Consider the following 72,089-nt stretch of genomic DNA (forward strand, 5'->3'; position numbering starts at 1 on the left):
TTTAGTTAATAATAATGTATTAGTATTCATTTGTCAATTGTAACAAATGAAGAAATATACAGGACTAATGCAATATGTTAATAATAGAGGAAACTAGAGGGTGGAGGAGGTGTTGGTGAGAGGGTAAACAGAAATTCTGGGCCGGGCGCGGTGGCTCAAGCCTGTAATCCCAGCACTTTGGGAGGCCGAGACGGGCGGATCACGAGGTCAGGAGATCGAGACCATCCTGGCTAACACGGTGAAACCCCGTCTCTACTAAAAATACAAAAAAATAAGCCGGGCGAGGTGGCGGGCTCCTGTAGTCCCAGCTACTCGGGAGGCTGAGGCAGGAGAATGGCGCAAACCCGGGAGGCGGAGCTTGCAGTGAGCTGAGATCCGGCCACAGCACTCCAACCTGGGCGACAGAGTGAGACTCTGTCTCAAAAAAAAAAAAAAAAAAAAAAAAACCAGAAATTCTGTACCTTCTTATTTTTCTGTAAATCTAACAGTGAGCTAAAATAATTGTTTATTCATTAAAAGAAGGCTGATGTTTTAAATATACTAGAAATGTTAAACATTCTTTGCATTGGTTTTATCTTTTTTTTTTTTTTTTTTTGAGACAGAGTCTCACTCTGTCGCCCAGGCTGGAGTGCAGTGGTGCGATCTCGGCTCACTGCAAGCTCTGCCTCCCGGGTTCACGCCATTCTCCTGCCTCAGCCTCCCGAGTAGCTGGGACTACAAGCGTTCGCCACCAGGCCCAGCTAATTTTTGTATTTTTAGTAGAGATGGGGTTTCACCATGTTGGCCAGGATGGTCTCAATCTCCTGACCTTGTGATCCACCTGTCTCGGCCTCCCAAAGTGCTGGGATTACAGGCGTGAGCCACCGCGCCCAACCTTTTTTTTTTTTTTTTTTTTTTAAAGGTTAGAAACTCAGTGTCATTTCAGCTTTTTGGCTTTTAACTTTTATGATAGAAGGTAATGGATTAAATTACCAGAAGCCACAGAGTATATACCAGTAACTACAAAAAAGACAGGGGTAATGTAAACGTAAACCCAAACAATGGTTTTTTATCCAGGTATTCCCATCCTAATCTAAATGGAGTTCCAGAATAAGAGCACTCTTTGGTTGTTCAGATTTCAAGATGATTCATTGCACAAAAAAAGAAAACTATTGTGATAGTTGTTTTCACCGAACATGTCCATCATGGTGTATCTGAAAGCTCTTTTCCAGGGTGACTCCACCCAAAGCTCCTGCTAAGGGAGCAGCCTAGGCTGTCTTACTCTGCAACACCCACTCATCCTTGCCTTGCCACAACTAATTGGACCAGCGTCTGGAACCAGAAGATTCCTATAGAAAAAAAAAAACCAAAGGTAGAATCAGTGTCATGAGGAGGGAGTTAGAGCTGGGGCTATAAGAGGTCATGTCAAACTAAGTTATAAGACAGCAGAAACTATAAATAAGCAGGGCCCAGGATGAATTTGGAGAAGTTAGCAGGAAGCCAGATTACACAGGAAATCATTGAAAGATTTCAAATGTTTAAAATTAGTATTTAGGGCAGGGTGTGGTGGCTCACGCCTATAATCCCAGCACTTCAGGAGGACGAGGCAGATGGATCACTTGAGGCAAGGAGTTCAAGACCAGCCATGGCGAAACCTTGTCTCTACTAAAACTACAAAAATTAGCTGGGTACGGTAGTGTGTGCCTGTAATCCCAGCTACAGGGGAGGTTGAGGCATGAGAATCACTTGAGCTAGGGAGGCGGAGGTTGTAGTGAGCCGAGAGAGCCTAGATTGTGCCACTGCACTCCAGCCTGGGCAAAAAGAGTGAAACTGTGTCTCAAAAAATAAATAAATAAATAAACAAACAAACATAAGATGAAATAAAATTAGTGTTTAGAACTTTAGAAACTGAATAGTTATTGGAGGTTGAGGATAGAAGTGGAACCAGATGAGGGGTGGCAGTTACTTGGACTAAAGGTGTGGTGAAGGAAATAGAAGTGGCCATATTCACAGTGTATTTTCACATATAGTTTGCCAAGGACTTAATGATGGACTGAAAGTAGGGAGTAAGGGAGCAATTGGGTGGTTCTTTGTATCACTGATGGAGAGGAAGGGAGAGTAAGAGATTTCAAGTGTGTCAGTGAGGAAACCTTTAGGGAAGCAAAACCACTGTGAGTATTATGAAATAAAGGTTTTATTACGGGAATACTAATTTATATGAGATAAGAGAAGCTGAGAAAGTAATGATCCAAAAGGGAGACTTGGAGAATGAGCAATGTCACTAACCAGCCCTTCACAAGGCTGGGAGAATGAGGAGAGCTTACAGGACAATCTGGAAGCCAGCCATGTCTCGTTCCTGGAGTGAGACCATGAAAAGGAACTATCTAGAAGGCTGTTCTTGGCCAGGCATTGTGGCTCACACCTGTAATCACAGGACTTTGGAAGTTGAGGCCGGCAGATTGCTTGAGCCCAGGAGTTCAAGACCAGCCTAGGCAACATGGTGAAACCCCCATCTCTAACAGGGCAAAGTGGTGCACACCTGTGGTCTCAGCTACTTGGGAGGCTGAGGTAGGACTGCTTGAGTCCAGGAGATCAAGTCTGCAGTGAGCTGAGATTGTACCACTGCACTCCAGGACAAGATTTTTGTCTCAATAAGATGGCTATTTTGTGGCTGGTGGCAGGCCTGTGGTCACTGTTGGTTACCACGGTTCGCAATTGGATAAAACAACAGGCTACAGACCAGGGTAGAGCAAGATGAAGATGAAACCTACCAGCACTTCTGCATGTGCTTTTCACTACATTTAACAAAGTTAATTGCATTTTGTTGTTTCTTCAGTTTCTTCTAAACTAGAATGAAAATGTCCAAAACCATAGCAACTAGCTACATGTGGCTACTTACATTAATTATAATAAAGTCGGCCAGGTATGGTGGCTCACACCTGTAATCCCAGCTCTTTGGGAGGCCGAGGTTGGCGGATCACAAGGTCAGGAGATTGAGACCATCCTAGCTAACACGGTAAAACCCTGTCTCTACTGAAAATACAAAAATGAGTCGGTCGTGGTGGTGGGTGCCTGTAGTCTCAGCTATTCGGGAGGCTGAGGCAGGAGAATGGCATGAACCCAGGAGGCAGAGCTTGCAGGGAGCCAAGATTGCACCACTGTACTCCAGCCTGGGCAACAGAGCGAGACTCCATCTCAAAAAACAAACAAAAAAATAGAATAAAGTCTAAAATTCAGTTCTTCAGCCACACTAGCCACATGTCAAGTGCCCAGTAGCTACATGTGACTTGAGATGAACACATTAATATAGAACTTTTCCAACCTTCGCAGAAAGTTCTACTGAACATGTTTCCTTAAAATAAATAATACTCCCTCCCTTTATTTGGCTAGATTGAGGTTTTTAATCTAGCACAAAAGGACCCAATTAGAATAGAGTCACTTGAGACTTAACCATTTATATAAATTAATTGCATTATTGTGTCTATTTTTTCAACTCAGCTGACAAAATGTGACTAGTTCTTCTCTCCTTGTATTTGCATAGAGATTAGTGAAGAGATGAAAAGCCAGCAAGAAGCATATGAGGAAATAAAAGTCCTAGATAACTCAATCACAGAATTCTCCAAGAAGACAGGGATAATCATATAGTTTATCAGACTACTAACTTGTATATCTGTAGTCCTACTTTTATTTTAAATATTTTTGTTATAAAAGATAATACATGCTTCAGTAAAAAATTCAACCATTATATAAACATATGAAATAGAAATAAAAATGTCCTGTAATCTCATTGCCAAAGAGAGCTACTATATAAAAATATAATCTGTATTTCTTTCAGTTTTTTTCTCTCTAGATACTAATATTATTTTCACATGTTTAACAAGAACGGTTTCATATCATACATGTTATCTTATGACCATAACTAGCTTTTTCACCTAATATGTATATTTGGGCATGTTCCCTTGTCAGTATACTTCATACTTCATATACTTCAATTTTCAATAGTTGCATAGATTTTACTTTATAGAAGTTTCATAATTTCTATAGCCATCCTATTACTGGTGAGCATTTGGATGGGTTTTTGTTTGTTTTTGCTTTTTTGTTTTATCCATTACAAACAATTCCATAATAAAAGTCTTTGAGTATTTCTGTTATATAAGCATATTTTCATCCACCTCCTTTTTCATGATCTTGACAATTATTTAAATTTATTGTTAAGTTGGCAATTTTATATAGAGGAATTTGCATATAAATAAATGAAGAATATAACTTTTACAATATTAAATCAGTTGCTAAACAGACTCAGTCATGTGTATATTTACTTTGTGTAAATGTTGGTTAGGGAAAAGAGTACAAATATAAACCCCAAAGTCTAAAAATGCTCAAAACCCATTCTATAACTGGAAAAGAGGTGTAAGTGTTAGAGTATAGAAAGGGTAGTTACCGGGCAGAAGGAAAATATAGCCTTAGGGATGGGAAGAAATAAAACTGCATGAAAAGGAATTAAAATTGCCATAGGAGGTTTTAATACTGCACTTTCCTAGGCTAAGGCTGACAATAAATAAAGAAGGACAATAATATTAAGTAATTTTATTAGTAAGTTTAAAGTAGTATTTTATATATATGTTGAACTTGGTATTTACAGAGAATACAACTTTTCAAGCATTTACAGAATGCTGACAAAAATCATGCTCTATGTCACAAAAAAACCTGCAACAAATTTTTTTTTTTGAGATGGAGTTTTGCTGTTGTTGCCCAGGCTGTAGCGCAATGGCGTCATATCGGCTCACTGCCACCTCCGCCTCCCAGGTTCAAGCGATTTTCCTGCCTCAGCCTCTGGAGCAGCTGGGATTACAGGCACCCACCACCATGCCCGGCTAATTCTTTGTATTTTTAGTAGAGACGGGGTTTCACCATGTTAATCAGGCTGGTCTTGAACTCCTTACCTCAGGTTATCCACCCGCCTCAGCCTCTCAAAGTACTGGGATTACAGGCGTGAACCACCGCGCCCAGCCAACAAATTTTAAAAAGCAAAATTGAATAGCCTAAATCTTCTGAATTCAATTTCCTACCCCTACAAATTAACCACAAAAGGTTAGTCAAAAATTATGCCCCAGTTAGAATATTTAATTGGATTTTATTTATTTATTTATTTATTTGAGACAGAGTCTTGCTCTGTTGTCAGGCTGGAGTGCAGTGACTGGATCTCGGCTCACTTCAACCTCTGCCTCCCAGGTTCAAGCGATTCTTTTCAAGTAGCTGGGACTACAGGCACATGCCATCATGCCCAGGAATTTTTTTTTTTTTTTTTTTTTGAGACAGAGTCTTGCTCTGTCACCCAAGCTGGAGTATAGTGGCCCGATTTCGGCTCACTGCAAGCTCCGCCTCCCAGGTTCACGCCATTCTCCTGCCTCAGCCTCCCGAGCAGCTGGGACTACAGGCGCCCGCCACCACGCCCGGCTACCCAACTAATTTTTGTGTTTTTTAGTAGAGACGGGGTTTCGCCATGTTGGCCAGGATGGTCTAGATCTCTTGACCTCATGACCTGCCCACCTCGACCTCTCAGAGAGTGCTGGGATTACAGGCATGAGCCACCGCGCCCGGCCCAATTTGATTTTAAAACAAAAATTAAAATAAATTATTCTAAGTATATTTTGGATTAAACAAAAAATTAAAGATCAAAATAGAATTACAATAAACATTTGGGCTGAATAAGAAAAAGCTGAGCATTAAAATCAATATTCAACAAGACCAAGGCCAAATATGAGTATCATAATGATAAAATAAACTTCTAGAACACAAAAATAAAACCTGATATTTTATTTTTTTAACTTTAATTATTGCCAGGAACTGTGGCTAGCACCTGTAATCTCAGCCACTCGGAAGGCTGAGACAGGAGGCTCTCTGGAGCCCAGAAATTCCAGGCTGCAGTGAGCTATGATCTCGAACTGCACTCTAGCCTGGGCAAAAGAGTGAGTTCCATCTCTAAAAACAATTTAATTATTATTGCAATTCTATCATCAAATTATAAACGCCTAAGAATATCATATAGGAACATAAATTTCTCAGCACTGTTACCTGCTAGATTCCTCCTGCGGGAATCTGCTGCATGTTTGCCATACTAAATAGATGTTTGCTTTCAATTAAGGCAGGCTGTTTTCTAACTATTCTACCGTTTTTTCCTTTTTTTCATACTCTTTATAATATCTGCATTAAAGATCATTTACCATGGATGTTTACATATTGTTTTAGAATTTTTCCACCTAGTAAAGTTTGGTAGTGGCAAATTTGACATTCTGCTTTAACATCATTCTTAGAGGATATAAAGAATTTCCAGGCCAGGCACAGTGGCTCACGTCTGTAATCCCAGCACTTTGGGAGGCCAAGGTGGGCAAATTGCTTGAGGTCAGAAGTTGGAGACCAGCCTGAGCAACATGGCAAAATCCCATCTCTAAAAAAAACCAAAAAAACAAAAAACAAACATGCACACACACACAAATTACCTGGACATGGTGGCACATGCCTATAGTCCCAGCTACTCACGAGGCTGAGGTGGGAGGATCACTTGAGCCTAGGAGGTCAAAGCTGCAGTGAATCATGTCCATGTCACTGCACTCAGCCTGGGCAGCAGAGCAAGATCCTATCTCAAAAAAAAAAAAAAAAAAAAAAAGCTAATGTAGTATATTAATATTATATTTGTAATGATTTCCATTTTTCCTTTATTTGGATATTAAAAACATATCCAAATAACAGGGCTTATTTGTGTTAATATTGGACTTACTCTGATTAAAGATGGTGGTAATCTACCCAACCACATAGTCATTGGCTCCACACAAATTTACAGATGCCAGGAATTCTTTTGAAGTCAGCATTTGATAATTTAGTCTTCCACAGACTAAAAATGAAGTGTAATATTGTAACCACAGATTTTAGCTTAATTCCAAAGTCAAAGCCAAATTTCAGTGTAATATTTATAGGCTGCAGTCAAAGCTGCACTTAGGGACAAATTTATAATCTTATGTGTTTCCACTTTGGAAAAATATAGAATGAAAGTAAATGAGCTAAGCATCACACTTCAATCAGAAATAAAGAACTATAAAATAACATGAAATAAATTCTAAAACGGAAAAATGGAGGAAAAAATGTAAAAAAAAATTGGAAAAAAGTAAAGTCTGGGTGTTGTGGCTTACGCCTGTAATCCCAGCACTTTGGGAGGCCAAGGCATGGATCACCTGAGGTAGGGAGTTTGAGACCAGCCTGACTGATATGGAGAAATCCTGTCTCTACTAAAAATACAAAATTAGCCGGGTGTGTTGGCGCATGCCTGTAATCCCAGCTACCCGGGAGGCTGAGGCAGGAGAATTGCTTGAACCTGGGAGGCGGAGGTTGCGGGGAGCCAAGATCGCGCCGTTGCACTCCAGCCTGGGGAACGACAGCGAAACTCTGTCTCAAAAAAAAAGGAAAAAAAGAAAAAATACATTGTCAAAATTAACCCAAGTAGAAAATAGACAGAGACCAAAAACTATGGAAGAAATGAAAAAGATGTTAACTAATTAACTTCCTAAAAGGTTTTTGGCCTAAATGGTTTGAAGAATAGATCCTTTGTTTCTTTCTTTTTTTTTTTCTTTTGTTGAGACGGAGTCTCACTCTGTACACAGAGTGCAGTGGGGCGATCTCGGCTAACTGCAACCTCTGCTTCCTGGGTTCAAGCAATTATCCTGCCTCAGCCGCCTGAGTAGCTGGGATTACAGGCGCCCGCCACCATGCCCGGCTAATTTTTGTACTTTTAGTAGAGGCGGGGTTTCACCATGTTGGTCAGGCTGGTCTCGAACTCCCTGACCTCAGGTGGTCCGCCCACCTCAGTCTCCCAAAGTGCTGGGATTACAGGTGTAAGCCACTGCGCCTGGCAAAGAATGGATTCTTTCATAATTACAATGTTATATAAACTGTTACATAGAATAGAAAAGACGGAAACTTTCAGTTTATTTTATAAAATTAGCATAAACTCTGATATCAAAACCCAAGAGAGCACTCATACACACACACCCAAATTTAGACTAATTGACATTATAAAAGAAATGTAGGGTCAGGCATGGTGGCTTATTCCTGTAATCCCAGCATATTGGGAGGCTGAGGCAGGATGATCACATGAGCCCATAAGTTCAAGACCAGCCTGGGCAACATGGTGAAACCCCATCTCTACAAAAAAAATATATAAAAAATTAGCCAGGCATGGTGGCATGCATCTGTAGTCCCAGCTCCTTGGGAGGCTGAGGTGGGAGGATTGCCTGGGCTTGGGGAGTGGAAGCTGCAATAAGCTTCGTTCAAACTACTGAATTGTTCGAACTACTGTTCCTGCCTGGGGAACAGAAAGAAACGCCATCAAACGAAAAAAACAAAAACAAAAAAACTCCAGGTGCTGCGGTTCATGCCTGTAATCCCGCACTTTGGGAGGCTGAGACAGGTGGATGGCCTGAGGTCAGGAGTTCGAGACCAGCCTGGCCAACATGGTGAAACCCTGTCTCTACTAACAATACAAAAATTAGCCAGGCGTAGTGGCGGGCACCTGTAATCCCAGCTACTTGGGAGGATGAGGCAGGAGAATTGCTTGAACCTAGGAGGCAGAGGTTGCAGTGAGCCGAGATCACATCACTGCACTCCAGCCTGGGCAACAGAGTGAGACTCTGTCACAAAAGAAAAGAAAGAAAGAAGAAAGGAATAATTAAAAAATCTGAAATAAGTACTTGCAAGTTAAATTCTGCAACTGATTTCAAAAAAGTTCTAAAAGAGCCAGTTATGGTGTCTGGTACCTGCTACTTGGGTGACTGAGGCAGGAAGATGGTTTGAGCCCAGGAGTTTGAGGCTGCAGTTTGAGGCTGAGCTATGATCTCACCACTGCACTCCAGCCTTGACAACAGAGTGAGATCGTATCTTAAAAAAAAAAAAAAAAAGCTTGGGCATTGTTCACACCTGTAATCCCAGCACTTTGGGAAGCCAAGGTGGGCGGATCACCTGAGGTCAGGAATTCGAGGCCAACCTGGTCAACATGGTGAAACCTCTAGTCTAATACAAAATCTCTATTCTCTACTAAAAATACAAAAAAAAAAAAAAAAAAAGCTGGATATGATAGTGGGCTCCTGTAATCCCAGCTACTAGGGAGGCCGAGGCAGGAGAATCACTTGAACTTGGCAGGTGGAGGTTGCAGTTAGCCGAGATCGTGCCATTGCACTCCAGTCTGGGCGACAGAGTAAGACCGCATCTCAAAAAAAAAAAAAAAAAAAAAAAAAGAATTTATTGTGTAACACTTGATCGAATACATCATTTTAAAAGGTCAAAGAGATGAAACTACATATTTATTTAGATAGTTGCTGAAAAGGCATTTGATATAAATAAATATCCACTTTTGAGTTTTATCTTAGTTTGGGCTCCTATAGCAAATTACCATGGGCTAGGTGGTTCAACAACCATTTATTGTCACAGTTCTAGATCAAGGTACCAGCAGATCCATTGAGGGTCTTTTCCCTGGTCTGTAGATGGCTATCTTTTCACTGTATCCTCACATGACGGAAAGCAGAGAGAGATTGAGATCCTGTGTCTTCTCCTCTTTTGATAAGTGCATTAATCTCATCACGAGGGTCCTACCATCGTGAACTAATCTAATCCTAATTACCTCACAAAGGCCCCACCACCAAATACCATCATATTGGGGTTTAGGATTTCAACATATGAATTGTGGGGAAACATAGACATTCAGTTCATACAAGTATTAATAATGATAAACTAGGAATTGAGTGAAACATAAACATCAAGAATACTTTTATGAAATCCAGGTAATATCACACTTAACATTGAAATACTAGGTTTCCATTAATGTAAGGACTACAAAAGATAATCTGCCCTTATTACCATTATTTAACAAGTTCTGGAAATTCTAGCAATTAAAATAAGATGTAAAACAAATAAGGATAACTATGAAAAAGAGAAGATAAATGTATCATTATTTACAGATGATAAGGTTGTATATATTTATAACTAATAAAAAAGTTAAATAAAATAGGCAGATAAGAAAGCAGTCACTGAGCTGGGCACTGTGGTGCATGCCTATAGTCCCAGCTACGTGGGAGGATCTCTTGAGCCAGGAGTTTGAGGCTGCAGTGTTCTATGATGACACCTGTGAATAGCCACTGCACTCCCACCTGGGCAACACAGCAAGACTCTGTCAAAAAAAAGAAAGAAGGAAGGAAGGAAGGAAGGAAGGAAGGGGAAGGAAGGAACGAAGGAAGGAGAAGGGAGGAAGAAAGAAAGAAAGAAGGAAAGAAAGAGAGAAAGAAAGAAAGAAAGAAAGAAAGAAAGAAAGAAAGAAAGAAAATGCAATCAATGACACTATTAACTTTTCTATATACCAGCAATATCTTGTAATCAAATATGATGGAAAAGAGTTCTGTTTCACAATTGCGATGATTTTACATATAAGTGTGTTTGTATTTACACACATATACCTACACAAACATATATAAAACATGTGCACCTTTGGATATGACGATCACATATCAGGAAAATTATAAAACTTATATTGAGAAATACATGTAAGACATATAAATGGAGAGATACAGCATAGTCGTGGATGAGTTTGCTTAAATGCTGTAAAACTGTCACTAGTTCTAAACAGGTTTAAGACAATCAAAACCTTTGGAAATTAATTTGGCAATATATGTCAAGCTTTAAAACTATTATATTCTTGGACACAGTGATAATTTTGCTTCTAGGGCTCTATCCTAAGAAAATAATCAGAGTACTTGAAAATATTTAAGTTCAAGGTCATACATACATAACAGTGTAACATACTTTAAATAGAAAATAGAAAAAATATATTTTCAATTTGATATAATTTAACATTTGTTGAGCAATTGCTATATGCCAGATTCTATGCTAACTAATAGAGACACAGATGAACTCACAAGACTAAAACTTCCCTCACAAGACCAAAACTCAGCTAAGCAGTTATACAACATGGTGATTAGTTCAATGAGAGGAGAAAGGATGCTTGTAGCCCTTAGGAAGAGTGACTTACTGAGACTTAGGGTTGGAGAAGGCTGTACTGGGACCTCAAGTCTGAATAGGCATTATCTAGGTGAAGAGGTAGGGAAAGAGGAATCCAGGCTGAAGGAACAACATGTGTCAAAGTAGAGGGGTAAGATAAACATGGGGGGCTTCTAGAAATGGAAAAAAGTTCATTGTAGTCAGAATGCGGAGTGGGCAAAAGGCAGGGCTGGGGAAGGAGAACTTCTTGCAAGTGTGATATTGGAGAGGTAATATACCATCATATTGGGACAGCCTTGCAAACCATCTGGAGCTGAGGCTTTCACGCTTTTTTGACCATGACTAAAAGAAAAAGATATATTTCATAATATCAGCAGCTTACACATTTCATGTATATGTATATAAGAACTATATTTCATGAGAATACTTTTACTATGTCCAAAGCTCTTTTATATTTTCTATTTCATGTTCACTTTTACTTTTAAAAAATTCTGTCTTCTACTAGACTACAGTGAGCCTTAGTGTGAATTAGAAATAAGTGTTCTCTCTAGGCAGATATAGTTAGAGACTGTGAAGATCAGGCCTTGAAGAGTGGAAGGGGCAGTGGAAAGTGCCTTTATCCAAAAAAGATGCCTCTTCCCCAAGTTGGATGAAACTCCACATATTTGCCCCCAACATTTGGAGAGTATGGGGCGAGAGTGCAAACAGAAGCCTACATACCCTCAAGTCTATTTAAAAACTGTAGACCAATCTAACCAACCAATAAATAAAATGTGTTCTGGCCGGGCATGGTGGCTCACGCCTGTAATCCTAGCACTTTGGGAGGCCGAGTCGGGCGGATCACCTGAGGTCAGGAGTTCAAGACTAGCCTGGCCAACATGGTGAAACCCCATCTCTACAAAAATACAAAACATTTGCCGAGCATTATGGCAGGTGCCTGTGATCCCTGCTACTTGGGAGGCTGAGATGGGAGAATTGCTTGAACCTGGGAGGGGGAGGTTGCAGTGAGCCAAGATGGCACCATTGCACTCCAGCCTGGATGACAGAGAGATTCCATCTCAAAAAAAAGAGAAAGTGTTCTACCCTTCTACCTTGACTTATATAACTTCATAGTGACCTCAAAGATTCAGGTACCAATTTAGAATTCTTGGACTCAGAATTCAATGTAGGTGGCCGGGCGCAGTGGCTCATGCCTATAATCCCAGCACTTTGGGAGGCCGAGGCGGGCGGATCACGAGGTCAGGAGTTCAAGACCAGCCTGGCCCATATGGTGAAACCCTGTCTCTACTGAAAATATAAAAATTAGCCGGGCGTGGTGGCACTCACCTGTAGTCCCAGCTACTCTGGAGTCTGAGGCAGGAGAATCACTTGAACCCGGGAGGGGAGACGGAGGTAGCAGTGAGTCGAGATTGTGCCACTGCACTCCAGCCATCCAGCCAGGGCGACAGAGCGAGACTCCATCAAAGAAAAAAAAAAAAAAGAATTCAATGTAGGCACATAACTTCAAGCCTGCTCCCCTTCTTTTCCCACCCTGAACTCCACCCTATCCAAAAAGGGCTTTTTGTCCATATACATCTGAACACTCTGTCCTAGTAATCCAAGTTCTATTCACCATTCCCTCTCCTCCCAGCAAACAGTTAGAAGTGAACTTTCAACTGTTTGAGTAGGAAAATACGTAGTCCTGGGTAACTGAACTAGAATTTTGTGTGTGTGTGTGTGTGTGTGTGTGTGTGTATTTAAGAGAGAGAGTATTGCTATGTTGCTCAGGCTGGACATGAAATCCTAGGTTCAAGCAATCCTTCTGCCTCAGCCTCCTGAGTAGCTGGGGCTACAGGCATGTGCCACCATGCCTAGCTGAAAATGGGTTTTCATGTCAAAGTGGCATGGCATGAGAAATCCAAGAGCAAGGTCCTCTAAAGCTTGGTTACTCAAAATGTGGTCCTTGGACACAGCATGGACACCCCTGGGGAGTGCGCAAAAATGAGGAACCTCAGATCTCATCTCAGACCAATTAAAGAAGAATCTGCAGATCCTAAATTGATTTGCATGCACTTTGGAGATTAGACACACTACTATCAAGTGGGGGCCCCAAAATAGTGGCTTCTTTTCCTTGGTGTAAGGTCATTACTGCACCCCCATGTCAGGATGCAAAGCAGGACAGGCAGAGTGCAGGCTGGATTCCCGATCCCTTTTTCCTTTTGAGTATCATTGTGTAAAATGCAACTGTAAGGGAAGGCTCTGGCAAGTCTCAGAAACATTTGTTTTTTGTTTTTTTGAGACAGAGTCTTGCTCTGTCACCCAGGCTGGAGTGCAGTTGTGCCATCTCGGCTCACTGTAGCTTCCACCTCCTGAGTTCAAGAGATTCTCGCCGGGCGCGGTGGCTCAAGCCTGTAATCCCAGCACTTTGGGAGGCCGAGACGGGCGGATCACGAGTTCAGGAGATCGAGACCATCCTGGCTAACACGGTGAAACCCCGTCTCTACTAAAATACAAAAAAAATTAGCCGGGCGAGGTGGCGGGCGCCTGTACTCCCAGCTACTCGGGAGGCTGAGGCAGGAGAATGGCGTGAACCCGGGAGGCAGGGCTTGCAGTGAGCTGAGATCCGGCCACTGCACTCCAGCCTGGGCAACAGAGCCAGACTCCATCTCAAAAAAAAAAAAAAAAAAAAAAAAAAAAGAGATTCTCCTGACTCAGCCTCCCGAGTAGCTGGGATTACAGGTGTGCACCACCACACCTGGCTAATTTTTTGTAGTAGAGATGGGGTTTCGCCATGTTGACCAGGCTGGTCTTGAATTCTTGACTTCAGGTGATCCTCCCACCTCAGCCTCCCAAAGTGCTGGGATTATAGGCATGAGCCACCACTCCTGGCCCTGAAGATTCTTAGAATGTCATTGCCTTCTTTGTTTCTTCAAAGCAAGATCTGATTCCCCAGTGGAAAGCATGGCTTTTCTGTGCTCACTGAGACTCAGCACATTTCTTTTGTACTCACTTCGAGACTTACTGAACTCCCACATATCATGGGTCCACTGGAATCCTGTGCTCATGAGGCATCATGGCTACTGTATGGAAATGGAACAGCAAAAAATGGTAGGCACACATATTGCATATATCTCCCCTGCTCACACATGTGCTCTATTGTCCCATTGGGCTTCACTTACAAAATACAAGTTTAAAGATAAAATTATTAAGAATTTCAAGTTGGCAATAGTAGAGCTTAAAACCAAGCATGGAGCCCTTTGAGTGTGAAGCCCTGGGTGACTGCACAGGTCATCTGCCCATGAATCCCACTTTGAGAGCCACAGCAGAGGCAAAAAGACCAATATAGAGGGCACTATAATAATCAAGGCAAAAAAAAGTGGTGGCTAAGACTGTTAACTGTTGATGTTGGCAAGGACAAATTCAGTGGAGTGAAGGAAGCAAAGATGAGAATGCAGTGGGCTACATTGTGAGTAGATCAGAATACAAGGCAGGTGTAGACAACTCTTTCAAGAAATGTGACTGTAAAAGAAGACTGTGGAATAACTTGGTAGCTAGAAGGAAACTTGAAGGCAAGGAATATTATAATTTTTATATAAAGAGATTTGGGACATTTAAAAGTGAGAGGAGCCAGAAGAGAGGGAGAAGTAGAAAAGAGAGGATAAAAAAGAGATAATCTATATGTCTAGGCTTTTAGAAGGGCAGTTAAGCTCTACAGCAAGGGCAGGGATCTTTGTTTTGCTTACTGTTTTGTGCTGATAATAGCACATTAGTTTCCTAGGGCTTTTATAACAAAGTACCACAAACTGGGTGGCTCAAAACAACCAAAATTTGTTATCTCACAGTCCTGGAGGCTAGAAGTCTGAAATCAAAGTTGGCAGAGTCATGCTCCCTCTGAAACCTTTCTTGCCTCTTCTCAGCTTCTGGTGGTATACAGGCAATCTATGACATTCCTTGGCTTGTAGTGCATAACTCCAACCTCTACCTTTATCGTCACATGATGTTCTCTCTGTGTCTGTCTTTTTTATGGCCCTCTGTTATAAAGACTGCAGTCATATTGGATTAGGACCCACCCTACTCCAGCGTCACCTCATTTTAACTCACTACATCTGCAATGATCCTATTTCCATTCTGTGGTACTAGGGATTAAGACTTCAACATATCTTTTTTGGGAAAACATAATTCAACCTATAACAAACTAGTAAATTCTGTATTTGTTGAATGAATGAATGAATGAATGAATGAATGAATGAATGTGATTCAGAGCACTGGAGGAGAAATTTGCCTTGCCCCAGAGGACACCATTCTATTGTAGTGAGAGGGAATGAAAAACAGTGGATACATGTGAAAACTGGTGTAAGGAAATTGTGTTGTCTGACAACATCAAAATTCTCCATGAAGAGGGAGGTAAAATCATATTTTTAGGTAAGGAAAGAATTGAGATAGGGGAGGAAGGAGTGAAGAGATGTGGAGGAGAAAGGAAGTCTGAGGAACAAAAACTGACAAAGTGGCTGGGCGCGGTGGCTCATGCTTGTAATCCTAGCACTTTGGGAGGCTGATGCAGATGTGTCATGAGGTCAGGAGATTGAGACCAGCCTGGCCAACATGGTGAAACCCTGTCTCTACTAAAAATACAAAAATTAGCTGGGTGTGTTGGCACGTGCCTGTAGTCCCAGCTACTCAGGAGGCTGAGGTGGGAGAATCACTGATCCTGGGAGGCGGAGGTTGCAGGGTTGCAGTGAGCCGAGACCATGCCATTGCACTCCAGCCTGGGTGACAGAATGAGACACCGTCTCAAAAAAAAAAGAAAGAAAACTGATAAGGGAAACAAGAATTGCCTGTAGTATTGAGAACCTGGTTGAGTTGGAGACCATAAATTTATGGTGGCATAAGTCTGCGCTGCCGTATGATTTAGGCAGCAAGGCTCAGTAATACTGGCATGTTATTGGGAAAGGCAATTGGTTGAATCAATCCATAGCTAGGTTTTTCCAGGTAGTGTTACAGACCAATGGATTCTTCTTGCCCACTGCACAGAAAAGCCAATACAATGAGATAGCAGTGTTGCAGCAGAGAGTTTAATTATAGCAAGGCAACTGGATGGAAGGATGGGAGATATTTCTTGAATCTTCCTCCCAGAGAACTCAGAGGCTAGGGTTTTGAAGGATAATTTGGTGGGCTGGGTCTAGAGAATGAATGCTGTTGATTGATTAGGGATGAAATCATAGGGACTTTGAAACTGTCTTTGTGCTCTGAATCAGTTTCTGCATGGGGTGGGGGGGTGTCAGGGAATCACAGGACCCATAGAGTCAGTTCTTTGGCATGGGCCACAGGTACAGCTAGCATCTGCCAGGATGCTGAAGTCTGAAAAATATCTCAAAGACCAGTTTTAGATTTTACAATAGTAATGTTATTTATAGGAGCAATTAGGGTTACAAATCTTGTGACCTCCAGCTATGTAACTCCTGAACAGTAAACAATTACAGAAAAGTAAGCTAGGGTACAATGGCTTGTTATCGTTTAACTGTGTCTACGTCTTCACAGAATTCAGGCCACTCCCATAATTCTAACATTGTGGACTTCCATTAGCTTTAGGGAGGCAGTTTTGGTTCCTGAACAATAAGGGGTTAGTTTTAAGAAGGAACTGCTATCATCCTTGCTTTCAACTATCAACTAAATTCTTCCCATAGTTAGTTTGAACTGTGCCCGAGAATGCGCAAGAGTAGTTAGGCCTTGTGAGGTTAGAAGCAAGATAGAGTCAGTTATGTTAGATTTCTCTCATTGTTATAATTTTTGCAAAAGTGATTTCAGTAGTTGCCCAGGAAAGAAGACAGGGTAAGGAAGTTGGGAATATTGCATGAGAGGGCCACCAATAAACCTTGAAATTAGGCTGGATAGGAAGGGAAGTTAAAAACAAGTAGAATTTGATATGAAATGCAGAGGTCCTTAACTTTTCTTGCCATAGACGACTTTGCCAGTCTGATGAAGCCTATTGACCCCTTCTCAAAAAATATTTTAAAATGCATAAAAGATGCTCTTCAATTTACAATGAAGTTATGTTCCAATAAACCCCACTGAAAATACTGTAAGTTGAAAATGCATTTAATATAACTAACCTACTGAATATCATAGTTTTCCTAGTCTACCTTAAATGTGCTCAGAACACTTACTTTATCTTATAATTAGGCAGAATCATCTAACGCAAAGTTAAAATGTTGAATATCTCATATGCTTTATTAAATATTGCAGTAAAGTGAAAAACACAATGATTTTATGAGTATTTGACCTACAGTTTCTACTGAAAATGTATTGCTTTCACACCATTGTAAAGATGAAAAATCATAAGTTGAACCATTGTAAGTTGGGGACTGTCTGTACAAGATTACAAATGAAACCCTTTACATTAATATACAACTATCAAAATATTTAAACAAACCAAAAGTGTCCCATAGTAATATATGTGCTTCTTTGCATTAAATAACAAAATCTGTGACAGGCTTAAAGAGAAACATAATTGCTACATAGAAGTAATGTAGAGGTTTACATATTTGTGTCTGATCTGAACTGTAAGATATATAAAAATAGCTGTGGGTCTTAGTTCCTGTGGGAAGGTAAGAGCCTAACTCCGGTGGGCAAGTGGGCAGCTTGCTCCAATGTGCAATAATTGCCTTTCTAATTTCATGGACATTAGATGCCACATGGATGAAAGAGGCAAACACCATATCCACATCCAATCCTACCCCACACTTCAGATCCTGGATGTCCTTTTCTGACATGGCAAGCACGTCCACAGCCACCAGGAAGGTCTACACCCTTTTTGCTGCCCAAGGAGCCACCATTTTCCACTGCTATCACCAGGAGGTCAGTACCTTTCTGCTCTGCCTGCAGAGAAATAAGTTATTACATCTGTAGATCTTGCTGCCCACTTCCACTACCTTACAAATATTCTTGTAGTCCAGCCACAGGAAGTTCTAATCATAGCTTTCCATGTAGGCATTATCCAGTGTGATCTGAAGGTGGCTCCCTTCTTCAGCTCCACCTCCATGGGGACACTGCTCTGTGTGAGCCCAGTTCGTATCTCAGGCCCATTAGTGTCCAGAGCCACAGCAACTAGCCGCTAGAGATTGGGGTTCGAAGCAAAGCTTTCCAGAGTTGTGCACACGTTCTTGATGGTCTCTGCGTGGTACTCAAAAGTTCAGACAAGCCATATTAATTCCAGACTTAATCATCAGCATTTCCACCAATCAGGAAGCTGGGCTGATAGTACAGATGATGCCAGCATTCTGGGCTGTGGGGGTGGCCAGTCAGTGTTCAGGCAGCACACATGCTACAGCAGTGTGTCAACTACGACCGTGGGCAGCTGCTGAGTCTGAAATGAAGGCCCTCCTGGCTTCACTCCGGGGCTTCCACTTGGCTTCTGAGGTCTTCCAGCATTTTCTCGCTCAGACTACTTGTAAATGCAGAGAGGTCAGGAGCCTAGGGATATTCACTCCTGTCCATTATATATGTTTTATTCCAGAATGTCTATTTGATTGTTTTCATATCATACGAATTATTTTTGATGGTCTTTTATTTCTGTATCATATACCAATGTCTCCCTTTATTTCTTTACACATTTTAACATACTCATTTCATAATTTTTATTTAAAATTTCTGTATCTGAAGTCCTTGTGAGTCTAGTCTTGAGGTTTGAAGATTTTGCTAATTCTTATTCATGCTGGCTCAGTTCCTTGTGTGTTTTGGATTTTTTTTTTTTCACTTTTAAATGTTTTTAAGTTGACATATTATAATTGTACATATTCGTGGGGGTACATAGTGATGTTTCAATATATATAATGTATAGTCATCAGATCAGGGCAATTAGCACATCCATCATTTCAAACATTTATCATTTCTTTGTGTTAGGAACATTCAATATCCTCCTTTAAGTTATCTGAAAGTATATATTATTGTTTAACTATAGTCATCCCACAGTGGTATAGAACACTAGAACTTATTCCTTCTACCTAGCTATAATTTTGTATCTTTTTTTTTTTTTGAGACAGAGTTCTACTTTTGTTGCCCAGGCTGGAGTGCAGTGGTGCAATCTTGGCTCACCACAACCTCCGCCTCCCAGGTTTAAGCGATTCTCCTGCCTCAGCCTCCCGAGTAGCTGGAATTACAGGCATGCACCACCATGCCCAGCTAGTTTTTTGTATTTTTAGTAGAGACAGAGTTTCTCCATGTTGGTCAGGCTGATCTCAAACTCCTGACCTTAGGTGATCCACCCACCTTGACCTCCCAAAGTGCTGGGATTATAGGCATGAGCCACCACACCCAGCCTTAATTTTATATCCTTTAACAAATCTCTCCCTATCTTCCCATTTCCCATAGCCCTGCCAACCTCTAGTATCCTTTGTTCTACATTTTACTTCTATGAGATCAACTTTTTTGTTTTTTGAGATGAAGTCTCACTCTTGTCCCTCAGGCTGGAGTGCAATGGCGCGATCTCGGCTCACTGCAACCTCTGCCTCCTGGGTTCAAGCAATTCTCCTGCCTCAGCCTCCCGAGTAACTGGGATTACAGGCACCCGCCACCGCACCTGGCTAATTTTTGTATTTTTAGTAGAGATGGGGTTTCACCATGTTGGCCAGGCTGGTCTCGAACTCCTGACCTCAGGTGATCCACCTGCCTCTGCCTCCCAAATTGCTGGGATTACAGGCGTGAGCCACTGTGCCCGGCAAGATCAACTTTTGTTAGTTTCCATATGAGTGAGAATGTGTTGTGTTTAACTTTCTGTTCCTGGCTTATTTCACTTAACATAGTGTCTTCCGGTTCCATTCATGTTACTGCAGATGACATGATGTAATCTTTTTTATGACTGAATAGTAGCTCATTGTGTATATATACACCACGTTTTCCTTTTTTTTTTTTTCTTTTGAGACGGGGTCTTGCTCTGTTGCTCAGGTTGGAGTGCAGTGGTGCTATCATGGCTCACTGCATGGCTCATTGCAGCCTCAATCTCCTGGGCTCAAGTGATACTCCCACCTCAGCCTCCCAAGGAACTAGGACTACAGGTGCACACTACTGTACTTAGCTAATTTTTAAAATTTTTTGTAAAGATGGATTCTTGCTACGTTGCCCAGGCTGGTTTTGAACTCCTTGGCTCAAGCAATTCTCCTACTTCAGCTTCCCAAAGTGCTGGGATTGCAAGTGTGAGTCCAGCCCAAATTTTCTTTAACCATTTATCTGTTGTTGGACACCTAGGTTTACTTCATATCTTAGCTATTGTGAATAGTGCTGCGATAAACATGGGGATGCAGATGACTCTTTGGAAAAAAACAGCTGTGCTTTCTATTGGTGACAAACCCATAGATATTGCTAGTACTACTGTGGTGTACAGTCTACATTTGTTATTGAAGGAAATTCTAAATTTCAGTTAGTGTTTAGTAAAAGTATACATATTTTCCCCTGTCCAAGTTCACAGACTTCTTGAATTTTATCCATGGCTCTCTATGGGACAGTGGAATCCCAGGTAAAAAGGGAGGAAGTGGAGGGAGAAAGTGGAGGAAGTCAAAGAAATGATAAACCAAATTGTTTGGACATTGACTTGTGAATATTTAGAAATAGATGTTACAGAATAGAGCCACGAACCTGGTCTCAAACTCTTCAAAATTAATAAGGGGCAGTAACCACCAAGTAGGAAAATGATAGCCTTGAAGTAAGACAAAAAGTGACAAGCCAGGTGACATGAACATGAAAAGATCAAGGGGTTTTACATAAAGATGGAGGAGTAATTGTTAAGAAGTGGCAGTAGGGAGGCTGGGCATGGTGGCTCACGCCTGTAATCCCAGCACTTTGGGAGGCTGAGGCGGGCAGATCACTTGAGGCCAGGAGTTCAACACTAGCCTGGCCAACAGGGCGAAACCTTGTCTCTACTAAAAATACATAAATTAAGCCGGGCATGGTGGCTCACACCTGTAATTGCAGCACTTTGGGAGGCAGAGGCAGGTGGATCACTTGAGGTCAGGAGTTCAAGACCAGCCTGGTTAACATGGTGAAACCCCATTTCTACTAAACATATAAAAATTAGCTGGGTGTGGTGGCACACACCTGTAATCCCAGCTACTTGGGAGGCTGAGGCAGAGAATCACTTGAACCTGGGAGTTGGAGGCTGCAGTGAGCCGAGATCGTGCCACTGCACTCCAGCCTGGGCAACAGGGCAAGACTCCATCTTAAAAAATAAAATAAAATAAAAAAATAAAAATACATACATTGGCTGGGTGTGGTGACATGCGTCTGTAATCCCAGCTACCAGGGAGGCTGAGGCATAAGAATCTCCTGAACCTGGGAGGGAGGTTGCAGTGAGCCAAGATTGTGCCATTGCACTCCACCTGGGTGACAGAGTAAGACTGTGTCTCAAAAAAAAAGAAGTGGCAGTACAGGGCAAGGAAGATACTAACCTTAACTTCATACCTGAGGAAGGAAGCAAGCTGCAGCAAGAGAAAGCAGTACCCTAAGGAGGGAAGAATCAGATTTTAATTAGGGCAAGGAGGTGGAAGAAATGCATGCCCACAAAAAAAGGTCGAGGATATGGGGGTAGTTTCTTATCCCTGTAGACTGTGCAGTGGAAAGATTGAGAGAGAGAGGGCCATGTTGGGGGGTAGTGTAGACTAGAATGACTGCAAATGGATATGAGAGGATAGATTACCAGAGAGGTTTAATTTTTTAATGGTAATATAAACCCACTAGCTAGAGATTATTCTACTGTCCAGAGATAACCAGTGTACCATTAAACATTTGGACTATTTATTACTATAAACTTTGTCATCCTGACAAAATTCAAGGCAACCTGAATTTCTAAAATTGATTAAATAACCATTTAATATCTACAAAAATAAAATGCAGCCGGGCACGGTGGCTCACACCTGTAATTGCAGCACTTTGGGAGGCCGAGGCAGGTGAATCACTTGAGGTCAGGAGTTTGAGACCAGTCTGGCCAACATGATGAAACCCCATCTCTACTAAAAATACAAAAATTAGCCGGGTGTGGTGGCATGCACTCCAGCCTGGGCAACCAAGTGAGACTTTGTCTCAAAAAAAAAAAAAAAATTAAAAAATAATCCAGGCGCGGTGGCTCATGCCTGTAATCCCAGCACTTTGGGAGGCCGAGGTGGGCAGATCTGAAGGTCAAAAGATCAAGACTATCCTGGCCATAGTGAAACCCTGTCTCTACTAAAAATACAAAAATTAGCTGGGCATGGTGGCACATGCCTGTAGTCCCAGCTACTCAGGAGGCTGAGACAGGAGAACTGCTTGAACCCAGGAGGCACAGGTTGCAGTGAGCTGAGATCACGCCACTGCACTCCAGTCTGGTGACAGAGTGAGACTCCGTCTCAAAAAAAAAAAAAAAAAAAAAAAAAAAGGATAAAAAAAGAATAAAAGAAAATGCTCTCAATATTGCCAATGAAAAGAATGAGTAGGAGAATTTTTAATATTGTTGACAATTGTCATGATAGAAATTAAATGAGCTGGCCTGATCCTGGCTCACTGCAATCTCCATCTCCTGGGTTCAAGCACCTCCCGAGTAGCTGGGATTATAGGCATGCACTATCACACCCAGCTAATTTTTTTTGTATTTTCAGTAGAGACAGGGTTTCACCATATTGGCCAGACTGTTCTTCAACTCCTGACCTCAAGTGATTCACCCGCCTTGGTCTCCCAAACTGCTAGGATTACAGGTGCGAACCACCGTGCCCAGCCCCAGTTAGTCACTTATACTCAGGTAGAAGAGTGTTTAAGGCCGGGCACGTTGGCTCAGCCTGTAATGCCAGCACTTTGGGAGGCCGAGGCAGGCAGATCACCTGAGGTCAGGAGTTCAAGATGGCCTGACGGTCATGGAGAAACCTCGTCTCTAGAAAAATACAAAATTAGCCAGGCGTGGTGGTGCATGCCTGTAATCCCAGCTACTCGGGAGGCTGAGGCAGGAGAATCGCTTGAACCTGGGAGGTGGAGGTTGCAGCGTCGAGATCATGTCATCGTACTCCAGCCTGGGCAATAAGAGTGAAACTCCATCTCGGAAAAAAAAAAAAAAAAAAAAAAAGGAGTGCATAAGATGTCGTGTTAGCCATGGTGGTTGACACCCCAACATTCATTTTGTCCCCAAATGATTGGTTCACATCAATCATAGTAATGCCATTCTCCTTCATAGTAAGTAGTTTAGTAATGGATATATGATCTAATCTTGGTAAATGAGCTGTGAAGTGTGGTCTGTCAGAAATTTCTGGAACAGATTTCCTCATTCTCAAGAAGAATAAAATAAGAGATAATCCCTCCTTTCCTCTGGCTAACGTTGTGTCTGGATACGATGTCTGGAACTACTGCCACCAGTTTGTGACCATGAGGGAAGCCATCCTGAGGGCAAAACTTACAGACCTAGGATGATGGAGCGGAAAATGGAACAAATCTGGGTTCTTAATATAATAACTGAGCCCTTACATCAATTTACTTTCATTACCTCTGAGCTTCCTTTTACAAGAGCTAAGAAATTTGGCCAGGTGTGGTGGGTCACGCCGAGGCGGGCGGATCACCTGAGGTCGGGAGTTCAAGACCAGCCTGGCCAACATAGCGAAATCCCGTCTCTACTAAAAGTACAAAAATTAGCTGGGTGTGGTGGAGGGCACCTGTAATCCCAGCTACTCGGAAGGCTGAGGCAGGAGACTCACTTGAACCGGGAGGCAGAGGTTGCAGTGAGCCAAGATCATGTCACTGCACTCCAGCCTGGGCGACAAGAGAGAGACTCCGTCTCATAAAAGAAAAAAACGTGGGCTGGGCGCGGTGGCTCACGCCTGTAATCCCAGCACTTTGGAAGGCCGAGGTGGGCGGATCACGAGGTCAAGAAATCGAGACCATTCTGGCCAACATGGTGAAACCCCGTCTCTACTAAAAATACAAAAATTAGCTGGGCTTAGTGGTGCGCGCCTGTAATCCCAGCTACTCGGAAGGCTGAGGCACGAGAATCGCTTGAACCCGGGAGGTGGAAGTTGAATCCGGAAGGCGGAGGTTGCGGAGTAGAAATGGAGCCGCTGCACTCCAGCCTGGCAACAGAGCAAGACTCCGTCTCAAAAAAAAAAGAAAAAGAAAGAAAGAAAAAAAAAAAAGTCCGGGCGCGGTGGCTCACGCCTGTAATCCCAGCACTTTGGAAGGCCGAGGCAGGCAGATCACGAGGTTAAGAGATTGAGACCATTCTGGCCAACATGGTGAAACCCCGTCTCTACTAAAAAGTACAAAAATTAGCTGGGCCTGGTGGTGCTCGCCTGTAGTCCCAGCTACTTGGGGGGCTGAGGCACGAGAATCGCTTGAACCTGGGAGGCGGAGAGTGCAGTGAGCCAAGGTCATGCCCCTGCGCTCCAGCCTGGTGACAGAGCGAGACGCTGTCTCCAGACAAAAAAAAAAAAAAAAAAAAAAATTTGTATAGTTTAAGCCATTTTGGGTTTGATGTTATATTCGAGTAAAAGCATCTTAAGATAGAGATGGCGTTTTATTAAGAGATATGTATGGAAGATATGTTGAAATATAAAAAGTATATTTTGGAAAGTTTTATTACGTTGAAGCCAGGCATAGTGACATATTACTGTACTCCCAGCTACTTGGGAACCTGAAGCAGGATTGCTTGAGCCCAGAGTTAGAAGCTACAGTGAGCTGTGATCAAGCCACTGCACTCCAACCTGGGCAACAGCAAGAAACCTTGTCTCTTAAAAAAAAAAATATATATATATATATCTATAATGTATATAATATATATATTATAGGTGTGTGTTATATATATGTAACACCCACATATATGTATATATTTTTATATATATATATATATATATCACACACACATATATCTCAAAACATCCTTTGCTGGCATTAAACTCTCCAGCTGTGAGTTCTTCACCTTGCCAAGTGAAGTGGGAGCACACCAGCACTTTGGGAGGCTGAGGTGAGAGGATCACTTGAGTCCAGGAATTTGAGACCAGCCTGGGTAAAAGAGAGAGGCCTTGTCTCCATGAAAAAAGAAAAAAAAAAAATGCCAGTTGTGTGTGGTGGCATGTGCCTGCTAGTTGCAGCTACTTGGGAGGCTCCTGGGCTCAAGTCATCTGTGTGTCTTGGCCTCCCAAAGTGCTGGAATTATAGGTGTGAGCCATCACTCCATGCCGTGCTGGGGTTTTTTGTTTCGTTTTTTTTTTTTTTTGAGACAAGAGTCTTCACTCTGTGGCCCAGCCTGCAGTGCAGTGGCACGATCTTTGCTCACTGCAACCTCCACCTCCCGGGTTCAAGCGATTTTCCTGCTTCAGTCTCCTGAGTAGCTGGGATTATAGAAGCGTGCCACCACGCCTGGCTAATTTTTGTATTTTTAGTAGAGACGGGGTTTCACCATGTTGGTCAGGCTGGTCTCAAACTCCTGACTTCACAGATCACATATTTTTTTAACTGAAGGAATCTGATGGACTTAACTTATTCGAACGTAGTGGCTTACAATATTGTGTTTACTGATATACATTGAAACACCCAATTTTATTAACAGTTATAGCTAATGCATGATGACAAGCACTATATTAAACATTTTATATGCATTATTTCTTTTTCTTTTTTTTTTTTTAGATGGAGTCTCCATCTGTCACCCAGACTGAAGTGCAATGGCATGATCTAGGCTCACTGCAACCTCCACCTCCCGGGTTCAAGTGATTCTCCTGCCTCCTCAGCCTCCCGAGTAGCTGGGATTACAGGCACCTGTCACCACACCCAGCTATTTTTTGTATTTTTAGATTTTTAGTAGAGATGGGGTTTCACCATGTTGGCCAGGCTGGACTTGAACTCCTGACATCTGGTGATCTGCCCACCTCAGCCTCCCAGAGTGCTGGAATTACAGGCGTGAGCCACCTCACCTGGTCTGCATTATTTCATTTAATGCATGTAAAGTGTCTCTAAAGCATATGCTCTGACTGGAATACTCTGAATTTAATCACTAGGAGAACACATGAGAGCACTGTAGAATCATGAAGACATTATATATCTATATGGACAGGTGGGCTATGTTTGTGGCAGCAGGAAATTCTGTTACAGCACTAGCTAGAACACAATAAAATCAAATTGTGAAGAAACACAGTATCTTGTTAGAAATTAAGTCAACTTAAAAAATTCACAGATTAAAAAAATTTTATTCTATAAATTTCAAACAAGTACAAAAATAGAGAAAGAGTATAATAAACTCCCAAGTGCCCATCATCCAACATTAACAATTATCAACTTCAGGCTAATCTTGTTTCATCTATACCCTTCAACCACTTCCTTTGTTTTCTGCATTATTTTGAAACAAATCTCAGACATCAAATCATTTCATCCATAAATAACTCAGTATGTCTAAAAGATACAGCCTCTTTAACAACAAAAGAGCCACAATGCCATTATCACACCTAACAAAGTCCCAATTATTTTTTGATACATGAAATAGCCTGTATTTAAGCATGTATCTCATAAATGTTATCTTTTTTTTTTTTTACAATATTGAATGAGAATCCAACTGGGATGCAAACATTGAGAATGTTGATATATCTTTTCAGTTTCCTGATTTATAGGTTACCCATTCATCTCTTGTTGGTTTCTTTCCTTGCAATTTATTTGTTATAGAAATCATTTGTAGAGTTTTCCATAGTCTGGATTTTGCTGATTGTATCTCTGTAATGTAGTTTAACATTTTCCTCTGTCATCTGTAAATTGGTAATTATATCCAGAGGCTTTATCAAATTCATATTCATTTTTATTGTTTTCAGACAAGAGTCTGAAATAGGCAGTGTCAAATTCTTTCTTCAGGGACATATAATATTTCATCACCTCTTTTTTGGATGTTAGCAGTTGTTGATATTTATTGCCTATATATATTAATTCATTAGAATGTTGCAAAATGATGATCGAATTACGCCAATCTTTTTTCATTGTTAACTGGAATATATCAATAAAGACAAACTTTTTATCACTTTTTTTTTGATTATGTCAGTATAGTTGGTATTGGAAAGTCCCTTTATTTGCAGTTCTGAAACTGATGATTAGCGTCCTTTAACACTATTAAATTCAGTTTTTTTTTTTTTTTTTGAGACGGAGTCTCGCTCTGCCGCCCAGGCTGGAGTGCAGTGGCCGGATCTCAGCTCACTGCAAGCTCCGCCTCCCGGGTTCACGCCATTCTCCTGCCTCAGCCTCCCGAGTAGTTGGGACTACAGGCGCCCGCCACCGCGCGCGGCTAGTTTTTTGTATTTTTTTTAGTAGAGACGGGGTTTCACCGTGTTAGCCAGGATGGTCTCGATCTCCTGACCTCGTGATCCGCCCGTCTCGGCCTCCCAAAGTGCTGGGATTACAGGCTTGAGCCACCGCGCCCGGCCTAAATTCAGTTTTTAAAAGCATCATTCTGAATTCATAGATTTGAAGACATTTTATGTCTTTTTCTCTATTACAGCTCAATAATAGTCAAATTTTCCATCTTTGGAAAGTGAGAGACTCTCCAAGTTGACTCCTGAGTTCCTTTTTTCTTTTGAGATGGATCTCCCTCTGTCACCCAGGCTGGAGTGCAGTGGTGAGATCTCGGATTACTGCAACCTCTGCTTCCCAGGTTCAAGCGATCCTTCTGCCTCAGCCTCCTGAGTAGCTGGGATTACAGGCACCGCCACCATGCCCAGCTAATTTTTGTATTTTTAGTAGAGATGGGGTTTTACCATGTTGGCCAGGCTGGTCTCGAACTCCTGACCTCAAGTCCTCACTGTGATTACAGACATGAGCCACCGTGCTTGGCCTCCTGAGTTCTTTTAACACAACTCTAACAGTCTTGCTACCTGCTATAGCAAGGTACAACAAGCTCATCTTGTACATTTCCTGTCTCAGATCTATTTCCTTTTAGTGGTAAGTGGTATTTAGAGGCCACAATCTGGGCCCTAGGGGTAGGGTTCGTAGATTTTGATGTGTATGAATCATACTTGGAGTTTCTGTGTTTTCTTTTACAGTGGTTCCCATCTGACTAAGAGTGAAATCCTTTCAATGACACATTAAGCCCTACATAAGCTGCATGCCTTGCTTCCTTTCTCACTATGCATGCTCCTTCTTATGGGCCACTGCTATGGAAATGCACTTTTCCCAGATATATGCACAGATCAATCTCTCACCCTCTGTTAGGTTAGAGATTGAGCTACGCACACATGTAAATCTCTGCTTAATTAATCTCACCTTTTCATTGAAGCCTATTCTGTCAACCCCATTTACTTCAATTGCCTCTTAGATGAGAGAATCCCCATTTGAAACTGCAATACTAATTATCTCCCCAAACCCACTCCCAATATCTCATATTCTATTTTTTGTGTCACTTCTCATTTTTTAACATAGTTTATAATTTATTTATTATATAATGTCCTTCTCGTCTTCCTACAATATAAGTTCCACAAGAGCAGAGGTTTTTGTTTGGTTCACTACTGTATCTTTCGTGCCTAGGATAGTACCTATACATGGTAGGCATTCAGGATATTTGTTCAATGAACAAATGAATGCAAACCTTAGTATATTTCTGAATCATCACACACTTAGTCTATCAGTATGGTTCAATCTTCTGAGGAACAGATTGAATTGAAAGCAAACAACATCCTTCAAGAAAGTGAGCTATATCAATATGTGGGGACAAGTCCATGAATTTCAAAACTATCCTAATATTTCTGGGCATGTGGCCAAACTGAACAATGTTTGTCTCCCTCTCTCCCTCCCTCCCTTCCTTCCTTTGTTTTTCTCTCCCTTCCTCCCTTTCTCTCCTTCTCTTTCTTTCTCTTGAGACGGGGTCTTGCTGTGCCTAGGCTGGTCTTAAACTCCTGGGCTCAAGCGATTCTCCTGCCTCAGCCTTCCGAGTAGCGGGGATTACACGCGTGCCACCATGCCTGGCTGCTTTTTTCTCTTTTTTTAAGGGCTAGTCAATGTACATTCACTTTTGAAAAAGAAATGTAGCATAAACTCAGAATCTCCATCAGCAATGAAATTCAAGTCAGAATTAAGATATATCTCAAAGAGTATACCTTACTATTGCTCCAGAGTAGTTTAGTGTGTTTAATGCTAATGTTCTCATTGAAGCAATTAAACTAATGAACTATTAGCAACAATTCCCAAACTGTACTTTTGTTAGTTTTTATTTTATTTATTTTGTTTTTTGAGACAGAGTCTTGCTCTGTCACCCAGGCTGGAGTGCAGTGGCGTGATCTTGGCTCACTGCAACATCCGCCTCCTGGGTTAAAGCGATTCTCCTGCCTCAGCCTCCCAAGTAGCTGGGATTACAGGCTCATGCCACCATGCCAGGCTAATTTTCGTATTTTTAGTAGAGATGGGGTTTCACCATGTTGGCCAAGCTGATCTCGAACTCCTGACCTCAAGTGATCTGCCCGCCTTGGCCTCCCAAAGTGCTGGGATTACAGGCGTGAGTCACCATGCCTGGCCTTAATCAACTACTTTTATACAAAAGTACAGGTTGCGGCTGGGTGCAGTGGCTCACACCTGTAATCCCAGGACTTTGGGAGCCTGAGGCGGTCAGATCACGAGGTCATGGTGAAACCCTGTCTCTACTAAAACTACAAAAATTGGTTGGCCATAGTGGTGTGCGCCTGTAGTCCCAGCTACTTGGGAGGCTGAGGCAGGAGAATCGCTTGAACCTAGGAAGCAGAGGTTGCAGTGAGTTGAGATGGCACCACTGCACTCCAGCCTGGCAACAGAGCACGTCTGTTTCCAAAAAAAAAAAAAAAAAAGTAGTTGATTAAAATTATTTAGTATAGGTGTGGCTACTCACATCAATAATCACAGCTACTCAGGAGGCTGAGGCAGGAGGACCACTTGAGGTCAGGAATTCAAGAACAGCTTGGGCTACAGAGTGAGCTCTCATTGCTTTAAAAAAAAAAAAAAAAAAAAAAAAAAAAGGCAGCTTGGTGAGGAGACTCACACTTGTAATCTCAGCACTTTTGGAGGCCAAGCTGGAAGGATCACTTGAGGTCAGGAGTTTAAGAGCAGCCTGGGCAACACAGTGACACCCCATCCCTACAGAAAGTAATACAAATCAGCTGAGCTTGGTGGCACATGCTGAAGGATCTCCTGGTTATTTGGGAGGCTGAGTGGGAGGATCCCTTGAGCCCAAGAGTTCAAGGTGGCAGTGAGCTATGATTAGGCACTGCATTCCAGCCTGGGTGATAGAGTGAGACCCTGTCTCTAAAATAATTAATGACGATAACAATGATAATGTTATTTGGCCTGTATTTTTGTTACTGCTCATATCCATCTTTTTTAATGCACTAAATGTGTTTTTATTGATGGTATGGCCTCCAGTTATAAAAAATATGGATATAAGCCTAATAAAGACACAGTGCAAATAACTTCAAATAACTTTTTCTTTTTTGAGAAAGGGTCTCACTGTTGCCCAGCTGGAGTGCAGTGGCACAATCATAGCTCACTGTAGTCTTGACCTCCTGGGCTCAAGCAATCCTCCCATCTCAGCTGCCACATAGCCAGATCCTCCAAGTAACCCAGTTACTTTTTAACACGTTGTAGAGATGGTCTTGCTATGTTGTCCACTGGTCTCAAATTCCTGGCCTCAAGCGATCTTCCCACTTTGGCCTCCCAAAGTACTGGGATTACAGGCATGAGCCACTGCACCTGACCTAATAAACTATTTTTGTACAAAGGACAATTTGGGGTTTGTTGCTAATAGTTGGTCACTTAAACTGCATCAATAAGAACACAGGCATTAAACACACTAAAATTCTCTAGGGCAATAGCAAGGTGTGTTCTTTGGGGTATATCTCAATTCTGACTTTTGAATTTCATCATTTATAGTGATTCTGGGCTTACATTATACTTCGTTTTGGGGTATTCAAAATATGAATTTTGGGGGTATACAGTCAGGACACAACAGCTTCTGACTTTTCTCATTTCTGTCTCTTTTGGATAATTTAAATCATGCCACCAGTTCCACCCTAAAAAACATGTTGAACTCCATTCCATTCGGTATTTTATGGATGCCAACACATTGTCCTAGGCACCAAGTTTAAACAGAGATTAAAGGGAAGTCTCTGCTTTAGAAGAACTGACACTCCAGGTCCAGAAGGGAGAAACCAATAATCACATGTTACATGGCTCATTCCATAGTATAATTGGAGAGGGGCTTATTCTACCTTGTTTTCAGCAGCACGTTTCTATGGCACATCTGATCCTCTGTCATTACCTGTGACAATTTTCCAGCCCTCTCCTTTTTTTTTTTTTCCCCTTCCCTGATCAGCTTGGGATTACAAGGTCAATACAGTAATTTTAGCACTTTTACCTGCATCCTCAATACTCTTGGCCCATTATTGCTCTGCTCCTCCTGGTCAGTTTATCTCTGATTTTGGATTAATCCAGTCTTATCTTTTTGCTCCCAAGGAGATAAGCACCACACAATACTGAATATGCTGATTATCTTTGTTAAAATTAGTGGTTTTCAGCCTCTGTTGATACTTTATCAATGCTAGGCAAGTTTATAACTTGTCCATGGTCATCCATTTTCTCCAAATCTGCAGGGTCCGATGAAAAAGCCTTATCATACCTCCTAAATTCCTCATCTTATTCTCTCCTGAAGATCACTTTGTTACTTTGCAAAGTCATGATCAGACACTAACTTCTTCAGTTTTCATGTTGACTAATGGTCTGTATTGAATCCAAGGCAATTTCCAGCAACTTTTGCTTGGTTCTCATCCTTCTTTTTCTTGGCTCATTTCATTCCAGGCATCCTTGGTTTTCTACTTAGTTTCTGTTCCTAACAAATATGGCACTTGAACTTGGCAGCAGATTCCTGTGTCCTGATTTTTGTCCCTTGGCACAAATTATTCTCTAGGATTTGAATAAACCTGGAATGTCCTAATCCTGAAAGGCCACAGGGTTAAACTCTTGGACACCTTTTTTTCTCTATTGGTGATCTCATCTAATATTATGGCTTTAAATATGCCTTCCATATGTCGATGACTCCCAATTTTATTTTAGTCAGATCTCTCCTCTGAACTGTGGACCTCTATAACTACTCAAAAATCCCAATTTGAATATCATGTGCTATCTTAAACTTAACATGTTCAAAATCAAGCTAACAAGAGAACATTTTTGGAAGTGATGGATATAGTCATTATCTTGTTAATGGTTTCATGAGTGTATTCCTATGAAAAAAACTCATCAAATTGCATACTTTTTAAATGTACACATTTTTGTACATCAGTTATATCCACTACAGGAGGTAAGGACAAAACAATTTCCTGATCTCAGTGAAGTGATGCACATTTGTAAATTATCCCCTTCAAATGACAGATCTTTTGCATATTCTGAAGTGCCTTTTCCATTGCTCTTTTGAAGAGAACTATAATAAATGAAGTAACAAGAAAAGATAAAGTTCTCAAATAGGTTGGACTGGACTGTACTTGATTTGGGATTCTGATTAAACCCTCGTAACTCTGATAAACTCAGCTACATGGCATGCTGAGACCTCAGCAGTGGGGAGACCAGGACTTATCAGAGTAAGACAAGGAGTCTAGTTCTCATACTGAAAAGGTATCCTCTTCTGCCCCAAGATGGTCTCTAATGATGTTATTCTACAGGGTGGAGTAAGATCAGAGGGAGTGGTAATATTCAGTTAAGTCATGCATATTAATATATACTTATAACTAAGTACTATGTTATAAGTATTGTTTGGATCCAGAACCAAGTTTTTGGAAAGGTAGGGAGGGTCCTACTCCCAGAAAAGGACTAGCAAAAGATAAGCAGTTTATTCTAGTAGGCTGAAATTCAAAGAAAGGCTCTAATCCCAACTGGGGAACTGTTACAAAAACCATGAAAACAGCTAAAAGCTCTTTCATACACACTGGGCAGTGAGGATTGATGTGTTAGTTCACAGGACACTTGACTGGGGAGCCAAGCACAGTGGATATTGGGTTTCCGGCAATAGAACTAATTTTAGAAAGCACCAAATGGTAGGTTTGAGCTTGCTATATTTTAAGATTACCTGGAAGCCTGGTGTAAGGCAAAGGAAAATTCCTGTTGGCTGAAGTCACTAAAGTCAGACACATGTAAATTGCCTTTGAACTTCTGAAGCCAATCTGAATCAAGGATATCCCAGTTTAATTATTATAGTCAAGCTCCTTAGGTCCTTAAGGATTTTTTTTTTTTAGCCTGGCCTGTTTCTCACGATAGAGCATAGAGGTGCAATCATGGCTGATTGTAGCTTCAGTTTCCTAGGTTCAAGTGATTCTATCTCAGCCTCCTGAGTAGCTGGAACAAGTGCACATCACCACACCCAGTTAGTTCTCTTATTTGTAGAGATGGCATCTTGCTGTTTCCAGGCTGGTCTCAAGCAACCCTTCCTAAGTGCTGGGATTACAGGCATGAGCCACTGCACCTGGTCCCAAGCAGCAGATATGCTCTGGAGGGTGAACTTATGCAACTGATCTTAACCAATATTGCCTGTTTTTAGGAGGCTATTACAGACTAACAGCCTCCTGTGTGATTAGAAATTGCCATCAAGGAGTCGGTAACCAAAACTGAGCTTTCAAGTTCAATTCCATTCAAGTTAAACCTTTTTGGATCTGACTCTAATTACAGGATATTCTTACATTTCGAACTCCCTTGCTCAAGAATCTTAAGGGTATTTATAACATGTTTTCTGTCCCACACACATCCACCCTATTGGTACCCAAATCCTCAATATTTGTCTCTCAGACTCTGAACCATACTGTCTTTGCTCAGTATTTCTTGGGCCTATTTTCCCAACATCTGTGCTGGTTTAAACTCAAATCCACTTGTTCTATTTTCAAGAATTCTTCATAGCTTGACTTTTCCTTGGCATCCTGTGCCACTATTGACAAAATGGTGTTTTATTTCAGGAGTCTTGGCAGAGCCTAGCACAGGCCAGTGTATATAAATGTGGAGCACTAATTTTGATATCAACTAAGAAAATGTGACATATTAAAAGATCTATTGGGAGGCAAGGGAGTTAGAAGGAGCTACAGAAAAAGAGGTCAGAGGGCTCGAAAGCAAATAGTCTATTTCACAACTTTGTCTTGGTTGCCAGCTTTGACAAAAGGGAAATGGCACTCTTCCCTGAAAACTGTGGAATATGAATAGTCTTTTACCACATATTCTATAACAGTAAGTGCCTGGCCCTATTCTAGGCACTTTTGAAGTAATGAAACACAGATCTTAAAATTTTATGCAGAAGTTCTAGAAGGGGGAGAAAAACAATGATTAATAGTTTTATGTCTAGCAGGCAAGGGTTATCAGAGATCAAGGGTATAAATGCAAACACTGCTTTCACTGCCATCTTACACACACTACCTTCATAGTGAAGGTGTATTTTCTATCTCCAAATGTAATGTTACATGCCTAAGGCTTCTCTCTCATTTTATTTGGTAGTATCAGATAGTATTATGTAACCCATCTTGCCAAACGACCTCTTCCTTCCTAGATTTTAGCAACCCTGAATGTCTTTACCAGATTCTTGTTCAGTGAGCTTCCCTCATGACCATAGTTAATAAACTGCTATTATTGTTCTATTGTACTCTTCTTATTTTCTGTGTCTCATTCCCCTACTTCTCAACTTAAGCATCCGGGCTTTCAAAATTACAGTCACATTGAAACTAAATATTTCATGATTTGCTTAGTAACAATCATTTTTAATTCCTGTCTCTCCACTCTTACACTGATCCAAAAACCCTTACATTGTACCTTGCACAAACCCGAAACGTTCAAAGTAATTTGATTACAAGGCTGGTTAGTGGATTTTCCATTTAATGCCCGCCATGTTATTTCAGGACCTATTTAAAATAATTAAAAACAACATAATCCAAAATTACATGTTTTATTTTCGTGTTTGTAAAACGAAGAGCTTTTTTTCTGGATGGTTTTCTTATCAGCTTTTCATACAACAGTCAAGTAAACCTCGTGGCACTAGCCCTAGAAAAGGAAAAACATGAGATTCTTACAAGACTACCAACATTACAACAGCTTATGTAAAAGCATTAAAAAAAAGTATTGTCCTTATAATGGTCCATCTCAGAAGCCAGATCCGTAAAAGTTTTTTTTTTCAACAGAAGTTCAGGTTCGGGATAAGATCATCACAGATAAGACCAAGGACACAATATTCACTAATCGCTAAGCAAACAGAAAAACTCCACTTACAGAAATCGTTGCAACTTTGGAACTTCCAAGACAATCTGGCCTCTTATCAATGGGCAGACAGCGACCCTCACTGTTGGCAGAAAAAAAAAAAAAAACAACCCGGGATTTTATAACAGAACTGTTATAAACTTTTACGGATCTTTTATAACAGAACTGTTATAAAATCCCGTCAACAAAATTTACTCCACTTCTGAATTATTGGTCTTAATCTCAGAAGCCGAATCCGTATTTATTTTTCTTCAGGTTATCAGCTTCGGGATAGGTTTCATCATTGATTAGACCAATCAGACCTTGTATATGTACACATTAACACATTAAACTGCACTTCTGTGACACTGACCATAAGCCAAGGTAAAGGTAAAAGGCAAGTATTATAGTACAAATACTACAGAACTTTTAAGCCATACAACCTACTTCAAAATGAAGCTGCTAGTCAGTGACATCCGACATTCATTATCTTCACTGGCTGATCGTCCACACCCAGAATGCTGTTCAATGACAAAAAAATTTGATTTAGTCTAGGTGTGGATTAAATACTATGCTCTATCATAAAGTACTAAAACAACACATACCCATGAAGAGTGTCAGGTTTAACCAAGCGGTTTTCCATTAAATATTCTCCCGCATATTCTGGAATTCTTTCATGTATCTAACAAAAAAAAGTAAGTATCAAACGATGCAACAGTTCCTATTCCTGTAAATCAACAGGTTTACTCCTTTAGTTTGGTAACTAAGCTTAAGAGCTCTTACCTTTGCATCTTCAGAGCTGCTCTGCTGGGCCATGACAGCGCCATTGTTCCTGCGGGAAACCGATATTTAAGTATTCTCGCAGAAACGTCACACTCCAAGGTGTTTTTCCACACAAAACCTTTCCCCTTCATTAATCCGAATTGCACACAACGCCGCCTTCGAACAGCTCAGTCTCAATGCAGGGTTGAGGCTGCCCGTTTTAAAACAACGCCGACGGAAGGTCTTCGCCATTTTAGTAAAAGCCCCTTGCTCTTAAAACTAACCCTCTGCCCCAATTAAGTGTGGTTTTTCCGCCGCCGTTCAGGCACATGCCAGAGGCCAGCAAGCGCGGCACCCGTGGCCGATCAGCGTTCTCCTCACGCCAAAACTCGGAGCCTGTGGCCGTCACGACTCAATCTCAGTACATGTGGCGGTCGGGCTGCACATTTCCCACGTGCAAGCTTTCAACTCTCAGCACTCTAAGCTCTACACTAAGATGGTTTCACACTATCAAAACTCTTAACTCGGCCTGCACCTCCACCTTTTGCTCCAGTACTCGCCCGCAACACCGACGCTTACCTACCACACGACCAAACGACCACGAAGGCCTACGTAAAAGACTGAGACGGGGAGCCAGTAGCTCCTTATATAGCCTCCCCGTCAGAACGAGGCTGCCCCGCCCTCTCACACCTATTGGACATGGAAGTAGACAGGGGTGTGGCCGCGAATTAGCGGGAGCGCGCGCGGAGGCTCTTCCGAGGCCCGTCCCGCGTTGTGGCGCGCGCGCCGCAGGCCGGCCGCGCGCCCGGCCATTTCCCGGCGCGCGCCCGCAGGCGCACTGCGAAGCGTAGCTTGCTAGTCTTGCGCCCGACTTGGCCCTACGTGGCGCGGGTGTGGCGCCAGAATTCAAATAGCCGCAGTTGGAAACGACGCTATCGCCTGCCACAAGCCAAGTTCGCCCAGGACAGATTGGGTCTGAGAGTGGACCCAAGTTTTGCAGCACAGGGCCGCCTCAGCTTAGGACCGACTCGAGAAGCCGGGCTGGCTGGCCGGCGCCGGGCTGTAGTGGGCCCCCAGCGGAGGCCGCCGGAGGAGCGGGCTAGCTCTGGCCGCAGCACTCCGGGAAAGGGCAGTTGGCTGGCAGAAAAGCTTGGGTGAAAAAGCAGACAGCGCCACGTGAGAACCGCCCCGGCGTGCGGGTCCTCAGGGCCTCAGGGCGGGCATCAAGGCCCCATGGGGGCCCATTCGTCTTCACGCTTCCTCGTGCCAAGCATCCGGTTACACTAAACCTGACCACACAAGTCTCCCTCAAACAGCGAACGTGAGGTTCAGTACTCCATTTCGCAGAGGAGAAAACAGGCTTAAAACAGCCAGGTAATTTGCCTAAGGTCACACAGCTGAAATGCTTTGCTAATTTTTAACTTCTTTGTACTCAATTAGTTATATTGAAAACGAGAGAAAGATTAATTTGAGGAGTATCCCTGAATACTTTATCCAGACGACAAACTTACAAAATTCAAAAGCAGTGCTTTCATTAATTAGCATGTTTGAGTTAATTTGTGTGCGTGTGTGTTTGTGCACACATTTGAACATTTCAGTATGTGAAAATTCAGGCCCTTGACTTCTGTATTTCAAAGCACTACTTATTAAAGTTGTTTATGTGTGCATTTGATTATGGTCCGATTCTGCTAGAGTGTGGGAGAAACACATCTGATTTTGTGCTCTGCTGTTTATTTTTTCTTAAAACAGTGCCTAGCATTAAGTAGGTTGTTGGTAATGGTTAAATGAATGAATTAACAAATACATTCGGTGACTTTTTAGAAAATTAGAATGAAGATCAAACTTCACATTCAAAGGCAGTGAAAAGCACTTTTCTCTAGCAGGAACCTAAATAATGAAGTATTGTCAGGGCCGGGCATTTTGTCGGTTTTTATATTACTTCGTAATGTCTAATATAAATTTTCATATTGCTCATAGTAAATAGTAAAACAAGCAAAATTAATACAGTACAAAAGGATATAAGAAGCAAAGTAGGCTGGGTGTGGTGGCTCATGCCTGTAATTACAGCACTTTGGGAGGCCGAGGTGGGAAGATTGCTTGAGCCCAAGACCCTGTCTCTATTGTATTAAAAAAAAAAAAAATTAAAAAGTTAACAGAAAAAAGCATAGGCCGGGCGCGGTGGCTCAAGCCTGTAATCCCAGCACTTTGGGAGGCCGAGACGGGCGGATCACGAGGTCAGGAGATCGAGACCATCCTGGCTAACACGGTGAAACCCCGTCTCTATTAAGAAATACAAAAAACTAGCCGGGCGAGGTGGCGGGCACCTGTAGTCCCAGCTACTCGGGAGGCTGAGGCCGGAGAATGGCGTGAACCGGGGAGGTGGAGCTTGCAGTGAGCTGAGATCCGGCCACTGCACTCCAGCCTGGGCGACAGAGCGAGACTCCGTCTCAAAAAAAAAAAAAAAAAAAAAAAAAAAGCATAGTGAAAGTATCTTTCCACATGCCTGGGAATCTTCTCCCTAGTTGTACTCTTCAGCAATGCCACTGTTAACAGTTTTTGAGACTTCCTATGCAAATACAAATATATGTACGTCGTTTTTCACATACAAATGGGATCTATATGTTCTGCAACTTGTTTATCCTTCTTGTATCATAAACATCTTTCCATATCAGTACATATAGATGACTTCTTTTTTTTTTTTTTTCCAGACAAGGTCTCACTTTGTCACGCAGACTGGAGTGCAGTGGCTCTATCTCGGTTCACTGCAACCTCTTGGGATCAAGTAATCCTCCTGCCTCAGCCCACCAATTATGTGGGACTACAGGCATGCACCACCACGCCTTGTAATTTTTTGTATTTTTCGTAGAGATAGGGTTTCTGCCATGCTGAAGACCACAAACATCACCTGGTCAAAAGCCATGTAAAACAGTGATTCCTTACCCTGACTTACCAGTTAAAATCTGGTACGCTAAAAAATATCAAAATTCTGGGCCTGAACCTGGAACTTTGAAAGCATGATGTTCAAAAGTGGGACCCAAAATCCACATTTTAAACAAGCATTAGAGGCAATACTGTCCAATTGGAATATAATATGAACCACAAATGCAAGCTGCACAAGTAATTAAAAATGTACAAGTTGCCAGATGCGGTGGCTCACGCCTGTAATCACAGCACTTTGGGAGGCCGAGGCAGGCGGATCACGAGGTCAGGAGATCGACACCATCCTGGCTAACACGGTGAAACCCTGTTTCTACTAAAAATACAAAAAATTAGCCGGGCGTGGTGGCGGGTGCCTGTAGTCTCGGCTACTCGGGAGACTGAGGCAGGAGAATGGCGTGAACCTGGAAGGCGGAGCCGAGATCCTGCCACTGCACTCCAGCCTGGACAACAAAGCGAGACTCTGTCTCAAAAAATAAAAATAAAAAAAAAAAAGTACTAGTAGCCACTTTAAAAAAAATTATTTATTTTATTTTATTTTATTTTATTTTTTTGAGACGGAGTCTTGCTGTGTCCCCCAGGCTGCAGTGCAGTGGCATGATCTCCACTCACTGCAAGCTCTGCCTCCAGGGCTCACGCCATTCTCCTGCCTCAACCTCCCGAGTAGCTGGCATTACAGGCGCCCGCCACCAAGCTCGGCTCATTTTTTGTATTTTTAGTAGAAACGGGGTTTCACCGTGTTAGCCAGGATGGTCTCGACCTCCTGACCTCTTGATCCGCCCACCTCGGCCTCCCAAAGTGTTCGGATTACAGGCGTGAGCCACCACGCCCAGCCTATTTTTTTTTTTATTATACTTTATGTTGTAGGATACATGTGCACAATTGTGCAGGTTTGTTACATATGTATATATGTGCCATGTTGGTGTGCTGCACCCATTAATTCGTCATTTACATTAGGTATATCCCCTAATGCTATCCCTCCCCGCTCCCCAACCCCACAAGAGGCCCCGGTGTGTGATGTTCCCCTTACTGTGTCCAAGTGATCTCATTGTTCAGTTCCCACCTATGAGTGAGAACATGTGGTGTTTTGTTTTCCGTTCTTGCGATAGTTTGCTGAGAATGATGGTTTCCAGCTGCATCCATGTCCCTACAAAGGACACAAACTCATCTTTTTTTATGGCTGCATAGTATTCCACGGTGTATATGTGCCACATTTTCTTAATCCAGTTTGTCATTGATGGACGTCTTTGTTGGTTCCAAGTCTTTGCTATTGTGAATAGTGCCGCAGTAAACATACGTGTGCATGTGTCTTTATAGCAGCATGATTTATAATCCTTTGGGTATATCCCCAGTAATGGGATCGCTGGGTCAAATGGTATTTCTAGTTCTAGATCCTTGAGGAATCGCCACACTCTTCCACAATAGTTGAACTAGTTACAGTCCCACCAACAGTGTAAAAGTGTTCCTATTTCTCCACATCCTCTCCAGCACCTTTTGTTTCCTGATTTTTTAATGATTGCCATTCTACCTGGTGTGAGATGGTATCTCATTGTGGTTTTGATTTGCATTTCTCTGATGGTGAGTGATGATGAGCATTTTTTCATGTCTGTTGGCTGCATAAATGTCTTCTTTTGAGAAGTGTCTGTTCATATCCTTTGACCACTTTTTGATGAGGTTGTTTGATTCTTTCTTGTAAATTCGTTTAAGTTCTTTGTAGGTTCTGGGTATTAGCCCTTTGTCAGATGAGTAGATTGCAAAAATTTTCTCCCATTCTGTAGTTGCCTGTTCACTCTGATGGTAGTTTCTTTTGCTGTGCAGAAGCTCTTTAGTTTAATTAGATCCCATTTGTCAATTTTGGCTTTTGTTGCCGTTGCTTTTGGTGTTTTAATCATGAAGTCCTTGCCCATGCCTGTGTCCTCAATGGTATTGCCTAGATTTTCTTCTAGGGTTTTTATGGTTTTAGGTCTAACATTTAAGTCTCTAATCCATCTGGAATTAATTTTTGTATAAGGAGTAAGGAAGGGATCCACTTTCAGCTTTCTACTTATGGCTAGCCAATTTTCCCAGCGCCATTTATTAAATAGGGAATCCTTTCTCCATTTCTTGTTTTTGTCAGGTTTGTCAAAGATCAGATGGTTGAATATGTGTGGCATTATTTCTGAGGCTTCTGTTTTGTTCCATTAGTCTGTATCTCTGTTTTGGTACCAGTACCATGCTGTTTTGGTTACTGTAGCCTTGTAGTATAGTTTGAAGTCAGGTAGCGTGATGCCTCCAGCTTTGTTCTTTTGACTTAGGATTGTCTTGGCAATGCGGGCTCTTTTTTGCTTCCATATGATCTTTAAAGTGGTTTTTTCCAATTCTGTGAAGAAAGTCATTGGTAGCTTGATGGGGATGGCGTTGAATCTATAAATCACCTTGGGCAGTATGGCTATTTTCATGATATTGATTCTTCCTATCCATGAGCATGGAATGTTCTTCCATTTGTTTGTGTCCTCTTTTATTTCATTGAGCAGTGGTTTGTAGTTCTCCTTAAAGAGGTCCTTTACATCCCTTGTAAGTTGGATTCCTAGGTATTTTATTCTCTTTGAAGCAATTGTCAATGGGAGTTCATTCATGATTTGGCTCTCTGTTTGTCTGTTATTGGTGTATAAGAATGCTTGTGATTTTTGCACATTGATTTTGTATCCTGAGACTTTGCTGAAGTTGCTTTTCAGCTTAAGGAGATTTTGAGCTGAGACAATGGGGTTTTCTAAATAGACAATCATGTCAGCTGCAAACAGGGACCATTTGACTTCTTTTCCTAATTGAATACCCTTTATTTCTTTCTCTTGCCTGATTGCCCTGGCCAGAACTTCCAACACTATGTTTAATAGGAGTGGTGAGAGAGGGCATCCCTGTCTTGTGCCAGTTTTTAAGGGGAATGCTTCCAGTTTTTGCCCATTCATTATGATATTGGCTTTGGGTTTGTCATAAATCGCTCTTATTATTTTGAGATATGTTCCATCAGTACCTGGTTTATTGAGAGTTTTTAATATGAAGAGCTGTTGAATTTTGTCAAAGGCCTTTTTAGAGCCTCGCTGTGTCACCCAGGCTGGAGTGCACTGGCGCCATCTCGGCTTACTTGCTCTGCCTCCCGGGTTCACGCCATTCTTCTGCCTCAGCCTCCCAAGTAGCTGGGACTACAGGAGCCGGCCACCACGCCCGGCTAATTCATTTTTATTTTTATTTTTACATTTTTAGTAGAGACGGGGTTTCACCATGTTAGCCAGGATGGTCTCGATATCCTGACCTCATGATCCACCCGCCTCGGCCTCCCAAAATGTTGGGATTATAGGCGTGAGCCACTGCGACTGGCCACACATTTTTAAAACGTAGAAAGGATCAGATGTCCCGGGGTGGTGTTTCGTGCCTGTAAGCCCAGCGCTTCGGGAAGCCGAAAGGGGTGGATTGCTTGAGCTCAGGAGTTGGAGACCAGCCTGGGCAACATAGCAAAACTCCGTTTCTACAAAAAAAAAAAAAAAAGAAAAAAAAAAAAAAAGAAGAAAAATCAGCCGGGTGTGGTGGCTAAAATGAGAGCAGAGCTTGAGCCCAGGAGGCAGAGGTTGCAGTGAGCTGAGATTGTGCCTCTGCATTCCTGAGGTGACAGAGCCAGACCCTGTCTCAAAAAAAAAAAAAAAAAAAGAAAAGAAATTAGTTCTGTTCTACCTAATGCAAATATAATCAAAGTTTTTTATTTTGACATAGAAACAATATACAAATTATTGAAATATTTTCCATTTGTTTTTTGTATGCAGTAAATTAAATCAGGTGTACATTTTTAACATACATCTCAATTTGGTCTGTACATTTATTATTTTTTAACTTTTCGGTTCGTGGACACATGCTCAGATTTGCTATATATAGGTAAACTCATATCACAGGGATTTTTTTTACAGATTATTTTGTCACTGAGGTATTAAGCCTAGTACCCAGTAGTTATTTTTTCTGCTTCCTTCCATCCTTCAACCCTCCACCCTCAAGGAGGCCCTAGTGTCTGTAGTTCCCTTTTTTGTGTTGATGAGTTCCCATTATTTAGCTCCCACTTATAAGTGAGAACATGCCGTATTTGGTTTTCTGTTCCTGCATTAGTTTGCTAAGGATGATGGCTCCAGCTCCATCCATGTTCCTGCAAAAGACATGATCTAATTCTTTATGGCTGCATAGTATTCCATGGTGTATATGTACCACATTTTCTTTATTCAATCTGTCATTGATGGGCATTTATGTTGATTCCACATCTTTGCTATTGTGAATAGTGCTGCAGTGAACATTTACCTGCATGCGTGGTCTGTACTTTTCAAGTGCTCAGTTGTCACATGTGGCTGGCCACTGCATTGTACAGCACAGGTGTAGAGTGATTGATATAGAAATCTGAGAACCACTGTCTTAGGGTAAGAGAGGTACTACATATGTGATATATATTCCAATCTTTTTTTTTTAAAAAAAATCTTCCTTGTAATTATTTTTTGTTTTTATACGGACAGGGTCTTGCTCACTCAGGCTGCAGTGTAGTAGTGTGATCACAGCTCACTGCAGCCTGGAACTCCTCAGCTCAAGTGATCCTTCTGCCTCAGTCTCCCAAGTAGCTGGGACTACAGGTGTGTACTACCACACCCGACCAATTTTTTTGGTTGAGACAGGATCTTGCTTTGTTAACCAGGCTGATCTCAAACTGCTGGTCTCAAGCAGTCGTTCCACCTGGACCTCCCAAAGTGTTGGGATTACAGACATGGGCCATCTTGCTGAGCCCCGAATTACTTTTGACTCAAAAACTAATAACTGTAACAAGGGCAATGCAAAAATGAAATTTACTAAGAGCCTGATAATTGACAACAGTGCCTTCCTGTGAACATGGACAATGACTGTAAAGTCAGTACACAACTCCTTTAAGATGTTTATCTCTTCAGGAAACAAAGATGAACTGAGGGATGAAGCTATCAGTTATTGCTCCCACACTTAAAACAGTCAAGCGAATTACTACCAAATATTTGAAGTGGCTTAATAAAGATCAATACTGAAATTAAAAGTGTCTTGAAAGTATTCATTATACTGAAAATACTTACATTTTATAACAAACTTCCTGATAAGATAATCACTTTAGTCATTTTTTTGAAGAAATGTTCACTGAACCCCTGGTACGTACACTGTGCTTCAGATAAATCTAATATGAATATACAAAAATCAACTTTGAAGGAGTTTATAGTTTAGTAAAAAGTAAAAGTGTCCACCCAACTTTTTACAAAGTTTAGAAATGAGATATTGTGAGGGACACCATTATAATTTTGACCATGGAAATGGAAGGTAGGGAAAAGTATAACATATGGTGAGCACTTGTTATATGCTGTTAGGTTCTTGTATGCGTTAAATCATGTACTCTTCAAGACAATTCTGGTGTGTATTTTTAACTTTATATTAGAAATGAGCAAAGTGAGGCATGGAGGTCTCAGTTAACTAATGTTCCCAAGTCTTTCCGACCTTAAATGCATAATCATGTCACCAGGGCATTATGTAGCTGTGCTGAAGTAAGAAATGAAGGATGTGATGATGAGCTGCGGGAGAAGAGAGGAAGTGGAGTGGAGCCCAGGCGGCTTAGAGAATGGCAGCTAGTTACTGGTTTAGGAGCAAGGAAAATAAGATAATTCCATTTTGGTTGTGTTAATTTTTGAATGGAACATTGGTGGGTTATAGTTGTTCAGTGGACCATCAGAAATTGGACCTGAAGGCAGAGAAAAATCAGCACTAGAGGAGGACCATTTGGCAAACACTAATGTAGAAGGGAAGATTGAAGCTATGTTAACAGATGAGTGTGGAGAGAAAAGGAAAAAAGAGCCAATAGTGGTGGCCTAGAAATAGAATTAGTACTATAGTGTGTGCAGATAACTTACAGTAGACAACTTTAAAAACATAGTCAATATAAAGATCTGGTTACAAAATTAATGTATAAGAAAAAAGTACACAAAGGTTTTGGTTATATCATGGGAGAAACACGTATAACAAGTTAAGTATTGGAGGCATAATTACCTTATTCCAAAACAGAAAAATAGCCTTAAAAAAATTAAAGAATTCTATGACAACTGAGACACAAAGGAATTCTGTTAGTCTAATTTTTTAAAAAAATTTTCCACAATATCTGATCTGGCCAGTAAATTCTAGGTTCCATGGCAGGACAGCCAACTGAAAATCTTATGAATACTCCAAGAAATAGTAAAGTTAAAGAGTTAAATTAGGGGAAATATCTTGTATATGTGGAAACATTAAGGAGGCAGTTTGGTTCTTGAGTGTGAAGTTCAGAGGAGAGGTCAGGGCTTGAGTGTCATTGGCATGAATAAGGAATTTAAAGCCTGACGTGAGTGAGATCATCAGAGAAAATATAAATAGAGAAGAGGAAAAAGCCCAGGACAGGACCCTGAAACACTGCAAAGTTTAGAGTTCTAGTAGAAAAGGAAGAGCCAACAAAGGAGACACCTTGGGAAAACTGGAGAATATGATACCTCAGAAATGAAGTAAAAAATTTTAGGAAGAGTTAGGTGAATTGGTTCAATGTTTCTGAAAGATCAAGTAAGAACAGAAATGACCACTGGATTTGGCAACATGAAGATCACTGGTGATCTTGTAAACACAGTCCCAGTGGAATCATGATGATGGAAGTCTACTTGAAGAGATTGAGGTGAGAATGAGGTGAGAAGGCAGAAACGGGTCACTAGGTAGAGAGGGATGTAAGGACAAGGGACTCCTTTGTAAATAGGAAATACTAGAGTATATATGTTCATGGGAGTTATTTAATAGGGGGAGAATATTTATGATGCAGGACAAAGAGGCAAAAGTTATAGGAGCCAAACCCTGGAGAAGACAAGAGGAGATCCTTTCCAGAATGCAAATGGAGATCTTTGATTGGAATAGGGACACTTCATCTGTTTCATTTGTTCAAAGAGAAGGCAGGTATTGGGAAAGGCTATCATGTGCAGCCTGTCCACCCTTGCATGACTGCATGAGTGTGCCTTGTAACATGGGCCTGGAACACTCTTTTTTCATTGAGATAAGGAGCCCTTACATCCTGAGTTGGACATGTCACCTTATTTGGTAGTATCTTTCCGTGTTCTGGGCTTGATGTGTACTTCTGTGTTCTTTGTTCTGCTTAAAATATGTGCAGCATACAGCACCTGGCCAATCCCAGTACTATTACCTATACCTAGTTGGGAAGGAAGGGGTTCCTTTGCCCACAGCCCAAGTAGGATGCATACAGACCATTATGCTGTGTCAGCTGCCTGGCAAGACCCACTGCAGGACCATACTCAAATCGAAGCTAATCTCGCTCTGTCTCTTCTCTATGTAAGTAAAGTGTTGTTCTATCCAGTACGTCTGTGAATTGTGTCTTTCCTGGTGATCCTGTCGCCTGCAAACCATGCAGTGGGATGACATCCTCGGACTGCTCCTCCTCACGGTAGGCAACAGGTGTTACTTGCTTGACAGTTTGGCACAGCAAGCAGGGTCTGCCAGTGCAGCCATCTCAGTATGGTGCCAGCTCCCTGAGGGGATGATGGGCTGACTAAGGTGCTGGCTTCCCTCTGGTTGCGTGGGGGGTACATGGGATGTTGACACTCTCCCTGTTAACAAGAATAAACTGGTACAATGGATGAGGGTAGAAATGCAAGAGGTGGGCCCTACGAAAAATATAGGATAACTATACCTTGGCTCTGGCTGGCCAGCTTTACACTCCCAAACCATCTGCCAACTCTCACTGTGTCCCAGGAGTTTCAGACAATGTCTGAGGGGAATCAAAGGCCCCCACACAGGAAACTCCTCCTGATGTGGTCACTTACAAGTCCCAAGTAAGACCTGTTTTCACTATCACATAATCATCAATGGTGTTGCTGAAAATGAAACTTAAAATGAGTATCTTCCTTGATAATGAAATAATAACACTGAAAAACAGACATGGGCAGAGGCCAGGGGAGTCCTAGGTGGCTTCAATAGTTACTTGTTTAATGAGGAGGTATTGTACACCTTAGTGTCTCAGACTGAGTGGTTCAGTCTAGGTAAGCTAACCACTGACCCCCTGCTGCAGCATTATTTTGCTTACATTGAACAGGACAACCAACAGGACAGGGATAGAGATGAGTCCTAGCTGCTCTTGATCTAGGTTGAAAAGAGCTTGATAATGGTCTTCCCAACTGTGGGGGACTTCATAAAACCTACTCGAAAACTGTCCATAAAGCCGAAATCACTCTTAAGAAAAAAGTCATACCTGACCGTGTGACCCTGCTCCCAGGATATGGATGATGCAGTGGAAGCCTTCATGTGACAGATGTCTCCCCAAACCTGAAGACCCCATTATCCCTACTGTTGTTTCCTGAAATGATCATGGGGAAGCAATGGAAAAACTCCACTGAGTGTCCAGCTTTGGGATGAAAACAAAATGGTTTCAATGGTCTCCAACAACTTGAGCTGAATGGAGTTCTCAACAATAGGAAGCAATGTCTAGAGGACCAAAAGAGGAAACCAATGGACGACAAAAGGAAAAAACGGAGAGAACAGGGCTGACCCAGAGAATAATATAGCTTTCGTTGTTAAAATGGGGGATAGACAAGGCTGGGTGCGGTGGCTCATGCCTGTTTAGATTTATGCAGAGGGGATAGGTTGGGAATATTAATCTTTCCTCTTCTCATTCCTGCTTTGCCTGGCATGACAACACTGATGAGAATCAGCACAGTTGTGGTGAGAAGTGGCAAGCTCAAAGTATGCAGGATTTGCCACCCCACAATGAAATCCTTTTCATCCCACACTCCCATTGTAGTGGCCTGGGCAGTGCACAGTGACTCGAACCTTCTCCAAGACATCCAAGACCAACAAAACTCGCTGAATTCACTAGCCAAGGTGGTGATGGACAACGGAATAGCCCTTGATTATTTGCTGGCAGAATAGGGTGTTTTTGTGTTATTGCCAACACCTCTTGCTCTGTATATATCAATAATTCAGGGAGGGTAAAAACTGAGCTGGAGAAGATCCACACTCAGGAAGACAGTTAACATCATACACTCACAGTTTCCTTGGACTCATTTTAATCCCTTTAGTTGGCTTGATCCAGGCACTTGGGGTTCCTGGTTAAGTGCCTAGTTAAGCCCAAGTGCCTGTTTCTCTAGTAACCCAGATGGAATGCTGTCTCAAAATGACAGGGAGTCTCTGAGATAAACTACATCCATAATGAGTTGTTCAGAGGCCCCACAAGAACCAACTTCACCTCTAAATCCTGGTCAGGTTAGTGGTCCTACCAAATTTGATGTGCGTTACCTGCTGTGTCAGCATCCAAATATGGATTGGAGGTTGGACTGTTGGGAAAGACAGTTGTGCACAGCCTGTTGACCCTTGCATGGCTGCATGAAAGTATGTCTCAGGTCTGAAACATATTTTTATATGGAGATAAGGGGCCCTAACGATCTATGCTGGGCATATCTCCTTATTTGGGAATATCTTTCCCTATACTGGGCGTCATCTGTACTTCTTGATCCTACTTAAAGAATGTATATCATATGACACCTGTCCAGCCCTACTGCTCCATCTGTTCCCAGTGAGAAAGGAACAGGGTCCTTTGCCTGTAGCACAAGAGGGATGTGTGAAGACTATCACCCTATGTCAGCTGTCAGGCAAGACTTGCTGCCATGGTGGACCAATGCACACTATTGAAACTGATCTTGCTCTCTTCTCTAGGTGAGTAAAACATTGTTCCTTTCAGTGCCTGTGTGAGTCATATCTTTCTCAGTGACTCCAATACCTGCAAATCGCTTAGTGGGTTGACATCCTGATGCTGCTGCTCCTGATGGTAAGCCACAGGTGTCGCTTGATAGCGGGAAGTATAAGTAGAGAAAATGGAGATCCTCAACCATTTGTATTTTCTTAAATGATTATGAGGCAGGGTCATCAACTGAGAAAGGAAAGTTGGCAAAAGAAAAGAAAGAGAAAAGAAATGTGAAATTGTCATTATACAGAAGAGAAAAGCAGGCAGACTAGGGAAGTAAAGTAGGATTGCCTGGCAGTCTGCAGTGCCCATGAAATTTATGGCCATAAATGTAATGCGAGTAAAGTTGTAAGCTTTCTTTTTCTAGAGCTATTCAGACACTTGGGTGCAGGTGTGGAGTATGTAGGATTAATTAGGGTCAAAGCTTTGTCAGTTAAGGAAGAAAGAAAGGGCTGGAGGAGTTAAGGGCTTTTGCAAGGAAATGATTTTAGCGGTGAACAAAAATATAAACTGGGTAAGGGAATGCTTTATAGCATGAAAGGGATGGTGTTTCTGGACTGAAAATTTTATTAAGATCAAAAAAGAGCTTCTGTGCAAAGACTAGAAGTGATAGGACATGGGAGGGCTAGAGAATAAGGTTCTGGCATTTGGGATTTTGGAGGCAGTACAGTTGTTAAAGACAGTCTTTACCTTGGGAGTGAGTGGGTGGTTGAGAAGAGTGGTAAATTGATCATTGGAAGGAAGGATCATTGGAGGTTGAGAAACTGAGAGTGTAAGTTGTTAGCTGGGTCATCACTGTGAATGTTGACAACACTACTTATGTTGATAGGAGTATTGGTACAAGTAGACTATAAGACAGGTGCCAGAGTCATCAGCACCTGTGAAGGTTACAGCCTAGGGGTTTGGCAGGTGACAGCAACAAGGAGAAGAAGCTAGTGCTAAAATATCCTGGTCCACATCAAAGATTATGGGGCTTTATAGGAGGAGAGTTAGGATAAGGTTTGGGAGCCACAGTAAAAAGCAAAAGAAGCACTTCCCACCTCCAGATCTGAGTTCCATGGGCGATTCATTTTGGAACATTTAAAGTTTGAAATGTCTGGAGATATGCAATATTAAATACCAAATATGCTGTTGAATATACAAGCCTGGAATTTGGAAGAAAGGTGAAGGGTGAACAAATTTGGGATTTATATTAGAAATTCATCATTTTTGGTAACCTAGCATCCACAGTGATTCTCCCTTCTTTCAAATTGTCTCATTTTTTTTGGTGTGAATTTACCCTTCATTTATTCTCAGCTTATATTATTTGGATCTACTTACCTTACCCTAATCCCTCAGGTAGGCCCTGATTGACTTAACCACTCAACAAACCCCACTACTTGGCTACAGTAATTGGTCTGCTGTGATGAACACAACTCACTTTGAGAGTTAGACTGGACATTTTTGCCTAATTATTGGAAAAAGGAAACTTTCTTTTTCCTATTGCGCATTAAGCATGGAGGATGTGAAATCTGGGAGTGCTGCAACCTTCTTGTAACCATGAGAGAAGAACTATTCTATTTGAGAATTAAGTCAACACTCAGAGAGAAAGAGAGAACAGCTGAGCTGTGAGGTGGAGAGAACCAGGTTGTAGGCATAGCATTTGAACTTGATTCCTGTGGCACTGGCATTTAGCCATTCCTTAGTAGAAATCAGGTTTCCCCGGAAATCAGTCAGTATGGAAGAGGGATACACAGGATCTGGATACTGAATGGCGTGAATACTGAAAAGTATAATGCATCAGAGCCATTACTATAAGAGTCTGACAATCTGCTTCTACTAATTCTTAGACCCCTTGAAGCTCATCCGTGGTGCAAAGAGATAAATCAAGCCCACTTTACCCCATACAAGAAAAAAAAATCAGCTATGCTAATTATCTTACATTTCCCATTCAAGATCACCTCCTCAGCATTTTCCACAGTGCTTTATGCTACAGGAAGCTGACCTAGGTGATGAACAGCACCAATGAGTTCCCTTGTCCTCTGTCTTCCCATTGGTTTGGGCCAATAGGGAGCCACAGCAGGAGATTAGAGGGAGGAGGGAGTTGCTGTTGACATCCATCCAAGGGAAGTTTCTGTCAAGATCGCCATCTCATACCTTTCCCCCTTTCCCTTGCACCTTCAGGCCCAGAAGTAAAGCTCAACTAGGCCCAGGATGCTATTACTAAATATTTCTTTACAGCAGAAAGTAAAGGCTAACCGAGATACTGTTCTCTTTTTTCCCTGTACCTTACTCACCTTGTAAATAGCTTCTTTATTGAACTTTTCTCAAATTATCCATGTTTTCTGTTGGGACTCTAATATTTACCTGATGAAGTAGTTTTAAGTACTCTTAAAAGCATACATGCACTCATATACATAATAAAGAATATCCTTGTCTTGTCAGCTTGGCCAATTTGAGTTAATCTTTTTGGTTTCTGTATACCAGCTTGACCTCATGGTTGATACATATATTTTTAACCCCATCCTCCAACGTTATGCAACATTGTCTGAATGAAAGATATCTTTCAATATGTTCTTGGGTAGCACCTTACATCTGCCCATTCTACTGCAGCTTCTCACAAGTCAATTATAGGCAGTATTAAATAAAATGTTCAGATCATTCTTTTTTTTTTTGGAGACGGAGTCTCGCTCTGTCACCCAGGCTGGAGTGCAGTGGCACGATCTCGGCTCACTGCAAGCTCCGTGTCCTGGGTTCATGCCATTCTCCTGCCTCAGCCTCCTGAGTAGCTGGGACTACAGGCGTCTGCCACCACGCCCGGCTAATTTTTTGTATTTTTAGTATAAACGGGGTTTCACCATGTTAGCCAGGATGGTCTCGATATCCTGACCTCATGATCCGTCCATCTTGGCCTCCCAAAGTGCTGGGATTACAGGCGTGAGCCACCGCGCCCAGCCCAGATCATTCTTTTTTTTTTTTTTTTTTTTGAGGCGGAGTCTCGCTCTGTCGCCCAGGCTGGAGTGCAGTGGCGCGATCTCGGCTCACTGCAAGCTCCGCCTCCCGGGTTCCCGCCATTCTCCTGCCTCAGCCTCCCAAGTAGCTGGGACTACAGGCGCCGCCACCACACCCGGCTAATTTTTTTGTATTTTTAGTAGAGACGGGGTTTCATTGTGTTAGCCAGGATGGTCTCGATCTCCTGACCTCGTGATCCACCCGTCTCGGCCTCCCAAAGTGCTGGGATTACAGGCTTGAGCCACCGCGCCCGGCCCCAGATCATTCTTAAGCACTGATTAGAAATGCTGCAAGCAAACAATTGCTTAGAAACTGGCTGGGAATGCTTATAGTAACCGAATTTTATACCTTGTTGAATTCTATAACTTGTTGGTAAATTTTATACAATTGCTGTTAGATATTGTTTCTAACTTCTGTGACATACATCCTAGAATTTTAAATCCCTAAAATAAGGTTTGCAAGCAATGTTACATTGACCCTTTCACCCCTTAGCTTTACAATATATGACCATGTGTTATATATTTTGAGCTGAGCTCTGGTTTAGAGAGTTTCGTAATTCTTTAAAAGACAAACAGATAACAAACTGTTATTATAGATTGTTCAAAGATGTCTTAAGAGGAAGTCACGGTCACAGTTATGTATGTTATTAAAGTAATTTTTCAGTACACTAAAAAGTTTTGCCAGCCATTTTTATCCTGCAGCCATTGTGATGACTATATTTTGTAAGTACTTTATAATTAAAAAGAATTACAAGCTATTATGTGGCAAATGTCATGAATGGTTAATTTCCTTTTTTTGCTTGTCTGTTTTTTGGAGTCTTGCTCTGTTGCCCAGGCTGGAGTGCAGTGGTGCGATCTCCGCTCACTGCAACCTCCGCCTCCTGGGTTCAAGCAATTCTCCTGCCTCAGCCTCCCGAGTAGCTAGGACTACAGGTGCGTGCCACCACGTGCAGCTAATTTTTTGCGTTTTTAGTAAAGATGGGATTTCACCATGTTAGCCAAGATAGTCTAGATCTCCTGACCTCGTGATCCACCCACCTCGGTCTCCCAAAGTGCAAGGATTACAGGCCTGAGCCACTGCGCCTGGCTGTGAATAGTTAATTTCTTTACAAAAATTACAATAGAGTTGGGAATGGGTTTAGTGTGTGGCTTCCTAAAGATATGTTTTTCACTTTACTCTTGTCACACTGGTGCTTAATTTCCTCTTATGTTCTGGATGGTTTATTTCGGGTACATGGAGGAACTTGTATATACTATGACAAGGCAATGGATCAAGGAGCCTTTAGCTCAGCAATGTGAATTAATGGCCTGTCATTAAGAGAATTTTCCTAGCTTATGTTGTGTGAATGAATAGAGCTTGTCAACTTTGTCAAATGATTATACAACAAGAGTTGTTAAATAGAAGGAAACTCAGAATTTCTTTCTACAAGATACTTATGTATAAGAACAGAACATGTGAGCTGGACATGGTGGCTCACACCTGTAATCCCAGTTACTTAAGAGGCTGAAGCAGGAGGATCGCCTGAGCCTAGGAGTTCCAGGCTGCAGGGAGCTGAGATCATGCCAGTGCACTTTTGCCTTGTCTGGAAAAAAAAAAAAAAAAAAAAAAAGATTCTCCTCTATAAACTCTAATATTAACACATTTAAGAAAATTATAATACTCTATAATATCTAGTTCAAATGCACATTTCTCAATTGTCTACAAAATCTTTTTAACTAATGTTTTTTGCCAGAATTTACCAAGCTTCATTCACTATATTTTGTTGCTGTGTCTCTTTAGTCTATCTTAATTCACAGAGACTTTCTAATGGCCTCAAAAGTATAAATTATAGCCGATATTTGATGTGGATCTCCCAGGAATACATTGTGTACATAAAGTCTGTTGGTATTGTTAATGAATCTTTGGATTCACTGAAACTGTTTCCAAATAAGTTGATTTACCATGTATTTTCCCTCCCTTCCTTTCCTCCCTCCTCCCTCCCTCCCTCCCTCCCTCCCTCCCTCCCTCCCTCCCTCCCTCCCTCCCTCCCTTCCTTCCTTCCTTCCTTCCTTCCTTCCTTCCTTCCTTCCTTCCTTCCTTCCTTCTTCCTTTTTGAAACAGAGTCTCACTCTGTTGCCTAGGCTGGAGTGTACTGAGTGGTGCCATCACACCCACTGCAACGTTGATCTCCTGGGCTCAAGTGATCCTACCACCTCAGCCTCCTGAGTAGCTGGGACTACAGGCACACACCACCATGCTTAGCTAATTTTTGTATTTTCTGTAGAGACAAGATTTCGCCATGTTGCCCAGGCTGATCTTGAACGCCTGAGCTCAAGTCATCTGCCCGCCTCAGCCCTGCAAAGTACTGGGATTAGAGACCTGAGCCACCACACCCAGCCTAGTGGAGAATGTTAGAACATGCATGTTGAAATATTTAGAGGTGATGTTGGCCAGGCGCCATGGCTCACGCCTGTAATCCCAGCACTATGGGAGGCCGAGGTGGGTGGATCACAAGATCAAGAGATCGGGACCATCCTGGCCTACATGGTGAAATCCCATCTCTGCTAAAAATACAAAAATTAACTGGGTGTGGTGGCACGTGCCTGTAGTTCCAGCTACTTAGGAGGCTGAGGCAAGAGAATCACTTGAACCAGGGAGGTGGAGGTTGCAGTGAACCGGGATCGTGCCACTGCACTCCAGCCTGGCAACAGAGCAAGACTCCATCTTAAAAAAGAAAAAGAAATATTTAGAGGTGATGTCTAAACCTCACTTCATGATGTCTGTACCTCACTTTCAAATGGTTCAGACAAATATATATACATATCATATATTTGTTTTATTTCTATGTATAATATATGGCAAATGGTTCAGCAATCTACATGTGTGTATCTGTGTAGGCACACTGACATATATGTATGTATTTTACCATGTTCTCTCTTCCCTCCTACACACACACACCCACACACACACACTTTTGTTGGTTCTGTTCTCTGAAGAGCCTTAATCAATACATATGATATATTTTATCGCTATTTACTATTCTTTCTTCAATTACTTGCCCTTACTGGGAAATTTAGCCTTTGTCTATTATTCTTAACTCTTTCAAAACTCTGGAAATCAAGTGTTGTATTCTTATTTAGTTCTTTTAAATTCTTTTGTCTAATGTCTGTGATGGTTAGGAATTTTAGTAAAAAATGTTGGCATACAAAGAGTATTGAATTGCTCCATTTCTTTCAGAATCAAATCTGCTTTAAGCCTCCCCCTGTAACAGGGCACTCAACTCTGGGATCTCCTTACCCATTCTATTTGTTTATATAAGAATGTCAGTCTTATCAGAACACTCGGGAAGAGATTAGGTTGTTAATCCAAGGTGATTGCTGGCATTACTGAAACTTCTGCTACCTGATGCAGCCTTTCTAAAGCTGGTCCTCTACCTTAAGTCATGTGTTCTTTGAGATGAGTCAGGTGCGTTTCACAATGACCATAAGGTTTCTTGAATAGAACTTTTCTGTTGCTGTCAACTTTATCCTAAAGGTTGACCCAAAGGTGGGTGGGGGAGATGGGCTGAATCAGCTTTTCCTGGACAGCTGGAAACTCTCAGTTCAAGAAGTAATTGGGGAAGGGGAAGTCCAGAAGTCAGTAGCGTTGGACAAATATCAAACTTCAGGTCTGATATGGTTTGGATCTGTGTCCCTATCCAAATTTCGTGTTCAATTGTAATCCCCAATGTTGGAGATGGGGCCTGGTGGGAGGTTATTGGATCACGGAGGCAGTTTCTCATGGTTTAACACTGTCTCCCTTGGGCCTGTCATCATGATAGTGAGTTCTTGGGAAATCTGGTTATTTAAAAGTGTGTAGCCCCTCCTTCTTTTCTCTCTTCCTGCTCCATCCGTGTAAGACATGACATTTCCCCTTCACCTTGCACCCTGAGGCCTCACCAGGAGTAGAAGCTGCTTTGCTTCCTGTACAGACTGAAGAACTAATAGCCAATTAAACTTATTTTTCAGGCTGGGCGTGGTGGCTCATGTTTGTAATGCCAGCACTTTGGGAGGCTGAGGTGGGTGGATCCCTTGAGGTCAGGAGTTTGAAAACAGCCTGCCAACATGGTGAAACCCCATCTCTACTAAAAAGTACACACACACACACACAAATTAGCCAGGCATAGTAGTGGATACTCGTAATCCCAGCTACTCGAGAGTCTGAGGCAGGAGAATCACTTGAACCTGTGAGGTAGAGGTTGGGGGTGAGCCAAGATTGCACCACTGCACTCCGGCCTGGGCCACAGAGTGAGGCCCTGTCTCAGAAAAACAAAACCAAACAAAAAAAACTTATTTTAAAGAATAAATTACCCAGTCTCAGGTATTTTTTAATAGCAGTGTGAGAATGGACTAATGCAAGGTCCAAGGGACAAGTTCATTATAAACAGTAAATAATATAAGGAATCATCACTTTACTCTCTGGCTCCTGGGTCAACTCTTTTTCTTGGTTCAGATGGTTTCTTAGCTTCCTTCTCTTTATCTATCTCTTCCTTAAATATAGGCGTTTCCTATGGTCTGTTCTTGGTTCTCTTCTCTTCTTATACTACACTCTCTCTGAGTGATTTAATTCACTGAGTACCTTTTGTGTGTCAGGCAACCTCTGTTATAGGAGCAGAGGTTACAACAGTGAATAGGTCAGACAAGTCCTTGCTCTCATAACGCTTTTGTTTTAGTGGAAGACAGAAAAAGTAAATAATTAAGGAAGGTAATTTCAGATAATGATAAGTAATGTGATAAATATAAAATAGGAAGATATAATAGATAATGGATTCGAGGGAGCACAGAAGCCCTCTGCATATAAGATGTGGGGTAAAATTGCTCTAAACAAAAGGCACAAAGTGAAGTCCCCAGACAGAGGGAAGATATAATGTAAAATAAAGTTAGCATACTCAAGAAACAGAAAGAAAGCTAATGTGACTGCAGTACCTTTAAAAAGGCAAAGAATGGCCAGGTACAGTCCCCATGCCTGTAATCCCAGCACTTTGGGAGGCTGGGGCAGGAGGATTGCTTGAGACCAGTGTCAAGGAATCCTTGGGGTGTCACTTTGCCAACTGGAAACCTCTGTGGCTGGCAGTGCCTTCTGCCTGAGTATAGCTTGTGCCTGCTGGGCTCTTTTGGCCCACTTGGCCTGGCAGTGTGTGCTTGGCTTGTGCTATTGGCCCAGATCCCACACCTGCCAAGGGTGAGCCAGGCACGGAGCAGCCAGGGGTGTGTGGGCCAGTGAGCATGGGGTCCAACCACTGCACACAGCCAGGCATGCTGGCTGCTGCTGCAGTGGGGCAGGCAGTTCCAGGCACTAACACGGTGCTGCCTCCGTGTGAGGCTGCAGCTGGACCAGATGTACTGCATGCAGCTTCCACTGCAGGCACCATGTCTGGATGAGGGGAACATGGTGGTGCTCAGAAGTTTGGGGATGCCAGGAGCTGCAGAGCCCCAAAGAGGATGTCACAGTCCCAGCTTGGGGAGCCCCTAGGTCTGCACTCCCTGAGGGGCTGCAGCTTTTCTCTCCTTCTTATCACCTGCAATGTGGCAAATGAGGGTACATGTTTCAACCCTGTTTGTGTTACAGCTCTTTCAGTCCCACCATTTGGCTGGTCCTGAGTTCTTGTCCCACTTCCAGGAAGAATGAGGTATGTGGGCAACTGGAGGGTGAGCAAGGTGGAGAGAAGCTTCACTGCGTGACATAACAGCTCTCAGGAGACCCAAGATGGGTAGCCTTTCCACAGGCAAGTTGTCCTGATGAGTGTCCAGCTCTGAGTGGAGAGGAGGCCCACAGTGGGTAGCTCTTTTGTACAGGCAAGTTGTGCTGACAAGTGTCCAGCTGTCAGCAGAGAGGAGACTCACAGTGGGTAGCTCCTTTTGGCAGCTAGGTTGTCCCAGCGGGTTGAGGAGACCTGCACCTCCTTCCTGCTGCTGGTAGTCCCAATGTCTACTTAAATCTGGAAGAGTCTGGGGTTTTTATGGGCTCAGAAGGGAAGGGCATGCTGATTGCTCCATGGGCAGCCATGGGCAGGCCCAGAAAAAGCACCACGAGTTCTCACTCTGGGCCACGGACTCCATCCAGAACTGGCAGCCTAGCCTCCAGGCATCAGGCTGTTCCTGGCTTGAAGGTGGGGTTTCACTGGGGATCTGCCCCTTTCTGCTTAGGAGCCTGTCTGCCTCCTGCTGCCATCAACATGAAGTGTCTGTTCATAACCTTTGCCCACTTTTTGATGGGGTTGTTTTTTTCTTGTAAAATTGTTTATTTGTAGATTCTGGGTATTAGTCCTTTGTCAGATGGATAGATTGCAAAAATTTTCTCCCATTCTGGAGGTGGTCTGTTCACTCTGATGATAGTTTCTTTTGCTGTGAAGAAGCTCTTTAGTTTAATTAGATCCCATTTGTCAATTTTGGCTTTTGTTGCCATTGCTTTTGGTGTTTAAGACATGAAGTCTTTGCCCATGCCTATATCCTAAATGGCATTGTCTAGGTTTTTTTTTTTCTAGTTTTTTATTTTTTATTTTATTTTTTTTTATGGTTTTAGTCTTACATTTAGGTTTCTAATCCATCTTGAGTTAATTTTTGTATAAGGTGTGAGGAAGGGGTCCAGTTTCAGTTTTCTGCATATGGCTAGCCAGTTTTCCCAACACCATTTATTAAATAGGGAATCCTTTCCCCATTGCTTGTTTGTATCAGGTTTGTCAAAGATTAGATGGTTGTAGATGTGTGGTGTTATTTCTGAGGCTTCTGTTCTGTTCCAATTGTCTGTCTGTTTTGGTACTGGTACCATGCTGTTTTGGTTACTGTAGACTTGTAATATAGTTTGAAGTCAGGTAGCATGATGCCTCTTGGCTATGTGGGCTCTTTTTTGGTTCCATATAACTTTTAAAGTGGTTTTTTCCAATCCTGTGAGGAAAGTCAACAGTAGCTGACTTTCAAATACTAGGTCTTATTTATTCTTTCTATTTTTTTGTACCCATTAACCATCCCCACCCCCCTGAAAGCCCCCACTAACCTTCCCAGCCTCTGGTAACCAACCTTCTATTCTCCAAATCCATGAGTTCAATTGTTTTGATTTTTTAGATCCCACAAATAAGTGAGAACATGCAATGTTTGTCTTATTTAATGTAACATAATGATCTCTAGTTCCATCCATGTTGTTGTGACACAGGATTCTTTCGGTGCTGTTTCACCAGCTGGAAATCTCTGTGGCTGGTGACACCTCTGCCAGAACTTTACTGGGGCCTGCTGGGCTCGCTGTTCCCACTCAGCCTGGCAGGCTGCGCTCAGCTTGCACTACCAGCCTGGATCTCGCACCTGCCGCAGTTTGCACTGGTTTGTTATGCCATGACTGGCTTCCACCTTGCTTGTCAGTGTCCGGATGAGGGGGATATGGCATTACCCAAAAACTCAGAGATGCCAGCAACTGTGGAGCTCCAAGTGGTGTCACAGGTTTTGCTCAGGGAGTCCCAAGGTCTAAGCCCCCAGAGAGCTTTATAGTTCAGACCCCCAGGAAGTGGTACAGCTGTTGTTTGTTCCTACCACCCACAGCTTCCCATCACCCGCAGCTTCGGTGAACGGGGGCATGTCACAGCTTGTTTGGTTCCACCACTGGCAGCTTGGCAGGCATAGCATGTGATTTCCAGGGGTTTTTTTCTCCCCCATTGCTCAGTGAGCAGGAGGGAGGGTTACAGTGTTATAGCTCTTTTTGCACCCACTGTTCAGTGGGTTCTGGGTTTTTGTCCTGCAACCAAAAGGAAGGAGGTACACAGACACTGGAGAGTGAACAAGGAAAAGAAGAATTGTACTGAGTGACAGAAAAGCTCTTGTCAATGAGAGGGGACCTGAACTTGGTAGCCCTGTGTGTAAGAGGGGGCCTGAAAGCTGGTAGCCCTCTGTGAGGCTGAGTCTGGGGTTTTTATGGGCTCAGAATGGGGGAGTACATGCTGATTGATCCATGGGTGGGCCTGGAAAAAGGACCAGTTAATTGACGAAAGGGCATTGAGGAAGTTCTTACTCTGGTCATGGACTCCACCTGTAACTAGCAGCTTGGTTTTCAGGCTTCAGGCTGTCTTTGGCTTGAAGATCAGGTTTCACCAGACCCATTCTTGTCTGCCTAAGAATCTGTCTCCTGTCACTATCAGTTGCAAATGACAGGATCTCATTCTTTTTTTATGGCTGAATAGTACTCCATTGTATATATGTACCACATTTCTTTATCCATTCATCTGTTGATGGACACTTAGGTTGCTTCCAAATCTTAGGTATTGTAAACAGTGCTGCAACAACATAGGAGTAGAGATATCTCTTTAATATACTGACTTCCTGTCTTTGGGGTATATACCCAGCAGTGGGATTGCTGAATTATATGGTAGCTCAAGTTTTAGTCTTTTGGGGAACCACTGAACTGTTCTCCTTAGTTGTTGTACTAATTTACATTCTCACTAACAGTGTACAAGAGTACCCTTTTCTCCTCATCCTTGCCAGCATTTGCTATTGCCTGTCTTTTGGATATAAGCCATTTTAACTGGGGTAAGATGACATCTCATTGTAGTTTTGATTTGCATTTCTCTGATGATCAGGGATGTTGAGCACCTTTTCATATACCTGTTTTCTATTTGTGTGTCTTCTTTGAAGAAGTGTCTATTTAAATATTTTGCCCATTTTAATAATCTGATTATTTTTGCCTATCAAGTTGTTTGAGCTCCTTATATATTCTGGTTATTAATCCTTTGTCAGATGGGTAGTTTGCAAATATTTTCTCCCATTCTGTGTTTTTTTCCTTCACTTTATTGACTGTGTCCTTTGCTGGGCAGATGCTTTTTAACTTAATGTGATTCCATTTGTATATTTTCGTTTTGGTTGCCTGTGCTTGCGGAGTATTGCTGAAGAAATTTTTGCCCAGACCAATGTCCTGGAGATTTTCCCCAATGTTTTCTTGTAACAGTTTCATAGTTTGAAGTCTTAAATTTAAGTCTTTAATCAATTTGATTTTTGTGTATGGCAAGAGATAGGAATCTAGTTTCATTCTTTTGTATATGGACATTCAGTTTTCTCAATCCCAATTATTGAAGACTGTCCTTTCCCCAGTGTATATTCTTTTTTTTTTTTTTTTTTTTGGTGAGACAGTCTTGCTGTCTCCCAGGCTGGAGTGCAGTGGTGCCATCTTGGCTCACTGCAAGCTCCGCCTCCCGGGTTCACGCCATTCTCCTGCCTCAGCCTCCCAAGTAGCTGAAACTGCAGGCGCCCCCACCATGCCCAGCTAATTTTTTGTATTTTTAGTAGAGACAGGGTTTCACCGTGTTAGCCAGGATGGTCTCGATCTCCTGACCTCATGATCCACCCGCCTTGGCCTCCCAAAGTGCTGGAATTACAGATGTGAGCCACCGGGCCCAGCCCCAGTGTATGTTCTTGACACGTTTGTTGCAAATGAGTTCACTGTAGGTGTGTGGATATTATCCTGGGTTCTCTATTCTGTTCCATTGGTCCATATGTCTGTTTTTATGCCCGTACCATGCTGTTTTGCTTACAGTAGCTCTATAGTATAATTTTTAAGTCAGGGAATGTGCTTCCTTCAGTTTTGTTCTTTTTGTTTAGGGTAGCTTTGGCTATTCTGGATCTTTTGTGGTTCCATATAAATTTTAGGATTCTTTTTCTATTTCTGTGAAGAATGTCATTGGTATTTTGATAGGGATTGCATTGAATCTATAGATGTTTTGGGTAGTATGAACATTTTAACAATATTCTTCCAATCTAGGAACATGTGGTCCCACAACACTTCAAATATAACATATTCAAAATTGTACTAGTTTTCTTTTCTTTAAATATATTATTCTCCTTGCATTCATTATCTTGGTCAGTGGCACCAATATAGTCACTTACTTTCCCAAGTCAGAAATCTGGGAGGGTTTATAAACTCTTCTCTCTTACATGCCACATTTAATGAGTCATGAAATTCTTTTGTTTCTTTCCTTAACATTCTTCTTGTTTTCTTTCTTGCCTCCCCCCGGCCTGCCTGTTTTTTTCAGAGACAGTGTCTCACCCTCGTCCAGGTTGGAGTGCGGTGTCAAGATCATAGCTCACTGCAGCCGTGAACTCCTGGGGTCAAGTGATCTTCCTGCTTTAGGCTCCCAAAATGTTGGGATTACAGTCAGAAGCCACTGTGCCCAGCGTTAACATTTTTCTTATCTATCACTTTTTCTGCTCCAGTGATTTTGATTTTGATTTTCATCAAGCCTGTCTTTCTCTCTTAACTAGGACTTTTCCTACTTAAAATTACATTTTATTAATGTATTTAGGAATAGGTAGTACACTCATGTAGTTCCAAATTAAAAAGCTCTAGTAAAATGTCTGTTCCAACTCCTGCCCCTCATCCACCTAGCTCACCTCCCTGTAGGCAATTAATGTTGTCAGTTTCTAGTATTTTCTTCTCGAGATGTATTATGCATATGTTGTTCTTTCGTGTACTGCATTATATTAAAAGCATTACATGCTTTTGTTTCTCCTTTTTACTTAAATGGTAACACATACTATGTTTTGTTCTGCAATTTATTTCTTTTTGAAAATTTCACAATAGCTTTTGGAGATCATTTTATATCAATACATAAAATGGTTCCTTAGAGCTTTAAAATATTCCATTTTGTGGACCTATTGATGTACATTTGTGTGCTATGAATAACCTTTTATGTAACCTTTTACACATGTGCAAGTGTACCTGTAGGATCATTTTTTCCAAGTGAAATTGATGAGTCAAAGAGTATGTAGATTTTTAGTGCTGACAGATGTTGCCAAATTGTCCTTCAACATATCTTTTTTGGTAGTCTTTTGAATGATCTCTGTGCTTTGAATTCACCTCCATAATGCTGCCAGAGGCCATTTCTAAAATGAAACTCAAATCATGTTATGCTGTTTCTTAAAACTCATCTGTGACTCCCAATTACTTAACAGATAAAATCCAAACTCCTTGGTATGGAATGCATAACCTTCCTTTTTGAATGTTTGCTTGTCTGGCCAGACTCATCTCTCACTATTTCCCTTGGTACATTTTACACTCCAGTTAAATTAATTCCTGTTTCTCATGCAAACTTCATGCCTCTGTACCTTTACACATGCTATTTCCTCTGTTTGGAATACCTGCTCAGCCTTCAATCCTCAGTTTAGTTACTTATTACTCAAATGGAGCAAGATTCATCTTGGTTTCTGCTACCACAGTGCCAGGTACATACCTATAAGATTGCCCAGTCTCACTGATTAGCAATTACTTATTCATATCTGCCAATTAAATAGCTATAGAATAGATGCTACACACAAAAATATAAAAGGAATGCAGAACCCAGTCAGGGAATGAGATTGGTTAAATCAAATCAACCAGTGAAGGAAATTAGCTGTAGCCCCAGGATAGGTAAAGCATGCCATCTGTCTGAATGAGAAAGAAGTTATGATAAAAATTGGGTAAACCTAAAATGTGAAAGACACCTAGGGAAGCATAATGCCAGTATGTCTTTTTCCCCATCTCCTGACTCTCATTTTGTCTCCCTCATTATCAGATTACAGTATTTAATTGATCCTCAGATCAATCACACTGATTGTACATATCATGCTCTCTGCTTGGAACCCCCTTCTCAGCTCTTGCCTCAGAACCCAGATCAGCACATAATGAATTCCCTTGGAAACTGTACCCATGACAGAGAAATCATTTCCTCCATTATTGTACTTCTAAAACTTGAACTTGTTTTTTTCATTATTCTTTTGCCCCTGTTTTGCAGTTTGTTTATTAGTATGGCTATTGGCCTCCTGGCAGGACCAAAAGCTCTTTAAAGGCAGGATTATGTTCTATTTATCTGTGTATCATCAGTATCTCCTTGGCAATGTTTGGCACAGGGTAGTTGCTCAATAAATGTTTATTTAGCTGAATTGATTATGCACTCTATTTGTCGTCTGCAGTATAATGTAGCAGCCAAGAGCATGGGCTCTGAAGTCAGATTGCTGGTTTTCAAAGCAGCATCTATCATGAACTAGTTGTGTAACCTTAGAAAAACTGCTGAACTTCTTTAGTGTCTCAATTCCTTCATCTCTACGATGGAGATATTGGTACATACATCATAGTATTGTGATGAGAATTAAATAAACTAACCTTGTGCTTAGCAGTGTGCTTGGCATATCCTGAATGCTCATTTAAGCATATAACTTGGTCAGCTTTGCTAAAAGCAGTGTCTAGGTTCCAAGTCACTCCTCAAGTCCTTAGTACTAATGCCAACTTCACATTTGTTGCTTCAGCCTCTTAGATGTTCTCTACCTTCCCAACCTGATGTTGATCTCTGGCAACTTTCTCGTTAGTCTTTTGGCATACCACCACTTAGAAAAGGAAGCAGTATTGATCACAACGCAGCAGGATTCATTAAAAGCTAGTAATGGCAAATTCATATGAATCCCTCCCTGTTTTAGAAAGGATTATCAGACACACCTTAGACAATTCATGGATTCCAAAAAGGATTTAAGGTGGCTACATAAACACACACAGAAAAGGAAAATTAAAAAATAAAATATTAGTGGGAAGGGAAAATAAGGATAGAATACTCAAAGCAAGTCAGGGGAGACGTTAGTTAATACATAGTGTAATAGTTTGTTAGGGCTGCCATAATAAAGTATCATAGACTGAGGGTTTTAAACAATAGAAATGTATTTTCTCACAGTTTTGGAGGCTAGAAATCTGATATCTAGGTGTCAGCAGGGTTGGTTTCTTCTGTGGCCTCTCTCCTTGGCTTGTAGATTGCTGCCTCCTCGGCTTGTAGATAGCTACCTTCTCACTGTGTCTTCTGTACTGTCCGCCTGCCTCCCTCCTCTTCTCTTCTCTTCTCTTCTTTCTCCTTCCTTCCTTCCTTCCTTCCTTCCTTCCTTCCTTCCTTCCTTCCTTCCTCTTTCTTTCTCTCTTCTTCCTTCCTTCCTTCCTTCCTTCCTTCCTTCCTTCCTTCCTTCCTTTCTTTCTTTCTTTCTTTTCTTTCTTTTCTTTCTTTTCTTTCTTTCTTTCTTTCTTTCTTTCTTTCTTTCTTTCTTTCTTTCTTTCTTTCTTTCTTTCTTTCTTTTTCTTTCTGTCTGTCTTTCTTTTCTTTCTTTCTTTTCTTTCTTTCTCTCTCTCTCTCTCTCTTTCTTTCTTTTTCTCTCTCCCTCCCTTCCTTCCTTCCTCCCTCCCTCCCTCCTGTCTTTCTTGCATTCATTCCTTCCTTCCCTTCCTTCCCTCCCTCCCTCCCTCCCTCCTTTCCTTCCTTCTTTCCTTCCTTCCTTCTCTCTTCTCTTCTCTTCTCTTCTTTTCTTTTTTTCTTTCTTGATGGAGTCTCACCTTGTTGCCCAGGCTGGAGTGCAGTGGCACAATCTTGACTCACTGCAACCTCTGCCTCCCAGGTTCAAGCAATTCTCCTGCCTCTGCCTCCCAAATAGCTGGGATTGTAGCCACCCGCTACTACACCTGGATAATTTTTGTAGTTTTAGCAGAGATGGGGTTTCACCATGTTGGCCAGGCTGGCCTTGAACTCCTGACCTCAGGTGATCCACCATCCTCTGCCTCCCAAAGTGTTGGGATTACAGGCATGAGCCACCGTGCCCGGCCTGTACTGTCCGTTTCCTAATCTCCTATTCTTTTAAGGATACCGGTCATTGGATTGGGGTCCACCCTAATGACCTCATTCGAACTTAATCACCTTTTGAGAGATTTTTATCTCCAAATATATTCACATATTGATATACTAGGGTAGGACTTCAACATATAAATTTTGAGGGGACACAGTTAGCTCACAACACACAGTAATCTGTAGCATAAGATTCTGTCTAGTGGCAAGAAGCAAGCCACATATTTGGTTCTATATTTCCTAAAAGCAAAAAGAAATCAAGAGTTGGGAGGATAAAATGACTTACAACATTCACAGTATCACCATTCATTTGAGCTAAAATCTAAATGTTGACACTCTACCAGCCACAAGAAGATATAGGGGCTGAGAATTCCTGGCAGAGGGTCCAAAGTCCCAAAAGCAGGAAATAACTTGGCATGTTTGCAACATAGAAAGGACCAGTGTGCTGTGGACCATCAGGGTGGTGAGGGAGGGGGGCGTGGGTTGCCACATGATTATCTCAATAGGTGCAGAAAAGGCCTTCAATAAAATTCAACAGCACTTCATGCTAAAAACTCAATAAATGAGGTATTGATGGGATGTATCTCAAAATAATAAGAGCTATTTATGACAAACCCACATCCAATAACATACTGAATGGGCAAAAACTGGAAGCATTCCCTTTGAAAACTGACTCAAGATAGGGATGGCTCTCTCACCACTCCTATTCGACATAGTGTTGGAAGTTCTGGCCACGGCAATCAGGAAGGAGAAAGAAATAAAGGGTATTCAATTAGGAAAAATGGAAGTCAAATTGTCACTGTTTGCAGATGACATGATTGTATATTTAGAAAACCCCATCATCCCAAAATCTCCTCAAGCTGATAAGCAATGTCAGCAAAGTCTCAGGATACAAAATCAATGTGCAAAAATCACAAGCATTCTTATACACCAATAACAGACAAACAGAGAGCCAAATCACGAGTGAACTCCCATTGACAGTTGCTTCAAAGAGAATAAAATACCTAGGAATCCAACTTACAAGGGATGTGAAGGACCTCTTCAAGGAAAACTACAAACCACTGCTCAATGAAATAAAAGAGGACACAAACAAATGGAAGAGCATACCATGCTCATGGATAGGAAGAATCAACATCATGAAATGGCCATACTGCCCAAGGTAATTTGTAGATTCAATGCCATCCCCATGAAGCTACCAATGACTTTCTTCATAGAATTGGAAAAAACTACTTTAAAGTTCATATGGAACTAAAAAAGAGCCCACATTTTCAAGACATCCTAAGCCAGAAGAACAAAGCTGGAGGCATCATGCTACCTGATTTCAAACTATACCACAAGGCTACAGTAACCAAAACAGCATGGTACTGGTACCAAAACAGAGAGAGAGAACAGAACAGAACAGAATGGAACAGAACAGAGCCCTCAGAAGTAATACCACACATCTACAACCATCTAATCTTTGACAAACCTGACAAAAGCAAGAAATGGTGAAAGGATTTCCTATTTAATAAATGGTGCTGGGAAAACTGGCTAGCCAGATGTAGAAAGCTGAAAGTGGATCCCTTCTTTACATCTTATACAAAAATTAATTCCAGATGGATTAAAGACTTAAATGTTAGACCTAAAACCATAAAAAACCCTAGAAGAAAACCTAGGCAGTACCCTTGAGGACATAGCCATGGGCAAGGACTTCATGACTCAAACACCAAAAGCAATGGCAACAAAAGCCAAAATTGACAAATGGGATCTAATTAAACTAAAGAGCTTCTGCACAGCAAAAGAAATTATCATCAGAGTGAACAGTCAACCTACAGAATGGGAGAAAACTTTTGCAATCTATCCATCTGACAAAAGACTAATATCCAGAATCTACAAAGAACTGAAACAAATTCACACACACAAAAAATCAAACAGCCCCATCAAAAAGTGGGCGAAGGATTTGAACAGACATTTCTCAAAAAGAGACATTGATGCAGCCAACAGACGAAAAAAAGCTCATCATCACTGGTCATCAGAGAAATGCCAATCAAAACCACAATGAGATACCATCTCATAACAGTTAGAATGGCGATCATTAAAAAGTCAGGAAACAACAGGTGCTGGAGAGGATATGGAGAAACAGGAACACTTTTACACTGTTGGTGGGACTGTAAACTAGTTCAACCATTGTGAAAGACAGTGTGGCGATTCCTCAAGGATCTAGAACTAGAAATACCATTTGACCCAGCCATCCCATTACTGGGGACATACCCAAAGGATTATAAAACATGCTGCTATAAGGACACATGCACATGTATGTTTACTGCAACACTATTCACAATCACAAAGATTTGGATCCAACCCAAATGTCCATCAATGATAGACTGGATTAAGAAAATGTGGCACATATACACCATGGAATACTATGCAGCCATAAAAAAGGACGAGTTCGTGTCCTTTGCAGGGACATGGATGCAGCTGGAAACCATCATTCTGAGCAAACTGTCTTGAAAACCAAACACCACATGTTCTCATTCATAGGTGGGAACTGAACAATGAGATCACTTGGACTCTACAAGGGGAACATCACACACCAGGGCCTATTATGGGGAGGGGTAGTGGGGAGGGATTGCATTGGGAGTTATACCTGATGTAAATGATGAGTTGATGGGTGCTGACGAGTTGATGGGTGCAGCACACCAACATGGCACAAGTATACATATGTAATAAACCTACACATTGTGCACATGCACCCTAGAACTTAAAGTATAATAAAAAAAAAAAAAAGAAAATTTGGCACATATACACCATGGAATACTATGCAACCATAAAAAGGGATGAGTTTGTGTCCTTTGCAGGGACATGGATGAAGCTGGAAACCATAATTCTGAGCAAACTATCGCAAGGACAGGAAACCAAACACCACATGTTCTCACTCATAGGCGGGAATTGAACAATGAGAACACTTGGACACAGGGTGGGGAACATCACACACTGGGGCCTGTCATGGTGTGGGGGGGAGGGGGATAACATTAGGAGATATTCCTAATATAAATGATGAGTTAATGGGTGCAGCACACCAACATGGCACATGTATACATATGTAACAAATTTGCACGTTGTGCACATGTACCCAAGAACTTAAAGTATAATTTAAAAAAAAAAAAAACTTGCCTATTTGGTACTATGCTGACTACCTAGGTGCATTATACCCATGTAACAAACCTGCACATGTACCTTTGTGTCTAAAATAAAAGTTGAAATTAAAAAATAGAAATGATCAGTGCGGTTGGAGTGTAATGAAGGAGAGATGCATCTGGTTAGGTAAATTCATGTAGCTCTTGATAAGGGGCTAAGATTTTACCTTAGTTGTGATGGAAGACTTTAGAGGGTTTTCATCTGGGGCCAACATGATGTGACTAATTTTAAACATACTTTTTGGCTATCTTATAAAGAATGGGTATATGTATAAATCAGTGAGAATGGAAACAGTGAGACCGGTAATGGTGCTACTCAAAGTGCTATTCTGCAAAGAAATAAAGAGCTTTCTCAGAATACAAAACGATTCATTCCTTCTTTCATCAAGAAAGCTTGCTATGAAAAAAATATGTTAACTGGGCTAGGTGCAGTGGCTCATTCTTGTAATCCAAGCACTTTTGGAGACCAAAATGGGAAGATTGCTTGAGGCCAGGAGTTCATAACTAACCTGGGCAACATAGCAAGATCCCATCTCTACAAAAAATTAGAAAAAGAGCCTGGTGTCATGACACTTGCCTATAGTTCTAGTTACTTGGGAGGCTGAGGAGGATAATTGCTTGAATCTAGGAGTTCAAGGTTGCAGTGAGCTATGATCATGCCACTGCATTCCAGCCTGGGTGACAGAATGACATCCTGTTAAAAAAAAAGAAAGAAAAGGCTGGGCACGGTGGCTCACTCTTGTAATCCTGGCACTTTGGGAGGCTGATGCGGGAGGATCACCTGAAGTCAGAAGCTCAAGACCAGCCTGGCCAACCTGGTGAAACCACGTCTCTACTAAAAATACAAAAATTAGCCCTGTGTGGTGGTGCGTGCCTGTAATCCCAACTACCCAGGAGGCTGAGGCAGGAGAATTGCTGGAACCCAGGATGTAGAGGCTGTAATGAGCCAAGATCATGCCGCTGCACTCCAGCCTGGTCTACAGAGTGAGACTCTGTCTTAAAAAGAAAATAAAAAAAAAAAAGAAAAGGAAAATAAATTTTAGTTGACCTAAATATTGTGCTTAGCAAAGTAGTTGTTTTTCAAGTTTCTTATGTTATCATGGACTAGAAACAAACAGTTCTTGTCTGTGGGTTTCACTTTAAGTAACACTTCTTAGATCATTGCATTAGTTAGAGATGACAGTGACTGGGACTGAAGTGATAATAGAGATGGTAAGAAGTGGACATGTTAGGGCTCTATCATGATGGTAGAAACAGGATTTGCTTAAAAATTCTTGGAGGTAGGAGAAAGAGGAATTAAGAATAATTCTCAGATTTTGAACTCAAGCAACAAAGTAGATGGTAGTGGTGTTTGCTGTGTTAGAGAAGACCAGGAGAGAAGCAGGTTTGAGGGGGAATCTCAAATGTTCTGTTTTGAACGTGTTGTGTTTGGGAAGCCTATTAGAAATCTCAGTGGAGATGTTGGGCAGGTAGTCTTGAATTCCAGAGAGGTTAGGGCTTTACATTTTTTAGAAAAAGGTAATTTGTTCACATGTTTCAAACATCAAAAAGTAAAATATGAAGTGCAAAGTGTTTTTCCATGTTTGTCTCTCATCTGTCTAGTTCCTACTTTACTCCCTTCCTTCTTGGTTTCTTATGTATCCTCAAAAGTTTCTTTATTTAGATTTATATTTAATAAAGTTTCTTTATTTAGATCTATGTTTTCACTACCTGTGAAAAGATTTTTAAGTTTGTTTATGCCTGTACAAGCATATACAAATACACATGCTTGTTTTCGCTCCATTTTACACAAAAGTAATATTTATATATATATTATAAGCTAAATGTTTGACTTCTCCCAAATCCATTTGTTGAAATCCTAACCTCCATATAATAGTATTAGTAGGTGAGGCCATTGGGAGGTATCTTGGTCAGTTTGGGTTGTTATAACAGAATACCGTAGACTGGGTGTTTTAAACAACAAACATTTATTTCTTACAGGTCCTCTGCTTGACTAGGTCCAACCTTGATCTTCCCTCTTGGTCCTTGTTGGATCCAGTTTGGACAAAGTCGGTTTAGGGAAAATCTCTCATCCTTGGTATCTTCTCATTGTATCTTCACATGGTGGGGAGAAAGATGAGAGAGAGGGAGGCGGGTGGGGAGAGAGAGAGAGAGAGACAGAGAGAGAGAGAGAGAGAGAGAGTGCCATCTGCAAACAGATGAGTGCTCTCACTAGACACTGCATCTGCTGGAGCCTGCCTCTTGTATTTCTCCACCTGCAGAACTGTGAGAAATAAATGTTTATTGTTGAAGCCACCGAATCTGTGGTATTCTGTTATAGCAGCCCAAACTGACTAACATAATATATATTTTTCTGCACTTTGCTGTTTTCTCTTCATAGCATATCTCTGAGTTTTTTTTTTTTTTTTTTTTTTGGTAATAGCGTATAGCTTCCTCATTTTTAAATTCAGTAGCTACATAGTATTTGGTTATAAGGATATACTATAATTTATTTAAAGTTTCCTATTGATATAATTAGGATAGTTGGCATAATTTCCAACTGGTTGATTTCCAAAGTCTCTTTTAAATTCAAAGATTCATAATACCCTCCATCAAATGAATATTTTCAGAACTATCCCTTCCTTTCGCTTCCCCCCAAAAGGAGTGCTAAAAAATTATTTATGATACTTGTTAAAGATTGTTAAGGTGGGCTGGGTGCAGTGGCTCACACCTATAATCTCAACACTTTGGGAAGCTGAGACGGGTGGATCACTTGAGGTTAGAAGTTCAAGACTGGCCTGGCCAACATGGTGAAACCCCGTCTCTACTGAAAAATACAAAAATTAGCCAGGCATGGTGGCACACACGCCTGTAGTCCCAGATACTTGGTAGGGTGAGGCATGAGAATTGCTTGAACCTGAGAGGCGGAGGTTGCAATGAGCTGAGATCATGCCGCTGTACTCCAGCCTGGGTGACAGAGTGAGACTCTGTTAAAAAACAACAAACAAACAACAACAACAAAAAACAAAGATGGCAAGGTGGACTTTATTCAAGGGGGCCATGGAGATAAGTATCGGGAACATGCCAGTGGGGTCTTGCACTGAGAGGAAAAGATTTGACTCAACTCTGACTTCAACAAGAACAAGTGGAGTTTTATAACTAAGAAGCAGGGTTGGGGGGTCAGTGATTGGAAAATTACTCAGAGGAAACATCAAGGATAAGAGGTTTTTGGCTAAACTGACTTGATGGGATTATGGCTGGAGGCAGTCCTGTGTTATAAGATATTGAGGACCAAAACTGACTTAATAGGATTCCTGCTCAAACTGAATTCAACAAGGACAGAGAGGGTAGCCCAAGATCAGGCGTGGTCAGAGGACTCAAAAGAGACTGACTAAAGTTTTGGTCAAAAGGGAGAGTTTTTGTCAAAATGCATAAATTGTGTTCTGGTAATTCTAATAATTTTCAAGAAGTTATTTCCATGATTAGCTTACAAAAGCCTTCAGCATTTATTTAACAAATATTTATTAAGTATCAACTAACAATATGTGTCTAACACTGTTCTAGGTGTTGGAAACACAGCAACGAACAGACAAAAATCTCTGTCATAGAATTTACATTTTAATGGGCAAAACTAAAGGATAAGGGGAAATATAACGTATGTTAGATACTGATGAGAACT

General features: G+C 41.7%; 1 long non-coding RNA gene, 2 other non-coding genes and 1 pseudogene across 3 annotated transcripts; all 4 read right to left on the reverse strand.

Moving 5' to 3' along the window:
* Positions 1-17,204: 17,204 nt before the first annotated feature.
* On the reverse strand, positions 17,205-31,342 carry LOC112622617 (annotated as a pseudogene).
* A 3,530-nt stretch (positions 31,343-34,872) lies between these two features.
* On the reverse strand, positions 34,873-35,285 carry LOC112622967. The gene is made up of 2 exons (XR_003119062.1): positions 35,209-35,285; positions 34,873-34,983 (listed from the first exon to the last, which is right to left on the reverse strand). It is a non-coding gene; the product is annotated as an uncharacterized LOC112622967 (long non-coding RNA).
* On the reverse strand, positions 35,080-35,153 carry LOC112623970. Its single transcript, XR_003119305.1, has one exon. It is a non-coding gene; the product is annotated as a small nucleolar RNA SNORD50 (small nucleolar RNA).
* Positions 35,286-35,415: 130 nt separating the features above from the next.
* On the reverse strand, positions 35,416-35,485 carry LOC112623971. The gene has a single exon (XR_003119306.1). It is a non-coding gene; the product is annotated as a small nucleolar RNA SNORD50 (small nucleolar RNA).
* Positions 35,486-72,089: the final 36,604 nt, after the last annotated feature.

The sequence above is a fragment of the Theropithecus gelada genome, chromosome 4 (genome assembly GCF_003255815.1).
Source record: "Theropithecus gelada isolate Dixy chromosome 4, Tgel_1.0, whole genome shotgun sequence".
NCBI lineage: Eukaryota > Metazoa > Chordata > Mammalia > Primates > Cercopithecidae > Theropithecus > Theropithecus gelada.